At 38.5% G+C, this 72,089-nt stretch overlaps 1 protein-coding gene, 1 long non-coding RNA gene and 1 pseudogene across 4 annotated transcripts; 2 read left to right on the forward strand and 1 right to left on the reverse strand.

Moving 5' to 3' along the window:
* Nucleotides 1-1,447: 1,447 nt before the first annotated feature.
* LOC138915788 (uncharacterized) lies at nucleotides 1,448-13,411 on the reverse strand. Its single transcript, XR_011422068.1, has 3 exons — nucleotides 13,333-13,411; nucleotides 6,209-6,345; nucleotides 1,448-3,457 (listed from the first exon to the last, which is right to left on the reverse strand). It is a non-coding gene; the product is annotated as an uncharacterized lncRNA (long non-coding RNA).
* An 8,892-nt stretch (nucleotides 13,412-22,303) lies between these two features.
* On the forward strand, nucleotides 22,304-22,951 carry LOC100069883 (peroxiredoxin-6 pseudogene; annotated as a pseudogene).
* A 12,194-nt stretch (nucleotides 22,952-35,145) lies between these two features.
* Nucleotides 35,146-38,274, forward strand: TPBG (trophoblast glycoprotein). 3 transcript variants are annotated; one of them, XM_005614819.4, is made up of 2 exons: nucleotides 35,146-35,289; nucleotides 35,987-38,274. In XM_005614819.4, exon 2 carries the CDS (start codon nucleotides 36,326-36,328, stop codon nucleotides 37,586-37,588), a length of 1,263 nt encoding a protein of 420 aa, XP_005614876.3. In that variant the 5' UTR covers nucleotides 35,146-35,289; nucleotides 35,987-36,325; the 3' UTR covers nucleotides 37,589-38,274. The 3 variants fall into 3 exon arrangements, with proteins under 3 accessions (XP_005614876.3, XP_070079618.1, XP_023506477.2); XM_070223517.1 differs by lacking the exon at nucleotides 35,146-35,289 and adding an exon at nucleotides 35,360-35,621; XM_023650709.2 differs by lacking the exon at nucleotides 35,146-35,289 and adding an exon at nucleotides 35,738-35,756.
* Nucleotides 38,275-72,089: the final 33,815 nt, after the last annotated feature.

The following is a 72,089-nucleotide window of genomic DNA, read 5'->3' on the forward strand; positions in this document are numbered from 1 at the left end:
TTAGCAAGGTACATGTATCATGAATGCTAACACTAGTGGTCGTTATTACTTTCAAGAACCAGGTCGTAAGTACCTACTATGCCAACATGGAAAAACAACCCTTCAACACTCGCATCTCAAACTCTCCTGCATTTTTATAGGATAAAAATTGATTTCAAAGTTGTGCTGCTGGCAGTTCTGCAGGGAATTTATAGCTTTTAAACATGGCTAGGGACTGCCATGTGGAACACAGGCAAACATGACTAACATTTGTATGAGAATATAAAATTCTCATACAAATTGTACTGACCTGATTGCTTGGAATGTCCACCACCCCAGACATTCCCTTCAGAGGAGAGTATTCATCAGAAAGTAAATTGCACATTCAGAACTTGAAATCTGACATTCTTAAAAAAAGAAGTTTCCACTCTCCCCACAGAAGAGACAGTGAACATATTAGAGCAGGAAGAGCACTGGCGTGGGGACTAGGTGACAGAAGAGCTGGTGTGGCTGCCAGAACAAGTTTTAACTTCAGTTTGCTCCTGTGCGAATAGGTTCCAACCTATGGAACAGATTGTCATGAGGCTTCCATGAGCTTTTAATTGCGAAATGATTAAATAAACAAGACGTTGTTTAGTAACCAGCATGTTTATTTGTAGTGAAAACAGTATTAAGAATATTATAACATGTGGTATAAGGAGGAAATGGTGATCATATTCACTATTAAATAATGCCTATTTCTGGTGAAAGAGCAACACAGCCTTTTGCAAGCACAGCATGACAGAGAGCGTGGCAGTAATGTTACCAAGTTTGCTTCCCCAGGATCTTGGAACCAGCTTTAAGGTGCTGACTGGCTCCAACCCCCAAATCTCCATTCTAGGCAGGAATGAAGCCAAGTAGAAAGAGGATAAGACATCCTTCTGGGAAGGGGCCCTAAGTAGAGAGAAATGACGGTTACGCTCTTCCTGCTAGTTCACCAGTTCTTTGTTCCACAATTCTTCTAAGTCCAAACTTAAGATGGTATCTGAGTGAATCACATACTGTGAGCTGTCTGCCTCTGTAACTTGTCAAATCTAATTCACTGAATGAGCAAAAGCAGCTGCAGTGGTCTGAGTGCCACTTACTCATAATCATAGTGTTTGGAGCTGGAAGGGATGCATTTTTAGGAAGCTTCTTAGGTGATTCTGATACTTAACCAGGTTTGGGAACCAAAGCTATAGGTCATCTAATTCAGCAGTTCTTAATCTCTGTTAGAATCAAAAGGGGAATTTTAAAGAAATTACCCAGATATCTTATGGATATCTTATGGAGTTGGGCATCAGAATATTTTCAAAGTTCCCCAGATGTTTCTAATGTGCAGTCTGGGTTAAGAACAACTGATCTAGCTTAATTCCTTATTCAGTGAGGAAACTGAATGGAGTAAATAATTACATTTCTGTAAGCATGTACAAATATGAATATTCAATTCAACTCAAAAAATCTTTATTGAGCACATACATGTATATGGCATAAATCCTGGTCCAAATGACTTTATCAACTTGTAAGAGGGATGAGAAGAATTCAAAATTATACAAGGCAGAATAAGGTAAATGCTACAGGGCAGGAAAAATGAGGTGTTTTGCTACGTCAATGGGCTGAGAAATAACTTGAAGTCTTTATCAGGAATATAGCAGCTGATTCCTTAAAATCAGAGGATGCTGACTTGTGCAAGCTAGTGAGTTCTGAATCTGTGGAACTGTAGATAATAATATGATATGGATACTGCAATTCCAAATCATGCTTTGAAAGTTACCCTGTGTGCCAAAGAGTTGTAAAGACTCTGCTCATCATGGACACTAGAACTACAAAAATGTCCTGAAAGCAATATTGCTACAAATGAGGGTAACCTTTGATTTCTTTCTTTCTTTTTTTGTTAAGGAAGATTCTCCCTGAACTAACATCCACAGCCAATCCTTCTCTTTTTGCAGAGGGAGATTGGCCCTGAGCTAACATCTGTGCCCATCTTCCTCTATTTCATATGTGGGACGTCTGCCACAGTATGGCTTGATGAGCACTGCGTAGGTCTGCACCCAGGATCTGAACAGGCAACAGCAGAGTGTGTGAAGCTAACTGCTACACCACTCGGGAGGCCCCAACTTTTGATTTCTTTTGTGTTTATTTTAAGTTATCGAATTGCACTCCCGATTTCTAAAATTCTGAAAAATTACTTGAGAATGACTATGAATGATGGCTCTGGAATATGTGGTCATACTTGGATATCTTTTAAAATAATTTTTAAACTCCCAAAATAGTTTCTAATATGTCGCTACTCCAATTTTAGGGATACTGATCCGGTTCCCGGCCTCTTCACCTACCATCTCAATCACCTCAAAGTCTCCTGTCTGGTTTTCTTTCCTTTAATCTCCTACATCATTCAATTCATTCTATATATTGCTGTGAAATTAGTAATTCTAAACACTATTGTAAAATGTTTTAAATGTAAAATGAAACTCCATTTTGCTATACATAATTTTATAGTATCCATTTATATTTTTTCTCCTTTCAAAGTTTATGCTTTTTTTGTCAAAATAATACACATAAGAATCAGAAAATATTATAAGGCTTATAACCAAACAGCTCTCTCCTGCTTTATCCCTTTGCATTCCCAATTTCTGCTCCCCAGAAGAAATTACTTTCAACTATTGTAGCAGTTTCTATTGGTATTATTTGAAATGATATGCTTATACTGTTACTTCTAGATTTTTCAATATTTGACATTGCCTGTTGATTTTCTACTCTAAAGGATGGGGATTTAGCCCCATTATACATTCCCTGCCCTCTTCCTTCCTGGAAATAACTGGGGATATACCAGTGGGCAAGATAAAGTCCCCATACTTAAGAACTTACATTCTGATGTGTAAAGGTAAAAAATATACAAGTAGCCAAATAAGTGAATAATTCCAGAAAGTGACCCATGATATGAAAAAGATAAAGGAAAAGAAGAAAGGGTACATGTCCCCTTCCTCCTTTCACTTAGTAGAGTTATAATAAAATTTCTGATGTTTTCATTGGTACAGCTAGATAAATATTACTCAACACTGAGGCGTAAATGTACTATGATTACCTTTCATTTCATGTACAACTAATTATTTTCTCCGATTCTGAAATTGCCTTGTTTTGGCATTTGTTTAGTTTTCCACGTACTGACAACTAACCCATTCTTAAACGTGCTGCTAGAACTATAAAACTTGTCTCCATATGGTCAAACAGTGCTGCTAATCTCTCAGTTTTCCTTCCTTCTCCTCCTCTTCTTCCTCTTTCATCATTCCTTCCAGAGACCTCTTACTCTTGCTGCAGTCTTCTCTGAGCTCTCCCAGCCTCCAGCACAGCTGTTATCCTGCTTTATCATCTTCCCAGGATTTCCTTGACTCACTTTTTGTGGATCTCCTTTCCTGGATGCCACATCTTCCTCTTTCTTGATTTCATCTTCCAATAGTTTCTTGAGAAACAGAGAAAAAGAAGTAAATTTTTGCAACTGTTCATGATTGAAAATGTTTTTATTCTACTCTCACCCTTGATGGAGAGCCAGGGTATAGAATTCTAGGTTGGAAATTATTTTTTCTTAGAAATTTGGAGGCATCGCTCCATCACCTTCTGCTTTACAGCAGTGCTATTGAGAATTCTGATGCCATTCTCATTCTCAGTCTTTGGTACATGACCTATTTTTTCCCACTGGAAGCCTTAGGGTTCTAAAATTTCAAAATAATTGGGCTTTCATGAGATCTTTTTCTTCTGGAGAGGCAGGAACGTGTGGTAATTAGGAACACAGATTCTTGAGCCAGACCTCTGGGTCTATCATTTAATCAGTTCTATAGCTTTGGACAGTTTGCTCAACTTCTCTGAGCCTCTGCTGGCTGTAAAATGAATATAATACTAGTGCCCACATCATAGGGTCTGGGGGAGGATGGCAGTAATACTTAAAACTGGTCAGAACAGTGTTGGGCACACAACAAGCCCTCTGTAAACATTGGCTATTACTACTACTGTTATGATTTATTTATTGTGCTGGACAATTTAATAGACTCAGATTTCCACAGCTAAGATGTCTGCTTATACTATTTCTTTGATAATTTCCTCCTCTTCATTTTTCCCATACTTTATTTCTAGAATCCTTGTTATTAATCAAATTTCCTCAGTTATATTTCAATCCATCTTCTATCATATTTTAAATATCCAACACTTTTGTCTTATTTTTTGAATTTGTGTGTGTATATATATACATAGTCACACACTTATATGTATATTTGTGTATATACACACACATGTATACATACAAACTTTTTAAAATGGAGGCAATATTTTCTCTTTTATTACTGAGGATATTCGTTATAAAGTTTGTTTTTGTTGTTGAAGTTTTTCTCTGCTTTTTTTTCTGTCTATTATGTTAGAGGCTTTTCTCTGGTGGTTCTTATCCAGTGATTCTTGGCTGTCTATTTGTACTTAAAATTGAAGCTTTTAAGCTCTAGGATTTGTCAATTGGTGAGCTTTGCTGTAGGAAGACTGGGTCGGGGAGGGATCCCCTAAAGAGACAGTTGGGTCCCCATAAATGTCAGTTTCTGTAGAGCTTTGATTTTGAGCGGCTCAGTGTTTTCTAGTCTCTTGCCCAGAAGCATAAGCCTGGCCACCAGTGTTTTGGGAGCTGAGCTGTGGCGGGGGTGGAAGGGAACTGCTTTTCATGCAGACTCTCACACAGTCCCCTTGTTTTTGGTATGGTGTCTCTTCATCCAACCTCTCTACCCTGTCTAGTTTGGATCTAGGTTTTTGGGGGCTTAAAACATGTATAATTTGGGAGGCCCTCTTCTAGGCAAAAAATAGAAAATTATGAAGCAAAATTAAATACAGAGCCTTGGTAGGGACCTGTGCAAGTGGGGAGGCTGAGGCCTGGGCCTCATTAGCTTCCTGGTAGATCTGGCTCTTCTTCCTGCCTTCCACCAGGTGCTGGGGCACGTGCTGACTCTACGGGCTGAAGAGGGCATCTGGAAGGTCCAGCTGCTGCTGACAGTCTTTCAGTTAATTCTCTAGTTTTTAGCCCCATCCCACACCTAATTCTTCTGGGAAAACCAATGTCTTCAATCCAGAAACTCGATGGCGTTTATAGTCCTGTTGGTGCACTTCCTGTTGGGCATCTCTCATTGAGGCAGTTAGGCCTCAGCTTTCTCTCCTGAGCTAAGTCCTTACCTTTCATTTGTCTACTTTCCATCTTCTAAAATCTTGTGGGTATCTCTTGGCCTCTGTTATTACCCACCCTGTTCCCTCTGTCATAGTGAGTTTATTTCTTTGTTACTGTGTGTGGCGGGTGTTAGGAGAGTATAGAAAAAAAACCCAGGCTCAATTTGCCATGTTTCACTGGAAGCCGCATTCTACCTTAGATATTTTTATGTTTGTCATTAACTCTAATATTTTATTGAAATTTAAATAAGTTCATTATAAAACTAAACATTTGTCGTTCCATAAATTTGAAAAATAAATATATCAATGTTCTCATAACCTGGTACTTTTTTGAGCCAATAAATCAACATTTATTGGCCCAACAAACTGGTATGCTCTCTTGCTAATCAAACTGTGAATATTCTGTAAGGAGAATATATCAGAAAATGTCCACAATTTTTTAAAACAAAATTACAAAATATTACATGTTAATAAAGAAGTTTGTAAAAAAAAATCCCTATGTTTCTATGTTTTATGGAAAAAAATACTGTCTAGTTTATTCTTCTAGACGGTGTTCAATAAATGTTTGTTAAATAAATAAATGCTCCCATAAATAGTCCTATCTCACCCACTCAGCTGACTTCATTTCTATGAAAACATTTCCTTTCCAAAACTACTCTCTAAACTCTTGGCAAATGAGATATGAAAGTATTTACAGTAACGTTTCCCAAACTGTGCTCCCTGGAATCTCAGATTTGCAAGAATACTTTAATAAATAAAATCTAAAAAATGATCTGTAGTCAAGTATACTTTTTAAACTCTGAACTCAACAAAGTTAAACACATCTAGGACTTCTTAGAGCCTTAGCTAGGATAATATGCATCGTGAATCTTTAAGAAGGGAATAATTACCAGTGTTTCTCAAATTTATTTTACTACCAGTCCTGTTTAGAGAGCATACTATTTATTCCTTACAGAACAAATTGCATCAAATTACAGTTCAGAATTTTTTTTTATCAACAGTATATTTTTTACTTCTGTACCTGTAAAATACCTCGTTTTCATCCTGAGAAGTAGTTTTATTTCTCCTATTACCAATTCCATTCTACGTCTTAATCTCGCAGGATTGCTCTGTCTTGAAACTTTCTGGAATATCAGGCCAACTGTCTTCCCACAGGACCTAAATGATGCAGGGCGAAATAAACACCTGTGTGAGAGACCTTTTTATACTGGAATTACAGGGAAAAGCAGAAATGAATAAAGGATAACAGTGGGACGGTCTGCATAAGACAGGCCTTCCAAGGCGTCCTGGACTGAATATCTTGCTTACGTCTTAGGATCGGGGTGCTTTTAAGCAGTCAGGTAGAGAAAGAGATACCACCAAGGACAGTCATTGCGTGCTCTCTTCCTCTCTCTGCTCTTCAGTGTTTTCCAAACTTTCTCTCTCTGCATGTGTTAAACATTCGCATTTTATGGCTAGAGCCTCAAACTGACTGACCCAGCCTCTCCAGGGGAGAGGCCTGGGAATCTGTATGCAGAAAAGATGATTCTTAGGACTGGCAGGTGTTGGAAATACTGCACTTGGAGCCGCAACTGTGGGGCTTGCCTGGCCACTCCTGACCGTGACCTCCACTTTGCTTCACATCCATGATAATGATAATCCTCTTAATCCTGTTGGACAATCTGAACTCACTTTCTGCAGTATATATCTGCTTCGCTTTAGATTCTGATTGTGTAATTTCGGAGCCCAGTCTTTCATCCTGGTTCTGATTTCTCTCTCGCCTTAATATTTCGGACTGGCATTACGCTGAGTGAATTCTGTCTTGGATTAATTTTGCCAGAGCAGCTCAGAAGGAAAGATCTGAATACCTTCTCCTAACATTTGAGGGAATTGAATGTTAAATAGATTCAAGCTAACTGAAGAATAGTTGTGAAAGGAGATTTAAAAAAATTAATTAACACGGAATTCAAAAAGTGCAAAAATGTAATAACTAAAAAGTATGATTCTTGTGTATTGTTTCCACCAGCTATGCAATTCTCCTGCTTGGAAGTCCCTAGTATTTTATGAATCCTTCTGGAGGTACTTGAATGCATTTATAAACATTTGTGTCATATGTGTGTGCATATTTCTTTTTCACAAAGGTATCATGTTACATACTCTGCTCTATACCTTGCTTTTTTCCCCTAATTTATCTTGGAGATTGATATAGATTGAACCGTGTCCCCGAAACAGATATGTTTAAGTCCTAAACCCTAGTATCTCAGAAAATGACCTTACTTGGACATAAAGTCATTGTAGATGTAATTAGTTAAGATGAGGGCATACCAGAGTAGGTTGGGCCCTTAATCCAATGTGCCTGGTGTCCTTATTTGCCCAGGCTTCCTAGCAAATCACTAGAAGCTGGGAAGAGCCAAGGCAGGATTCTCTACTACAAGTTTCATAGGGAGCATGGCCATGCCAGCGCTTTGATTTTGGACTTCTGGCCTCCAGAACTGTCATACAACAAATTTCTGTTGTTTTCAGTCACATGGTTTGTGGCACTTTCTGCGGCAATCCTAGGAAGCTAATACAGAGATCTTTCCATATCAGTAGAGAGCTGTTTCATTCTATTTGACAGCTGCGTAGTATTCTGTGATACGGCTGAACCGCAGTTTATTCACCCAGTCCTCTATTGATAGACATTTAAGTTGTTTTTCAAATATTTCCCCTTAAAAACAATGCAGAACAAATAACCTTATATATGTGTCATTTCACACATGTGATGTTATCCTGGGCTCAATACATAGGAGTGGTGAATACTTAAATTGAAGTAAGATGTTTTGTACATGAAAAAGTGAGAAATTATTGTGACTTGAGTAACCTTAACTTTCCACAAACAGAGGGTATAATTAAATGATGCTTAAGCCCATAATGATGCTAAATGGCAAAACTTTGTCCTGACTCCTCTCTCACCCCTCCCCCTTACCGTCCACCTGCTGCTTGACCTTTTAGACAAGGTTCCCTTCTTGTCTCTGGATCTCTGCTGCACTTGAGTTTCTAGTGTTTTAATACTTAAGTTCTTAGTGGAGTTGTAAGGATCAAATGAAGAAAAAAGCATTTGTAAAATCAATTGCCCTACATAAAGACAGGGCTTTCTATTGTCTTTGCCTTAAAGCAAAGTTTGATAACTTTATTATACCCTTTATCTACATTCTGTCCACAGACGCACACACAGAGTGACATTGGGTTTCATATGTTTTCCATGTTTGTTTTCATGTATTTAGTAGCATTCTTTCTGTCTCCTCCTTTATATTTGCCCACAACAGTTAGTATCTGTCTTTTTTGCTTTTACAAATTTTAGTACCTGACCATAAATATATCTTCAGTGCTTTTGTATGCTAAGTTTTTCATCAATGAAAATTCTTTATTTCCTGAAGGTGGCCTGAGGATTTACTTTTATAAAGTACAGTTTCTATGAGCCACATTCTTCCTCATTCTTCTTTTCTCCAATTAGAATAACAGTGGGGATACATTTTTTAACCAACAAATTGGAAAAACTTAGTGCAAGATACATTTAATCATCACAGCTAATCTGTGATGAGAGCTACAGAAAGGAAGGAGGTAATTTCACCTTGTTTTCCTAGGTCATGAAGACTTTTCTTTCTAGAAAGGTTTGGAACCCTGGTTACATGGTTATCGTTCTTAGTATCCTCAGCCTTGTCACTTGCCAAGAATTGTCAGAGTTAAGAGTAGGCTGTTGTTTATGTGTTATAATTGGTAAAGTGATAGGAAGAATCCTAAGTCTTCACACATCTCCCCTAGAGCATGCCAAGGCACTTAAAATTCCTACCTTCAGAGTCAATGCTTTCTCTTGCTCAAATGTAAATAGCCTGAAGGGATATCATAATAAACTATTATCAGTCATCAGCAACTCAGCATGAATTGCTCTATTAGATTCTTTTCCTGCTAACAATAGTTGGCCAAGAAGAAAGTGAGAATTCAACAGAGAAGCTTTCACTGAAGTGAGCTGTGTGCTGCTTCTGCCACCCTGAGAGAGGTGTGGCGAGGTTCATTTCTCCCATCACTCTTCCCACTGACCAGCAGACCAGAGCTCCTTTGGAGAGAGGGAGTACTGCGATTGGAGAGGTCTAGAGAATTGAGCTAAAAGGATCTCCTTCACTTGCCCGCAAGGTCAACTCTAGGCAAAATTGTGAAGTGGCTGTTAGGTTTTTCAGCATGACAAGAATAAGGATAATTCTGGCAAAGCTCAAAATGGTACCTGACACTCAAAATGGTTCATCACACTTCTTTAACACATAATGTTGGAAGTGCCTGTTTTTTAAACCAAGCTGCTTACTTGAGAACGAACTTGAGATGAATCCTGTATTCTCCTCTGTTTTCCCATTTCTGTGACCATTGTGGGCCCACTGATCTCCTTTGATTTTGGAAGACGCTGTTTGACTTTTTTGCTGAATATTTATGGCTAACAAAGCAGTCAATATTCTTCAATGTGTCCTACCTACTGAAGTTAATCCCTACAGCCTGGGAGCTGCTTGGGGGATTGACTGCATGGTTTGCTGACGCACTCCTCTCTCGCGTTCTCTCCCTCTTCCTCTCTCTGTCTCTCTCTCTTTCTCTCAGTTCTTTCCACTTCTCATATGACTAGAAAAACTGCTGGAAAAAGGTGATGTCCCATCAAGGTAAACCTGCCTGGATTCTTAGCCACCTCTTTCAAGAATTCATATTCATTTCAGAATCCGTAAAGAATGCAAGTTGAAAGCACTCCATGGAGGAAACATTTACTTTGCTTGTGAACAGCCAACAAATTGTAGGTGGTTTCATAAATTAGATTCACCCATAGATGTTTCAACACAAATATTGCTCTTCGTTATTGATTTATTGAACTTGTCATATTATCTCCTTGTGAAATTTATCCATTTTGAGAATATTTTCTCTAAATAAAGAACTCTCCTTTTAACAGTATTTTTATTCAATTACTATCTCTTTCCCTTCTGCCTAAAAACATGCTTAAGCCTCTCTCCATCCTAGAATTTAAAAATCCCTTCTTGGACACTGCTTCCTACTCGAGTGAATGCTTCGTGTCTCCCCTTCTCTTTCTTGTAGACTTTTTGTGAAGCCTCTATGTCCTAACCCCCCATTTTCTCCTTAAGTGGTTTACAATAATATCATTATTAATAATTATAGCTAATATTTGTTGAGTGAATAATGTGTGCCAGGCACTGTGCAGCTTACATGTATTATCTCATTTAAATCTTCCAAGAATCCAATGAGGTAGGCATCATTAGTAGCTCTGTTTATACAGATGAGAACACTGAGGCTTGGAGAGTGTTAGTATGTTGCTCAGCAGATCAGCGAGTGGGTGGCAGCATAGAAACTCCAATTTCCTCTTGTGGGTGCCATCTAAATCATTGCTGTTACCCACAGTGTGTACTATCTCTACCAATCCACTGTGACCAATTATTGCCTAACCATCGTTTTCAAGGGTTTATTTTCCATCATCATCCTATTCAATCTCCCCACAGCAGTTGCCATTTTTGGACCTTTGGATTTTTCTTCATCTTTTATTTCCATGATATTACACTCTGCTGGTGCTTCTACATTTCTAACTGTTCTTTCCGAATTTGATGATTTATCCTTCTCCCGTTCTCTCTTAAATGTTGGGCTAATTTGAATTTTCTTCTTCCTTTAAATGTTTTCCCTTGGTGAGCTCAATGATTTCCATGTCCTCAACAATCATCTCAACTAGAATTCCAGTGTTCCCTTTCCTGAGCTCCAGGTTCATTTCTACTTATAGGCACCACAAACTAGAACTGTCCAAATCAACCTCATTATCTTCCATTCAAAGCCTGTTCCTCCCTCTGCATTTCCTCTCTTATTCCAAAACATAGTTTATGTAAACGTACAAGCTGAAGGATGGGGGAAAAAGCCTTTTTTTACATCGCTGTTTCTTTCACTCCCACATTTAATTGGTCACTATATCCTGCGTATTCTAACTTTTAACTTTAAAAAATTGTCCATTCCTCTCCATTACCACTTCTGCTGCTTTAACTCAGAGTTTCATCCTATCTCATCCCTTTTGAGGTCAAGTATTGTGTATTGTACTTTATCATATTGCCTACATATCCAGCACGATTTTGTATACAGAAATACATCATCTGGCATTTGTTAAGTGAATAGATTAATTTCTACCCAAGATTTAAACTTCATGAAGATTATGCTACTGTCCATATTTATATAACACTTACTATTCATAAGACATTATTCTAAATGGTTTACCTATATTATATTACTTAATATTCACGGGTTTTTTTCTGAAGTAGGTACAATTATTCTTCCCATTTTATAGATGGGGAGACAGGCACAGAAAAGTAAACTGACTTGCCCAAGTTTACACAGCTAGTAAATGGCAGAGCTATTAATAACTAGATCACACTTTGGCTTTAAATCCATGTTCTTAACCATTGTAATTCCTTACACTTCCTTGTGGTCTGCTTCTATGTGTTACACTGGGGTCCTAATTATTTTAGCTATGAAAATATAATAGTTACTAAATTCAAAAACTTATAGATGTAGATCTGGAACTAAATTATATTCTCAGCTTCCTCCAACCCCTCCTCTAATCCTAGAGGAATTCAGAACCAAAATTAGTTCAGAGTTTCAAGGGAAACTGGAAATTAAAGTAGGGTTCACTGGACCAACAACATGTGAGATGAAAACAACCAGCATGCATGGCTCCTACAACTCAAAGCAAAATTAGACCCCAGAAGCAGGATCTGGATCTCTTGGTGCGTATTACCTTGTCATGTTGGACCATGGGTAGCATTGAGTTGAAAAGACAAGGCTATAAGGCAGTACAAAACATAGCATGGAGCTGCCATTTAAGACAAGGTAACCAGATGGCCTAGACCCAGTAAAAGAAGGTAAAAGAGAGGTCCACATGGAGGAATGGATTAATGTCAATAAATATAAATGGGTCAAGAATACAAAGATACTGGGAGCCAAGGTGGATCGTTGGGGAGAGAGGGGCAGAGAGCAGACAGAAAAAAAAGAATCTGTGCCAGAGGCAAGTGTGCCTTCCAAACCAAGATAAAGTCACTTCAGAGGTCTCACGTTCTGTGGCTGAGTGGAAAGATTTTTGAACTAAGTATCAGAAGACCTGCATTATAATTTGGTTCTACCATCAATCAGACATGTGATCCTGGAAAAGCTACTTAAACTTTCTTGAGCTTACTTTTCTCATCTGTAAAATTAGACTTCAACATGGGGACCACTGATAGTTACACATACAAAGTCTAGTATCCTTTACATAGTCGTCTTGAAAGTTTTTTGATCATGAACTTTTATTAGTAAAGAAAACTGAGCAAGTACCCCCATTTAGGAAAGTGCTGCAGGGACAAATTTATAAATTACTTGCAAATGTATAAAATTGTACATGTACCACTTTAGTAGTATTTGAAGTATTATGAGACAAAAAAATAGAAAAATAATAAAATAAAGATTAAATAAACAATATAGTTAAATGTATTGTTCATTGTGATGTATCATATTAGCATTAACTAGGATTTCAAGGCACAATATACAGGTAGGGTGAAGTTTGTCACTACAATGGATATAAATGCCTATTGAAAATAGTCCCAGACAATTTTGATTTTTTGTCCACTTCTCGTTAGATCTGCTTAGATTCCCATTACTTTTATCTTGCAATTTGGCTGACAAAGAGCTCTTTTTTGGATTCAGAGAAGTGTCAACAATGTGAGTTTCTTGTTCACTAGCTCTTACATATCAGTATTATCTTCATTATGAAGTTTCTTTGCAGAAATCTTTCTAAAACATGTATCCATTATGTGAGCATTTAGTTTAGTCGACTAGATGACATACTACATAAATCCACTTCCCCTTCCATCCTGGGTTCTCTCAATAGCAGCCCCTAAGGGAGGGACCGAGTGCAGGTTGTCTTCTCAGGAGGTGATCCTCAGAAGCACAAGGGAGGGAGTAGGCACAGTGAGAGACAGAGGGTGATAATGAGCACATTGCTTCTGTGTACTCAATCCCAGCAGTGACATACCTCAGAATCATCTTTTCCTGGATGGTGGGGTGACTGGGGCATTTATCCACCAACTTTCATTCCCCATTGATTAATGCTTGTCCCCGGTGGCTTTAACTCACCTTCACTTCTGGATTGCGTCTGTCTGGCAGAGCGAACTCCCATGGTGCTGGAGAACCAGGTAGAGAAGAGAGATGCTGGTGTTAGAGGTTGGAAGCTCTTAGGATGCTGCACACTGCTTATGGCAACTAAGTTGAACTCATGTGGGCCCACCAAGTATGGGGCAGGGTATTCACTCTATCTGCTATATCTGGTAATGGTTAGGATTAAGGTCAGGATGAGTAAATTCTGACAAACTGAAGCAAAAAATGTGAGGGGGCCAGCACCTACCTCTCCCCTTCTTTCCTTAGAATATATTGAGTACCATTTTTTTTTGGCAATCTGTATATTAAACATTAATAATAAAATACAATTTAATTCAAATTTTTAGACAACATACGTAAATGGAAGTCCTATTATCTTTTTTTCACATTTTGAAGGTCATCTTGTATATCCCTTGTGAGCCTGAATCTCTGATTTATGATCAGCACAGCTCCCTAGAGTGGATTACCCAAGTGCCAGTTTCCTCAGGCTGCTGAGATGTATGTTCTGACAAAGGATGCTTCAGTCCCAGGAAGACACACCAGGTATTGCAAGGTCCCTGGCAACCTTTATGCTTCCAAGCAAAATTGTGGGTTTCTGCCAGCAGCACACCTGCATATTCTCCAAGGACAAGTGTCAGAATACTCTAGAGGCTGCTGAAACATCAAGGAGCCCTCTTACAGGAAATATTTCAGTGAGCAGCTGCCTAATCAAGCAAATGAACTAGAGGGAGAGATAAAACAATATCTGCATATAAGTTGAACTATAGAGTAAGTTTAATTACTGTACCATTGGTAGTTATAATCATGGTGAAGCCAAAATTTTCTTTAAACATATCTTTGGCATCATCGCAATTCTACACTAGAAGTTAAGACAAATTAATTAAACAATTTGACATTCAAATGACATTGATTAGGTAACTGCTATATGCTAAACCCCTGTAAGAAGTGTTATGGGTTATAAAAAGACGGGTAAACCACAGTCCCTTCCATATAGTACAGTACAAGGAGTGAGTATGGCATATAAGTAACCATAAAGTAAGGTGGAAAGACATAAGATCCATAAGAAAAATACCAAGGGCTACGAAAATTTTCTAAGATAGGAAAAGTATTTCTGTGCCAAGCAATTTAACATTTCTTGTGATAACAGCTAAGCCTAGTCCAAATTCCATGCCCTGGAAATTTTTTTAAACATGGTCCACTTGCAAGCCCACTAGTTAAAGTTTAGTAATAAGCAGACTTGGGCTCAGAAAAGACAACCAGATCTGAGATGGGCCTTTGATTCAGTGATGACTACACTGGGCTCTAAATGCGCCCTCAAGAGACAAAGTGGAATACTTCTCTAATTCTTAATTGTTAAAAAATCTAATATCTTGTGGTCTGTTTTTAAGCTGTGAAATTTTAGGAGTACAAAAGCAAACACTGAAAACAAAAATTGTGCAATATTTGTATTGACAATATATTGTTGCAATTTTCTTGAGCATGAAAATACTTTCTTAATAAAGATTTTATCATAAAAGGGAAACTTATGTGTTGGGTGCCTTTTTTTCTTAACCAGAAATCAATTTATAATGAGATCATACACGTGAAAAAATTTATAACTCATATTTTAGGAGAAAATCAAATTCAGCAAAGATTTGAGAATTATAGTAAATAATATTTCATGCTTGAATAACTAGGAACTCTGTACTTTTCATATTAGGTAATACATTTTTTCATTTTGCCCAAAGACCAAAAGAAATTGTAATGAATTGCTTACTGTAAAATCTGTTACATTGGTCATATAGAATATATATTAGACAACTCTTTAAAAACGTATTTCAGTCACAACCTCTAAATTAGTATTTATACATATATTTTCTTTATGAGAGTTCTGTTAAGCTTTGTTTCAATTTCAAAATTTCTCATAACACCACGTTGCTGAAGTAGCAAGCTAAATTCCATTGTCTGATGCAGTGAATATCCTAATCTTGAATCTACGTCATGAAAAGTGTTTTATTATTTTTCTAACTCTTTTGTCTTCACACAGAGTGACTTTTTTGTTTCTTTAGGAGAGAAAGGGAAAGATCAGTTTCCATTAAGAGTGCTGTAATATAATTTCTAAACTTTTTTTCTGAAAAGTTCAAAAGTTATCCTAAAATTCTATTAGCTAGGAAGGCATCAGATTGAGGATTTAGATATTTCAAATTGTACTAAGTCTAAAGTAGATGATTGAGACTTTGTAATTAGTTTGTGATTTATCCATCCATCTATCCATGTAGTCCTTCAGTAGGTGCTTTCCTTGGCTCTGAGGACACAGGGAAGAAAGGACTATAGTCTGCTGTAGAAATCAACCAAGCAAACAAATAATTATCATACATGAGGTAAGTTCAGTAACATAAGTGTGCATCTCATGATTGTCATGGGTAGCGTAGAGGATGGAGCAGCACATGCTGTCTGAGGCCAAAATGTTCCAAAGAAAGGGTGATGGTAAACTGACTACTAGAGAATGAATCTGAGTTTACCAGGTAGACGAAGAAACTATGTGTGTGTAAAGTTCTCTGAGCAGAGCGTTGAGTGTTCAGAAGAAAGCAAAAAGAAAGTTAAAAAGAGTGAGAGAGAGAAATAAGGAAAGGGGGGAGGGATGGAGGGAGACAGGAAGAAAGAAAACGATATGTTTAGGGCACCACGAACTTTGGTATTGTAGGAGCACGGGATGCAAGGAGGGGTTTGAGGCAAGTGGTGGGAGAGGCTATGAATGCACCACTAATGGGTCTGGATCTTATTCTGAGGCGATGGAGGCACCATTAGGGCTCTGAGCAGAGAGTGAACTGCTCAGAATTTTGTCTTTAGAAAGATCTCTCGAGTGACAGTATGGAAGATGAGTTAGAAAAAGGAGGGACTGGAAGTACTGGGTTTTATACGTGCATTTCCAGTCTCTGTACGAAATGTCTTCTGTCCCATATCAGCCCATATTTATATCAAGTACTTTAATCTGTCAGACAAAGTTCAACACTTCCAAACAGCTCTCCCAGGATTCTCTTAATTATGGTCATTATTATGCTTAATAAATTATGTTAATATGTTTAACTTACTTTTACAATAATGTTTTTAATTCAAAAATTTTTATTATTTTTAAGTTTTCTTGAGACATAATGCACATACCATATAACTCATCCATTTAAAATATACAATTAATGGTTTTTTAGTATATTCACAGTTATGTAGCCATCACCATAATCAGTTTTAGAACATTTTCATCAGCCTCAAAAGAAATCTGTATCCATTAGCAAACACTTCTCGTTTCCTCCACTACTTATTCCAGCCCTAGGTAACCACTAACCTACTTTCGGTTTCTATAGGTCTTCCCATTCTTGATTTTTCATATAAATGGAATCATACAATATGTGGCCCTTTTCGACTGTCTTTTTTCACAGAGCATAATGTTTTCAAGATTCACTCATGTTATAGCAAGTATTAGTACTTAATTCCTTTTATTTCCAAATAATATACCACTGTATAAATATATCATATTTTTTTATCCACTCATCAGTTGATGGATACTGGGGAACAATGTCCAAACACTATCTAAAACATGGAAACACTTTTGTCTAGTATGAAGAATGCTGCTATGAACACTTATTTACAAGTTTTGAGTGAATATATTTTCACTTTTCTTGGATAAATACCTAGGGGTGCAATTAATGAGTCATATCATGACCTTATGTTTAACACTTTGAGGGGTTACCAAACTGTTTTCCTAAGCAGCTGCACCATTTAACATTCTCATCAGCAATGTATGAGAACTCCAATTTCTCCACCTCCTCACCGACACTTGTTATTACTTGTCTTTTTGATGATAGCCACCCCAGTGGAGGTGAAGCGTTATCTCATTGCGATTTTGATTGCATTTTCCTAATAGGTAATGATATTGAGCATCTTTTCATGGGCTTATTGATATTTGTATATCTTCTTTGGAGAAATGTCTATTCAGATCCTTTGCCCACTTTTAAAATTGATTCTTTTTATTATTGAGTTATAAAAGTTTCTCAGATATTCTAGATACAAATTGGTTATCAGGTATATGATTTATAAGTGTTTTCTCCCATTCAGTGGGTTGCCTTTTCACTTTCTTGATGGTGTCCTTTGAAGGATAAAAGTTTTTAGTTTTCATGAAATTCAATTGATACACTTTTTGCTATTGTTTGTGCTTTTGGTGCCATTTCTAAAAGGGCTTTTCCTAACCCAAGATCATGAAGATTTACTCCTTTGTTTTTTCTAAGAGTTTTGCAGTTTTAGATCTACATTTATGTCTATGATCTATTTGAAGTTAAATTTTTTGTATGTGCGTAAGGAAGGAGTCCAACTTAATTTCTTTTGTATGTGGATATCCAGTTGTCCCAGTACCATTTGTGGAAAGACAATTCTTTCCTATTGAATGGTCTTGGCACTCTTTTCCAAAACCAACCGAACATAAAGGTGAGGGTTTATATCCAAACTCTCAGTTCCATTCCATTGATCTCTAAGTCTATCCTTCCACCACCACCACATTCTCTCGATTACTGCAGCTGAGTAATATGTTTTGGAGACAGCAAGTGCGGGAGTCCTCCAACTTTGTTCTTCTTTTCCAAGATCCTTTTGACTATTCCACATTCCTCGCCTTTCTTTACAAATTTTAGGATCAGATTGTCAATTTCTGTAAAAATCTCAACTGAGAGTTTAATAGGGATTGTCTTGACTCTAGATCAATTTGTGGAATATTGCTGTCTTAATGTTAAGTCCTGCAATCCATGAACAAGGGATGTCTATCCATCTAGTTAGGTCTTCTTAACTCCTTTCAGCAATGTTCTGTACTGCCTCCCCAACGCCTTTATATGAAGTATAATTGAGAAATAAAACTGTACGTATTCAATGCGTACAACACGATGACTCGACACACGCACACACTGTGAAATCACTGCCACCTCCATCACATCACAGTGACTTTTTTTGTCGTGGCGATAATATGCAAACTCTACTCACTTAGCAAATTTCAAGTATATACTATGGTATTAGGAACTATAGTCACCATGCTGTACATTCGATCCTCACAACTTATTCATCTTATAACAGAAAGCTTGTGCCCTAGGATCAACATCTCCCCATTTCCCTCACCCTCAGCCCCTGGCAATCACCATTCTATTCCCGTGTCTGAGTTTAACTTTTTTTTGGATTCCACGTGTAAGTGATACCACATAGTATTTGTCTTTCTCTGTCTGACTTAGTTCACTTAGCATAATGCCCTCCAAGTTCACCTATGTTGCCATAAATGGCAGGATTTGCTTCGTTTTTATAGCTGAGTAATATTCCTTTATATATATTTACCACATCTTCTTTATCCATTCATCTATTGGTGGACACTTAGGTTGTTACCATATCTTGGCTATTGTAAATAATGCTGCAATGAACATAGCGGTGCATATGTCTCTTCAAATTTTTTATTTTGTGTTCTTTGGATAAATACCCAGAAATGGAATTGCTGGATCATATGGTAGTTCTATTCTTAATTTTCTGAGGAATCTCCAGTTTTCTATAGTTTTTCCACCAGGAGTTTATATTTCCAACAGCAGCGTATTAGGGGTCCCTTTCCTCCACATCCTCACCAGCCTTGTTATCTCTTGGTTTTTTTTGATAAAAACTATCCTCACAGGTGTGAGGTGATATCTCATTGTGGCTTTGATTTATATTTCTCTGATGATTAGTGATGTTGAGCACCTTTTTTATCTAAACATTGCCCATTTGTACGTCTTCTTTGGTAAAATGTCTATTGAGGTCCTTTGCCAATTGTTTAATCAAATTATTTGTTTTTTTGCTATTGTGTTGTATGAGTTCCTTATATATTTTGAATATTAACCCCTCATCCAATATACTGTTTGCAAATATTTTCTCCCATTCCATAGGTTCCCCTTTCATTTTGTTGGTTATTTCCTTTTCTTTGCAAAAGCTTTTGTTTGATGTAGTTCCACTTGTTCATTTTTGGTTTTGTTCCCTATGCTTTTGGTGTCATCTTCAAAAAATCATTGCCAAGACTAATGTCAAGGAGCTTTTTCCCTGTTTTCTTCTAGGAGTTTTATGGTTTCCAGTCTTACATTTAAGTCTTTAATTCATTTTGAATTAATTTTTGTGAGTGGTGGAATTCATTCATTACATTCATTCATTTCCACGTAGATATCCAGTTTTCCCAACATCATTTGTTGGAGAGACTGTCTTTCCCCTATTGTGTACTCTTGATACCCTCAACAAAGATCAATTGACTATATACGTGAAGATTTATTTCTGAGTTCCAGTTTATTTTTGAATGAACTCAAGCCCGCCATGATTAGATGACTCTTTGTATAGAGATTAAATGCATGACCTCTTGTATCAGTCTGCAGGTATGTGAGTACTCCACCATTACTACCTGTGTGATGTTAGACAATTTACCTTTCTGTGCCTTATTTCTCTCACCTGTAAAACAATAATAATGATAGTACTTCCTTCAGGATGGGATTGTGAACATTAAATAAAGTAAAACTAGTTAGAACGTGCCTGATACATAGAAAGTACTCAACAAATCTTAGCTTTTATTATTGCCTAAATTTGCCTTTCTCACAATTTTACTAGGGCACATCAAACACAATTATAGCTCCCTAAGGATCTTCAGATCATAGCATTCCCTGAATTCTAGACGCCAACACTATTAATGCCTCTTGTGCACTCTTCAACGATGTTCCAACACTCAGGGGTTTATTTTTCATTTTATCTTAACCTTGTAAGATCACTTGGCTTGCAGACTTCTACTCATCCCATACTTTCGCTAAATGTAGGAAATGAAGAATGATCAATATTTGGAAAAATATAAAAGAAGGTAAAGGTCTTTGTAGTTTCTCAAAGTTGGTGTTCAGCATGTATTAATCCATGCACCTAAAATGTGTTTGAAAAGAATCAGACTTCCCCCTCTTTTCTGTGGTCCATTGTGAATATCCTAACACCAGTTTTCCTAATACCACTTATGGAAGAGGCTATCCTTTCCCCATTGTGTGTTGTTGGTACGCTTGTCAAAGTTTAGTTGATCGTATATGTATGGGTTTATTTCTGGGCTCTCTATTCGGTTCCATTGGTCCACGTGTCTGTTTTTTATGGCAATATGATACTGTTTTGACTACTACAGGTTGTAGTATAATGTGAAGTAAGGAAGTGTCATGCCTCCAGTTTTGTTCTTCTTTCTCGAGGTTGATTTGGCTATTTAGGACCCTTTTGGTTCCTTATGAATTTTAGCATTGTTTTTTCTATTTTTGTGAAAAATGTCAATGGTATTTTGACAGGGATTGCATTGAATCTGTCAATAGTTTTGGGTATGGATGACATGAAAATATTAATTCTTCCAGTCCATGAAAATGGGATATCTTTCCATTTATTTGTGTCTTCCTCAATTTCTTTCTTCATTGTTTATAGTTTTCAATGTACAGCCTTTCATTTCCTTGGTTAAATTTGTTCTTAAGTATAATTTTTGATGCTATTGTAAATGGGATTGTTTTGTTGATATCTTTTTTGGGATAACTTATTGTTGGTGTATAGAGACACAATTGATTCTCATACGTCAATTTTGTATCCTGAAACTTTACTGAATTTGGTTATCAGTTCTAACATTTTTTTTGGTGGAATCTTTAGGGTTTTCTCTATGTAAGACCACATCATCTACAAATAGAGACATTTTTACTTCTTCCTTTCTGATTTGATGCCTTTCCTTTTTTTGCTAAATTGCCCTAACTAGGACTTCTAGTAATATGGTGAACAGAATACAGTGATTAAAGAATAGGCACTGTCTTGTTACTGATGTTAGAGGAAAAGCCTTTAGCTTTTCATTATTGAGATGATGTTAGCTGTAGGCTTGTCATATGTAGCCTTTATTATGTTGAGGTACCTTCTTTACATAATATGTTGAGAGTTTTTATCATGAAAACGTGTTGAATTTTGTCAAGTGCTTTTTATGCATCTATTGAGATGATCACACAATTTTTATCCTCATTAATGTATCATACTACATTTATTGGTTTGTGTGTGTTGAACCATCCTAGCATCCCATGGATAAATCCAACTTGATCATCATGCATGATCCTGTTAATGTGTTGTTAAATTCAGTTTGTTAGTAGTCTTCATTTATGTTCATCATGGATATTGGTCTGTAATTTTCTTTCCCGGTAGTGTTCTTGTCTGGCTTTGGTATCAGTGTGACGCTGGCCCTGTAAAATGAGAAAGTGTTCCTTGTTCTTTAATTTTTTGGAAGAGTTTGAGAAGTATTGGCATTAATTCTTCTTTAAATATTTGATAGAATTCTCTAGTGAAGCCATCTGGTCCTGGCTTTTTTTGTGTTGGGAGATTTTTGATTACTAATTCAATCTCCTTATTAGTTATTCAGACTTTCTATTTCTTCATGATTCTGTCTTGGTAGCTTGTATGCTTCTAGGAAATTATCCATTTCTTCTAGGTTATCCAAGTTGTTGGCATATAATTATTCATAGTAGTCTATTATGATCTTTGTATTTCTGTGATGTCATTTGTAATGTCTCTTTCATTTCTGATTTTATCTTTTCTTGAGTCTTTCTTTTTTTCATAGCTAGGCTAGCTAAAGGTTTGTCAATCTTGTTTATTTTTTCAAAAACCCAACTCTTAGTTTTGTTGACCTTTACTATTGTTTTTCTAGTCTCTAGTTCATTTACTTCTGCTCTAGTCTTTATTATTTCCTTGCTTTTTCTAACTTCGGGATTAGTTTGTTTTTCTTTTTCTAGTTCCTTGAGGTGTAAATTTAGCTTGCTTATATGAATATTTCTTTTTTATTAATGTAGGCATTCATTTCTATCCTCCTAGAACTGCTTTTGACCTCCATCTCCAGAGCCAGCTGGCTGTTGGCTGCTGTTGCTGTGCCTTCTTATCTTCCCATGTCACCATTTCTGCTATGTCAAGAGGTCTCCTTGTTGGGGACGAGGCTTCCAACTTTGAGGCCAATACTACCATTGGCCCCATCCATTTCCACAACTATCTGGGAGACACATGGAGCATTCTCTTCTCCCACCCTTGGGACTTTATTCCAGTATGTACCATAGAGCTTGGCAAAGCCACAAAGCTGGCACCAAAATTTGCCAAGAGGAATGTTGGGATGATTTCCCTTTCAATACACAGTCTTGCCTGAAGCAGGATATCAATGTTTACAGTGGTAAGAAGCCCACAGAAATGTTACTTTTTCCCATCATTGATGAAAAGGATTAGGACCTGGCCATTGTGTAGGTATGATGAATCCAGTAGAGAAAAGGAACAGGGCATGCCTGTGACAGCATGTGTGGTGTTTATTTTTGGTCCTAATAAGAAACTGAAGTTATCTATCCTCTACACAGCCGCCACTGGCAGATGCTTTGATGAGATTCTTGGAGTAGCTATTTCTCTCCAGCTGACAGCCAAAAAGTGGTTTGACACCCTGGTTGATTGGAAGAATGGAGATAGCATGGTGGTCCTTCCAATCATCCCTTCCAAACTTTCCCCTAAAGGAGTCGTCACCAAAGAGCTCCTATCTGGCAAGAAATACCTCTGCTACCCTCCCAAGCCTTAAGTCTCTCCAAAAAGTTGGTGCTGAAGCTGCTCACTTAGCACAGTGAGCCAGAGGATGCCAGCTGCCAGTTATGTTTTTCTGCAGTAATTCTATAAAAACATCCTGGTGTAATCATAGCCAAGGTCTTTAGGTTGCTATATTCTGGATTATTAAATAAAAATAGCACTGAAAAAAAAAAAAGAATTGCTTTTGCTGCAGTTTGGTAGGTTGTATTTCCATTTTTGTAATATCAAGATATTTTTTGTTTTCCCTTTTGATTTCTCCTTTGACCTATTGGTTGTTTAGGAGTACATTGTTTAACTTTCAGCTATTTGTAAAACTTCCAGCCTTCTTCCTGTTATTGATCTCTAGTTTCATGCCATTGTAGTTAGAAAAAATGCTTGGTATGATTTCAGTCTTCTTAAATTTGTTAAGATGTATTGTGGCCTAATATATGACCTGTCTCAGAAAATTTCCATGTGTGCTTGAGAAGAAAGCGTATATTCTGTTGCTGTTGGATGGAATGTTCTGTATATGTCTGTTAGGTCCATTTGGTTGAAAGTGTAGTTCAAGTCCTATATTTCCTTATTGATTTTCTGTCTGGATGATTAATGCATTGTAGGGTATTAAAGTCCCCAACCATTATTTCATTGCTGTCTAAATCTGCCCTCAGATCTATTAAAATTTGCTTAATATAGTTAGGTGATCCAATAAGGGTGCATATATATTTGCAATTGTTATATCCTATTCACGAATTGACCCTTTTATCATTATATAATAACTTTCATCTCTAATTAGAGTTTTTTATTTAAAGTCTATTTTTTCTAGTGCAAGTATAGCTACCCCTGCTCTCTTTTGGTTCCCATTTGCATGATGTCTTTTTCCATCTCTTTACTTTCACCCCATGTGTGTCCTTAAAGGTGAAGTGAGTCTTTTGTAGGCATTATATAGTTGGATCTTTTTTTTTTTCCTTAACGCATTCAGCCACTCTATGTCTTTTGATTGGAAAATTTAATCCATTTACACTTAAAGTCATTATTGACAAGGAGGAATTTACTATTCCCATCTTGTTAATATTTTTTTGGATGTTTTGTAATTCCCTTGTTCTTTTCTTCCTCTCTTGCTTGCTTTCTTTGAGATTTGATGATTTTCTGTAGCGGTATGCTTTGATTCCTTTCTTTTCTTTTCTTTTTTGTTTTTTTTGAGGAAGATTAGCCCTGAGCTAACATTGTGCCCATCTTCCTCTACTTTTTTATATGTGGGATGCCTACCACAGCATGGCGTGCCAAGCAGTGCCATGTCTGCACCCGGGATCCGAACTGGTGAACCCCAGGCCACGGAGAAGTGGAAAGTGCTAACTTAACCACTGCGCCACCGGGCCAGCTCCGATTCCTTTCTTTTCATTTTTTCTGATTCTACTATAGATTTTTGCTTTGTAGTTCCCATGAAACTTACATAAAACATATTGCAGTTATAACAGTCTCTTTTAAGCTGATAACAACTTAACTTCAATCACTTAGAAAAACTATACCCTTTATTTCCTCCTCCCATTTTATGTTTTCGATGTCACAATTTACATCTTTTTATACTGTGTCCATTAGCAAATTATTGTAGCTATACTAATTTTTAAAACTTTGTCTTTTTTTTTTTTTTAAAGATTTTATTTTTTCCTTTTTCTCCCCAAAGCCCCCAGGTACACAGTTGTATATTCTTTGTTGTGGGTCCTTCTAGTTGTGGCATGTGGGACGCCGCCTCAGCGTGGTTTGATGAGCAGTGTCATGTCCGCGCCCAGGATTCGAACGAACAAAACACTGGGCCGCCTGCAGCGGAGCGCGCAAACTTAACCGCTCGGCCACGGGGCCAGCCCCTAAAACTTTGTCTTTTAACTTTTATACTAGAATTAAGCAATTTACACACCACCAGTACAGTATTAGAGTATTCTGAATTTGATTGTATATTTATCTTTACCAGTGAGTTTTATATTTTCATATGTTTCCATGTTGCTAATTAGTGACCTTACATTTCAGCTTGAAGACATGTCTTTAGGATTTTTTTGTAAGGCTGGTCTAGTGGCAATGAACTCTGAACTTTAGTTTGTCTGGGAAAATTTTCAACTTTCCTTCATTTCTGAAGGACAGCTTTACTGGGCCAGTTGTGAGGGCCCAGAGGCAAGGCATCCCCAGTGGCTTGTGGGCAAGCTTCCTGATGGAATTCACAAGTCAGTCAGGAGGAAGAACCATGAAGCAGTTAGTATCATCCCTTTGATGAGTTTTGAACCCTGGTTGCTATGCTCCTAGCCACTCCCAAACCCACAGCCTTATAGATCACCTCAGCACTTTGGGTGAGGCAAGAAAGAAACAAGTGGGCCTCTTCAGGCTCTTCCTGCACCACTAGGGAAGCTGAACATTCACTCACATGCTCTCCCTTTCCCCCATGGGCAAAATCTCTGGCCAAGTGGATCTATCCTGGCAATGAGTCGTGCCACCTTGGGGGAGGGTTGATGTGGGCAAAGCGAAACTGTTCCTCTTACCCACTTCGGTGCATCTATTCTTGGATGTTTTTGTTCTAGCTGTTTGTTGGAACGTCTCTGCTGAATGCCCAAACTCCCACAAAAGTACTCTTGTCCATGTGTGACTGCCAAAACTGATGTTCTCTAGGGGGATGATGGTAGAGAACTCCTATCCCACCATCTTTGATGTCACCTTGTAGTTTTCAGTATATAATTCTTACACTTCTTTTGCTAAATTTATTTCTAAGTATTTTATTCATTTTGATGGTATTTTAAACGAAATTATTTTCTTAATTTCATTTTTCAGATAGTTCATTGCTAGTATATGTATATAAAATTGATTGTTCTATCCTGCAGCCTTGTTGAACTTTTCTATTAGCACTACTAGTTTTTTTTGGTGGATTTCTTAGGATTTTCTATATAAAAAAGATCATGTCATCAGAGAATAGAGGTACTTTTACTTTTTCCTTCCTCATCTAGATTGCTTTTATTTTCTTGCGTAATAGCTGTGGCTAGAACATCCAGTACAATATTAAATAGAAGTGAAAGAAGATATCCTTGTACTGGTTCTATCTTTAGGGGGAAACCATTCAGTCTTTTATCATTTAATGTGATGTGAGCTACGGGTTTTTTGTAGATGCCTTTCATCAGTTTGAGGAAGTTCCCTTATATTCCTAGGGAGTATAGTGTTTTCATCATGAAGGGGTGTTGAATTTTGTTAAATGTTTTTTCTGCATCAGTTAAGCTGGTCATTTTTTCTTTATTCTATTGATATGGTTTATTACATTAATTGTCTTTCAGATGTTAAACTAACCTTGCATTCCTGGGTGTAAATCTCACTTGGTCATGGTATATAACACTCTTTATATTTTGCTGAGTTTGATTTGCTAGTATTTTTTAAAGGATCTTTGCATCTATATTCACATGAGGTATTGGTCTGTATTTTTTTCTTGTTCATTCCTGTGTTTCTACTGTTGTCATGAGAAGCACATGCTTAGGCTATTCCACTGGTCTTGGGAGGAAGGTAATAGCAGAAATGTCTTCAAATAAGGTGTTTCAGTCCAGCCCAACCTAGAATAGAGCCCACCATTCAATTCGCAGAAACACAAGTAAACCCAGATTAGCAGGATTTGCCAACCAAGTCCAACACAGATAATCCAATCCTCAGCCACATACGGATACGTAAGCTATACTTACAAAGAATTGCTGTTTTGAGCCACTGAGTTGTGATGTGGTGCACTCTACAGCAATAGATAGCTAATACACTGTGCTATGGATGCCATCTACTCATAAGAGAGTTCTTTATTATACTATTAAGGAATAATCTCTGAGACTTATGGTTCAGCTAAACAAAAAGAAAAACGTGCATTGTTCAATTATATGTGAAAATGAATTTGCATACATGTGCATAAGATATACCTGGAAGGATATACACAAAAACCTGACAAAAGTTGATTGCCTGTGGAGAGGTTGACTGTCTAACTGAGGGACAGAAGTGGAAGGAGACTTCCTGCACACTTTTCTGTCACTTTTGAATTTCCAACTGTTTAAATTCATTACATATTTAGAAAAATAAATTATTTTTAAAAACTAAGGCTATTCATACTGCTTCAAATTCTTCTAGCATCTAATAAAGCAGAAAAAAAAGCTCTAAAATCAGTTGGGTTTTTCTTCCTTTACAAGTGCCAATTTTCTGCTTGGATGATTGTAGGATGCTTAACTTTTCCCTTAGAGAATTTCAACAGTATTTGTTTAGGTGTATAACTCTAATTTATTACTATTTCTTGATAGTTAGAATATGTATATATATATATAAAGAACTCTTAAAACTCAGTTGTAAGAAAACAAACAGCCCAACAAACACAATGGGCAAATGAATTGATCAGACACTTCACGAAAAAAGATACAAACATGGCAAATAAGCACATTAAAGGGAGCGCAAAATCATTGACCAATGAAAAGCAAAATGAGATACTCCTACACACCTTTTAGAATACTTAAAATTAAAAAGTCGAACCATATGAAGTGTTGGAAGGATCTGGAGCAACTGGAACCCCTCGTCACTGCTGGTGGTAATAGAAAGTCGTATAACCACTTTGGAAAGCACTTTGGCAATTCCTGAAAAAGTTAAAAATTAATCTACCATATGACTTAACCATTCTACCTCTTGATATTTACTCAAGAGAAATGAAAGTATATGTCCACATGAAGATTTGAACATGAATGTTTAACACAGCTCTACATGAGATAGACCCAAACTGGAAACAGTCCAGTGTGTATCAACAGGTAAAGGGATAAACAAAATGTCCTATATCCATACTATGGAAACAGGAAAATAAAAAGGGAATGAATTACTGACACTCATAACACAGATAAATCTCAAATTAATTATGTTGAGTGAAAGAAGTCAGATAAAAAAGAGCACATACTGTACGATTCCATTTATCTAAAGTTCTAGAAAATTCGAACTAATGTATAGTGGCAGAAATCAAGTTAATGGTTGCTTGGGGGTGAGTCAGACTGGGGGTGTCATGTGAATGGAGGGATTATGAAAGGTCATGAGGAAACTTTTGGGAGTGATGAATATATTCATTTTCCTGATTGTAATGATGGTTTCAAGGGTGTATACAAAGGTCAAAACTCACCAAATTGTACACTTTAATTATACGGAAAAGAGAATTGAAAAAAAACCCAAATATTAGGATTTGCAAAGCTGAGTAGAAGTACACAGGATCTTGTTACACTATTCTCTGCTGTTGAATATGTGTTTTCTATATTTAATAAGAAAATACTTTAACTCAAAAAAGAGAACTAGATTTCTGCACTTGAGTTAATTGATTTAATAAACTAGTGAAAACAATAAGTTTCCATGAAAATAGTGCCCTTGTCTCAGTACGGTACCTAGAAGAACTCATCATACACTCCAAAAATATTTACTCAACAAATAATGAATAAACTTAGTTTATTCACAGCTACTGGTTATTTTCTTATTAAATATATATAATAATTTAATTATAAATATATTAAAGAAGCTTTCAATTCCTTATGGGAAAACTTGGAAGCTATAGAACAATTTTAGAGTGATTGCCCATACTGTGGAGGGTGGTTGCCAAGATTATCAGAAACCTCTCTCTCTCTATATATATCATATATATCATATATATCCTTGTATTTAGGCAGCTTGCACCAACAAAGCCCTACTGGTTGTTTACAGGTGGCGCCCTGTCTGATTATTAAACACTGATTGGTCAATGTCTGCACCATACTGGTTGTAAACTATTTTGAATATCATCCCTTTGAAACGTCACCACACCACTATTTCCTAGGTTAAAGTGCCTCCTGATGTCACACATTCCTCCAGCAGGCTTTGATTCAGGTTCAGTATAGGCATCCTTCGGCACGCACTCCGCACCTACTCCTTTATGCTACCATAACCTGCACTGTTCAGACCATACGACTTGACAGTAGCTTGACTTTGCTTCCCTAGTTAAACTTTTTAACTTCCAATTTACTTCATCATCAAAGTAATGTGATAAATTTCTGTTCCAAAATAAACAATATTTTTAGTCCTCTCTTCCTGGGCTTTTATATGGGCATCTAAACTAAATTTGATAAATATTCACTTGTTGGCTTTGAATATTTCAAGCAGTGCTAGCAGGCGACTTATTGACCTATGTACTTTAGCTCACTGGAAAAGACTTATAAAATAGATTAGAGAAGGCTGGGTCATGTATCCAAGCTTTCTGCTGAACCTCTGCCCTGGACATGCAATAGATCACCTGTCATTGTGCGAGGATTAGACATTTTTTTCAGGAAAATTTCTAGCTTTGGAGGTGGGTCTGTTTGGAAGACAAAGTAAATACCACAAAAAAGCACATTAATAAACATTTATTGAACTGTATTAAATTTAATTGAAATTAATTGAATTTGGATAGTGACTACAACTGCAACTGCTCCCATTTCTTGGCTGGATTTCAGTTTTGATTTAGAACCCAGTTTGGGCAAGGACCAGAGAAATGAAAAATCTTCAATGTCACCTTCAAAGTTGAATTAATTTACATTACAAAAAAGCTATTAGATAACTTGGCTAATTTAAATATTTATAACAATTTCCTTTGAAAAGACAATAATTTCAACCAGATAAGCCAGGTTCTTCTTTAAATGAATAAATTCACTGTTCTACCCTTTAGGTATTTTTCAGCTTCCTTACAGTCAAATTTGACTCTTCAATCTAGACTTATTCGAATTTCTCTTGGACATCACTTATAATATAAAAGTTATCTATAATGTTACAATTTTTAGAATTATAAATGTCTGTATTCTCACCTCCATTATGAATAAGTCACTAAGATTTACAGATTCTACATCTTAAATATCTGTACGGGGTGTTTTCAGCCTTTTTAAAGCCAACGTTTGTTTTTTAAAATGAATATTTTATAAAGTCCCCTCTTTATATTAAACGTAATTTCACATATAAATTTTAAAATGTACATTAACTACAATATAAAGGATAAATAAAAGTAGAATAATAGTAAATAACATGTAGTATAACATAAATGTTTGGGTAAAACTACCAAAAAACCTAATGAAGTGGTAATATACTTACATCTACTTATAAACAGGCTGGATTTAAGAGAAATTAGGCCAATATTCAAGTGAATATTGAAAATAATTTTCTTCATATTAGACATTTTGGAATAAGAATCACAATAACTACAAATGCAAACGGATATAGTTGGGTTTTATTCGAGATTCAAATAGCATGAGTGGCATAGCGATCAGAGATAAAATTTTGGTAAAGTTCCAAAGAAAACAACATATATTCTTCCCTCAGTGAAATACGGTCGCTGCATTCCTGGAAAATTCAGTGTATATTAAAACCATACTATAAGTATTTGCAGTTTAAATGTAAAATGGAGTTCTTTCTGGGCTGAGATAATTATAATCAGGCTTTTCATCTACAAGACTGTCTAGACGGATATTTGAAAGTCATGTGGGAAGCAGGATAATTTTTCACTGCGTGGTTTGTCCCTCTAATTACAGGATGTCTGCTATCCCTGGCCTATACACACTAAAGGCCAGCAGCTCTCCCCCACCATTGTGACAACCAGAAAATGCTTCCGCAAATATCCAAAATGCCCACTAGGGGCAGTGCCACCCTCCTGAGAACACTGTATAATCTGAGTCTGATGTGTCAATCTTTACCACTGCTTTAGTTTGGCTTTTCGTCATCTATCACTTAGGTCTCCCAACTTTTCTCCTCCGCCTCGGTCTTCTCCGCCTATAATTCACCCTTCAAACAGATGGCAAAGGTGATCTCAAACGCACCTCTGATCCTGTCATTCTCCTGCTGAATACCTTCAGAGGCTCCCCCAACTAGAGATGAAGCCAAAGTTTCTAGAACGGAGGGCAGTGCTCTGATCCCACCATATTTCAGTGTGATCTTGTACCATTCCCTCCAGTGTGTGCTGTGTTCTTCCCCATGTAGTCTCTAGAAATGAACAAGTTCTCTGAGACTTTTCACCAATTTGCCGATCTTTTGACTGCCAAGTTCTTACTAGTAATTCAAAATGCAATTCAGGCATCACTTCCCCAGTGGACCCTTCCCCAATCTCCCCACTCCACCCCTGACCCTTGCACTTACCATATGCTTTGTACCCGTTAGATAGTCTGCCTGCGCCACCAGACAGTGAGTTAGCTGACCCGTAGGGATTTTTTACCCCATCTACCTTTGCATCCCAAGAACACTGCATAGGTGGAGCGCAAGTGGTAAGGACTTAGAAAGTGAAACACTTAAAGTTGAGTGATCCTGTAATGTTAGATATTTAGAGAGTTCTGCAGATTACTATATACTTGTTTTTATTTACCTTTTCATGTTTTCTCCTCCTTGAAGAATCACGTATTTCCAGACAGTTTAATTAATCCAATCTTTTAGCTTTCTTTCCTCAGTATTTAATCTCCAATTAATTTTGAAACGCCCTTGTTATATTTTCCTTTTACTAGCTCCAACCCCCATTGTACTGATTCATAAGACAAATATGTCAGTTTTGACCCATTCCCTAGTTAATATTTTGCTTAATTTAGTTCATCTATCTCAGACAAGAAACCCATTTCTTTCAAAAGTGATTCGAAATCAGCTCATGAGAAGAGTTTACTTTTTAATCATTAACAATTTTTAAAAATTATATTTTCCCTGAATGTATAACTTCCCCCCCACCCCCCAATTGACCCTCAAGTTGATTTTCTGGTTTTAAGTGTTGGTTCCTGGTTTTATGACATATGTGCTTGATGGTCACCAATAATTGATTTGTTTTTGATATTTTTCAGATTTAAGAGTGTTCACCTTTATCACGCCTTTGCTAATTTAAGGCAGAGATCAAAATTAACTAGTCTTAAATAAGCTTGATGTTTGTCCATCCTAGACCACACGGCTTCTCTCTGGTAGTTACCACAAGGTTGGCCATAATCACCCACCATTTTTAAATTTTATTTTATACTACATTATTCCTTGCCTTCCCAGGATTTAGCAGTAATATTTCAATAATTTACTAATGACTTTCCATTGGGTCATTAGGAGAAAAATGGTTCCTGTAGAAACAATCTGCTAAATAAATGATGGTGCAGAGACATTTTCCTGGAGGCTACAAAGTGACCTATAGAAATACACTAAATTGGTTCTTCTCCATTAGGACATTCAGATCCTTCTTTTATTTCATTTTGGAATGGAAGAATAAACGGGGAAAAAATTGTGCTCTGAAATCCTCTGTCCTGCTTTAGAGCATGTAAATAGCATCAGGCACAAAAAAATTTTCAAGCTGTCAGGAGTAAGGCAAGCATGATAATTTAGGATAATTAAATGCTTAAGACAATCAAAATAGAACTGATCCTAGTAAGCTTTTCTCACTTGAAGGAAACTTCTTTAAAAAGTAGTTACTGATCTAAATGTCTTTCAATAGGGCAGTTAAAAAAACGTGGTATAACAATCCACAGTATAGAATATTTTGGAGCCTTTAAAAAAGAAGAAGGCATACCTATATATATGGACGCACAACGATATACGGTGGTTTTAAAATAAGAAAAATTATGAATAATACATATACTATGATCCCATTCATATAGAATTAGCAGAAACAAAGTAAAATGTATACAAAGAGAGAGGAGATTGTAAAGATACACACATCAAACTACATTTGATGTTCTGCCCTTAAAGCTTTTATTTTTGTGTCTGTTTCTTCCACCAGGTTACGAGTTCCTTTGTTGCCAGATCAAATACAGGATGTCCAGTTAAATTAGAATTTCAGGTAAACAATGATTTTTTTTTTTAGTATAAATACATCCCAAATATTGCACAGGACATACTTATACCACAAAATTATTCATTGTTTATCTGAAATTCAAATTTAACTGGGTGTCCGTATTTCTATTCGCTAAATCTGGCAACTCTACTTTAAGGAGACCTTACACTATTCATCTTTGTACTCCAATCACATAGTTACAGAGAGACCGTGGGTGCACAATAAATGGCTAAATGGCGAGAGGGAGAGTAATTGAGGAGCACACAGTAATAACAGGCAATTATGCTAAATGTGTTACATACTTTATCTCAATTCTCATGGAAATGCCTTAATGTTCCATTAGTGGCCCTATTTCACAGATTAAGCAGAAGTATACAGAAGTCACAAAGTAAATAAGTGGTGGAGCTAGAAATGACCCCAAATTTCTGGGTCCTGATTTGGCAGCCATAACCAAGTGCCAGCTGCAGAAAGGTAGAGGGAGATGAGAAAGAGAGAGAGTGCCAGAGGGTGGCTTCAGTTCTGCCTAAGTGGAGAGAGTGGGACTTTGCACAAACTCGCCTAGAGGTGGACTGTGGGGTACATATGAGAAGCAGACAAATCTGGGCCTGGTCACCACCTCCACCACTCATTCAAACAAATTATAGAATGAATTTTTGCCTCAATTTTCTCCTCTGTAAAACTGGAGCGAGAGGACCTACCTGGGTACCGATGTGAAGAATAAAGGAGATAATTTCTGTAAAGTGATGAGCACGGGGCTGGGCAAGTAAGACGCCGTCAATGCTAGGTATTATAGCTCAGAGCCCCAGTTTTTTCATTGGTAAAGTAGAATAACACCACCAATAACAGCAACAAGACAATAATACTGATGATATCTCTGCTGCTGAGTTGATTTGAGGATCAGATGAGGACATATATATTATCTTTCTAAATTCTAAAGTGCTTCACATTCTCCTTAACAGAGCAGTTGTTCTTTGGGTCAGAACCAGAATTAATGTCATGCTAGAGCATTACTACAATTTTTTCCTATGAGTAATTAACTTCGTTTTAAAAATTATCATATAGTAAAATTGGCTGTGTACAAAGTTCTATGGATTTTAAGCCGTGTCTAGATTTATCTAACCACCACCACGGTCGGGATACAGAACGTGACTACAGCTTTTGAGATTCTTTGTTCAAAGTTCTTGTTGCAAAACGCTTTTAAAAATAAGAAAAAGGGATTTAGAAAAACGTACTGAAGATGCTAATCAACAAAACTGGCTTTTTGCACAAATGTGAGTCTCTAACCCCTCGAGGTCTTGTCTGGGCCCTTTTTGCTGTTGGCTCTGCAGACTCTCTTCCCACAAAAGTAATCAGGAATCCACTTGAGAGTTGGGGCCCTTCTTCACACTAAGGGCACATGTCCCAGGCACAAGCTTCAGCATTCCTTATTTGATCCTTTTTATATTACTAGATCTGTCTAGAGAGCGCAACCATCGAGCTTTCAGGACCCCAAACCCTTCTGGTATCACAGACCTCCCAGTAATCATTCAATCTGTCCCTTTGCCCAGCTCCATCCTCTCCACCTCCCCGGACTGTCGGGCACTGCCTGGGGCGATAGACTTTAGGACCAAACTTCAGCTCTCCCTTGGAGGCCTCCCTCTCACCCCCAACCCGGGAAGCTCTCTCAGCTTAGGTGACTTGCACTGTCACAACGCTGCCACATCTGGTGCGCGAGGCAGGTCCGCTTTCCTGGTGACTCAGGTCGTTGCTATTTGCCTTTTGTCTCTAGGATGCTTTGGCTGCCGTTTTCTTCCCTCTGCTTTTAATTTGCGGAGGGGAAAAGCTAATGAATCAAGAATGAATCCCCCCTCCACTAATCTTTTCTTCTTCTTCTTCAAGTTGGCTCTCTCCCTTCACAAGTTCCCTAACTATCCAAGAAGTGCGGGGTCGGGACAGGTGGGGACCCATTAATTACACCTAAATCCGAAGTTGGCAACCTAAGGTATCAATTCGGTGGGAAGACTTTCTGAGGCTCCCTTGCAGCCTGCTGGGCGTTTGGCTGCTGCCGCTGTACATTTTCAGCTCATTTATTTATGCTCCTGCTTCACGCTGCTCGGCCAGTCACGCCTAAATCTATCTCGTTACTGCCATAGGTGCCCCCAATGAGGGTGAATTCCACAAGATTCACCAGCCGTTTCGTTCCTGTCCCTGGCAAATAGAGTATGCAAAATGAGGAACCACCAAAGGATGCCGGAGAGGGGGGAGAGAAAGGGATTCCCTCACCTTTTCCAGCACATTCCTCGTCAATTTCCAGCAAGAGGAGGTGCGCACCCCAAATCCCCCAGCCTCCTTTCTTAAATCTCCCTGCTGAGGGCTGCCCAGGTTGGGCCGCGCGGCCGGAGAAGCCCCTCCCGTAAGCTTGGCCCTCCCCCGTCCCCCAGGTTGGTTTTTCCCAGCTGCGGAGGTTGGGCCAGGGGCTGGGGTGCGAGGAGAGTCGGCGACCGCTGCGCCGAGCCGGGAAGTCGCCGCGACTCTGGTGGGACTCGGAGTTGGGTCGGAAGGTGGCGGGCGCGGAGGTGAGCGGTGGGGAGCTAGCGGTGAAGGCAAGAACCGGGAGGCGGCGCCAGGGCTCCCCCCATCCTTGGGCGGGAGAGCAGCGCAGGTCCGGGGTCCCACCGCCGCTGTGTGCGCGGCCCTCCCCTCCCCTTTGGAGATGCCTTGAAGCCCCTCTGGGATCTGAGGGGTTGGTGGGGGCGCGAGCTGAGGGGTGACAGCTGTAAGGGTCTCTACTTCCTGCTAATCCAAGATGGTACTAAAAGAGATCAGAAGACTCGTGTAACCTGAAACTTCCCTCTCATCCTAACCGGGACCCGGAGGATAGGTCCGGCGGGGGCGGAGGCCCCGGAAGGCAGGTCGCCCGCGGAGGCGGTGGGGGAAGGAGCTGGGAGAGTGAGAAGTTTGGTCGGCAAGGCGCTGGGGATTAAGCGAGAAGTTAAACGCGGGGGACGAGTCTGGTCGGGAGAGGAGGGCGGGAGCTGGAAGGGTATATATAGTGGGGGCCGGGGCAGAGGGGGACTTGGCGCTCCTTGTCTCGGATCGCGCCCCTCTCCCGCGTGAGGACGTGCGTGGGACTGGGCGAGGCGAGGCCCTGATGGGTTTACGGAGGGAGGGCTTGGGGACAGAGTGGGGACGACTCGGTTTGGAGAGGCAGTTCGTGCACTCGGGGAGCTGCCGCTGCCGCCGCTCCTCACGCTTTTCTCCTGCTTGTCCCAGGTCGCGCAGCGGATCCCGCGTGAGGCGCCAACAAAAGAGGCGAGGAGGTGCCACCCGGGGGCGGCGGCAGGAAGGGGAGCAGGAGGAGGAGCGCGGAGCCGAGCGTCCCGAGCCGCCGTGCGTACTTGCTGGAGGGAAGGGGCGGGGGAGTCGGCCCCGGGAGGGGGACGCCCGTTGGCGAGGGGGTTAGCCAAGTTCCGGCTGCGGCGCTTCTCCTCGTTCCCACGAGAGGAAAGTTTCCTCCAGACTTTTCCGGCCGGCCCACGCCCTCCGGGCCCAGCTCCCGAGCCTTCGGAGCGGGCGCCGTCCCAGCCCGGCTCCGGGGAGACCCGCGCCGCGATGCCTGGGGGGCGCTCCCGGGGCCCCGCCGCCGGGGACTGGCGGCTGCGGCTGGCGCGCCTGGCGCTGCTGCTCCTGGGCTGGGTCTCCTCGCCCGCGCTCACCCCCTCGGCGGCCTCCTCCACCTCCCCGGCGCCGTCCCCGGCCTCCGCCGCGTCCGCCCCGCCGCCGCCGCCCGGCCGATGCCCCCCACCGTGCGAGTGCTCCGAGGCGGCGCGCACCGTCAAGTGCGTCAACCGCAACCTGACCGAGGTGCCCGCCGAGCTGCCCCCCTACGTGCGCAACCTCTTCCTCACCGGCGCCCAGCTGGCCGTGCTCCCCGCCGCCGCCTTCGCCCGCCGGCCGCCGCTGGCCGAGCTGGCGGCGCTCAACCTCAGCGGCAGCCGCGTGGAGGAGGTGCGCGCCGGCGCCTTCGAGCATCTGCCCAGCCTGCGCCAGCTCGACCTCAGCCACAACCCGCTGGCCCGCCTCAGCCCCTTCGCCTTCTCGGGCAGCAACACCAGCGTCTCGGCCCCCAGCCCCCTGCTGGAACTGATGCTCAACCACATCGTGCCCCCTGCCAAAGAGCTGCAGAACCGGAGCTTCGAGGGCATAGTGGCGACCGCCCTGCGAGCGGGCCACGCGCTGCGCGGCCTCCGCCGCCTGGAGCTGGCCAGCAACCACCTCCTCTACCTGCCCCGGGACCTCCTGGCCCACCTGCCTGGCCTCAGGCACCTGGACCTGCGCGACAACTCCCTGGTGAGCCTGACCCACGTGTCCTTCCGCAACCTGACACACTTAGAAAGCCTCCACCTGGAGGACAACGCCCTCAAGGTCCTCCACAACGGCACGCTGGCAGAGTTGCAAGGCCTGCCCCACGTCAGGGTCTTCCTGGACAACAATCCCTGGGTGTGCGACTGCCACATGGTGGACATGGTGGCCTGGCTCAAGGAGACAGAGGTAGTGCAGGGCAAAGCCAGGCTCACCTGTGCCTTCCCGGAAAAAATGAGGAATCGGGTCCTCTTGGAACTCAACAGCTCCGACCTGGACTGTGACCCTATCCTTCCACCATCGTTGCAGACTTCTTACGTCTTCCTAGGTATTGTCTTAGCCCTGATAGGTGCCATTTTCCTGCTCGTTTTGTATTTGAACCGCAAGGGGATAAAAAAGTGGATGCATAACATCAGAGACGCCTGCAGAGATCACATGGAAGGGTATCATTACAGATACGAAATCAATGCGGACCCCAGGTTAACAAACCTCAGTTCTAATTCGGATGTCTGAGAAACATTCGAGGACCAGACAAGGACACCTATGCATGAGATGTAGACTTAAGCTTTATCCCGTCCTGGGCTTGCTCCACCTCCACCCTCCGCTAGAGACACCAGTGACCTTGACTGAAAGCCACGAGAGGAGTTGGCTCCCTTGTTATGTAAAGTTCTTGGTGTGGATGAACAACTGTGCATAGTGTTTTACCCTCTTCCTTTTCTTGGAACTCCTCAACACGTGTGGAGGGATTTTTCAATTTTCAGCATGAATATGGACTCCTGGCTGGCTGTTTCTCTTAGTACAGTTCAAGGTGTAGCAAGTGTACGCATACAGATAGCATTCAACAAAAGCTGCCTCAACTTTTTTGAGAAAAATATTTTATTCATAAATATCAGTTTTATTCTCATGTACCAGAATTGTGGAGAAAATGATTGCATCCCCTAAACTGCCTGCAGACCTTAGCAAGCTCTTCAAAGTAACTCCGTAGTACACGGGAGCACCTGCATCCGAGAGCATGCTTACATTTTACTGTTCTGCATATTACAAAAAATAACTTGCAACTTCAGATAACTTCTTTGACAAAGTAAATTACTTTTTTGATTGCAGTTTATATGAAACTATACTGAAGTTTTTTTATAAACTGCATTGAGATCCAACAGACTAAATTGTTAAAAAAAATTCAATAAAGATTCTTAAAAGAATTACAGTTGTGTTAAGTTTGCTGCTTGAAAAAAGGATTAGGGACAATGATATTGAATGATCTTGGTTCCGATGATAATTAAAGTATTACTTATAGCTTAGAATGAAACTAGAGCAATGTCTTATAGAAACAGACTTTGCAGATAGTTTTGAGATTGTGGATCCTTTTAGGATTTAAATAGAGAATTTGAATATTCATGTGAATAGATTTCTCATGATCCCAAAGTTAATTCTATTTATGAAACAATTTTGTAAGAGCACTATGAAGTTGGTAAGAAGGAAGAGTTCTGTATGATAAATAGTTCACAGTTTATGGATTTTTCTAGGCTAAGTTGTTAGGATAGGACAAAATTATTTACTTAATAAAGCTGCCCATAGGAAATTGTTCTGTGGGTCTTTAGAGCAGACTATGAAACAAATATAATGCAAATAAAGGTATGAAAATGAAATGTCTTAAAAACATAGAATATTCTAAAATCGATTTTAAAATATAAATTTAAAAAATTTCCTGAGATCATAATGTAAATTGGAACTTAAATTTTCTTGAGAATATTTTTTTTAAACATTTAAAATGGAACATACTGCTCGATAGTTATTCAGAGACCCAGCTAATTTGTTTAAAAAATTGTCATGGGAGGATATGAATTTGAGGAAATAACCATAGATACATGTCTTTGTCCATAAACAAGTATCTCAACTAATCATAGGTTCTTATGTTCAGTTCAGTATTTAAGAATTTGGGGATATTTTGATTTTCGCTAAGCTCTATGTTAGTATATACTCCTTTGTGAAGAATAAATCACATTTATGTGTAAAAAAAAGCAATTAGTTACTCAGTTGATATTATTAATAATAGACATTATTTTCTTTTTTTCAGAGTTTATTATTTGCCAATTAAGGTTAAAGGCAAATTCTGTTAATAATTTAAATTATTCTGTAAATAATTTAGCCATTATTGCTTAACTAAACTTGTATCAGTAAGTCTTAGGGCCTCCTTTCCTTTTAAATTGATTATGTTCTGCTGGGTTTTATATTTGAAATAAAATTTACATTTCCATATTTTAATAAGTGAAATAGGATTAGATAGTACTTTAGGTTCTAGAAATCTTTGCTTATTCCTTCTTTGCATTAAATTCAGAAGTTTTCAAAATATGGCTAAAAATATATGAATCTCTTCCTTGTTTAGACTGTATACTCAGAATAGGAAGTTTTAACTATATTAAGTTTCATAGGGCTCATTTATGAAATATTATAGTATTCATTATTTATGGGTTATGCTTCAGATCCTACAATTACCTGAGAAAAGGTTACATATAAGGTGCTTAGTATTCCATTAAACATTCTAAGTGTTCACCAGGAATTCATAAACTGGCTGGCTGCCATCATTTCCTAAGAATGGTAAGAATATTAGTCTGACAAAAATAGTGAAATCGTCTAATAAATAAGAGCACACCATCTTAGAAACTACTGATGGACTTTTATTGGTAGTTCTGCTCATAGTGTGGAGAACAACTGATTCAATATCTATAGAGTCTATTCAGAGGAATTATTTCTTCTTCATCCTGTGATAATCTAGCAGTTAAAAACTGAGCTTCGTCTAAGATCCAGGAAAGCGGTGGATTCATTAGTCCAGCTTATCTCATCATCAGCTCGCTGAAGCAAAATCTGTGATAATGTGAAGCCGAGCTTTTGCTTGTTGGCCGGATGGCTTTTTTGAAGTTATGATTTCTTGCTGCTTTTTCATCTCCTTGCTTCTTCCTTTGTATGGACTCCCCAACTTGCCACTGCTCTTTTTGCTATCATGTCACTCCTTGCTATTCTCCAATACATGGCAATAGAACATTTTTAAGGTAAAAAATATTACTGTTAAAAACAATTGCTCTTGTGCAGTCCTAATACTCTAAGTCTATAAGCTTATAAGGCATTCTGAGTGCCTTGGAACATAGGTGCTATATAAATCTACTAAGTGTAAGGGAATATTGGAGAAATGAAAAAAAAGTCTCATCACTTTAATTGTACTTGTTTTAAACACTGTTCCTTACTACCATTATGTATTATTGATCCTAGAAACCTACAAGTAATCCATTTTTTTAAATTTATTTTGGTTGTCAATATACTTTGCTACTCAACTTAACAAAGGTCTTGGCAGAAAACACCCTTCATTTATCCTTTACAAGTTTCATTTGAAGAAAGTTAGAAAAATACTTAAAAAATTTAAGCACTTGATAAATCTTTCGATTGAAAAAGCTATTAAAATGTCCAATAAATTTCTATTTAAAGTGGCAAGATTTTAGGATAACACAGCTATTTGACCCTCAATTGTAACTTCCCCCTTTCAATAACTATTCGGTTTGCAGCATTAATATATGTGTCATCAATTTTGCTGCCACGCGTGACTCAATGGTGACCTATAAGGCACATTTGTACCTTATAGCTGATAGATTTTTCTTACAAAGTAAGGAGACTTTGAAGCATGTTCGATAAAAATTTTTTAAAGAAAAAGGAGCTACATAAATTGGTACCATCAATAATAGGCAAGATTTTCTTTTTTTTTCGGTGGGGAAAGGCTTGGTTGAAATAAACGAACAAGTCACAAATGGTAAATCCTTTTAAAATATCTTGATGGGCAGAAAATGTGGATTATGCATACCTCGCTATTTAATTAGAAATAAGTTACATCTTTGTTGTCTGTCTTTTTAATTAAAGCAGATGTAAAAAGAAAGAAGGTTCAGATGAGCTGTGATTGTTTCCTGAAGGATTCCGTTTTACTCTGTCCCTTTAGCTTAATGCTCCAGGCAGGCGCTTACCTTCTTGAGGACATTGGAGATTTTGCCACCCTAGCTTGAGAGTCTTTCATATCGTTTTTGCTTTCCATTTAAATTTTTCTCCAAAGCCTATAAGAGATACCATGAGGATTTGCAAGGTTAAAAACAATTTGACACGTGCTTCCTTCCTGCTCCAAAATCTGTTCAGGCATTCAGCCTTCAGAGAGCAGCACCCTCAAGTGAAGAAGGACATCTGTTAGACGAGATTCAGGTTTCACTTTTACGCTTGTGCAAGGATTTTTCACAGAAAAGGAGAGGGAAGGGAGGAAATTAGATTTCTAGATAATATATAAGTACCTTGACAATACCTTTTTAAAATCTTTCAGTACTACTGCAGTGCTACACTAGAAATGATTCATTTAAGGAAATATATTGTGTATTGTCCTGGCGATCCTGCCTTCTTTTAGATGGGGAAAAGCAGCTCCTTGATGTTTTGTACAGTTGTTTTTCCATTCCTATCCTTAGAAACGTTTGATTTTAAAATGCAGGGTGGTTTTATTTTGTGTTTTATCTTAAAACAATTTAGCAGCTCTGTCTTTGTGTTGGGTTAAAAAAAACCTAGATCTTAAAAAAATTTAATATATGATTTATATAATTTTGACGAGAATAAGAATTCTTAGCGTTTCAAAGTTGGAAGGGCTCTTGGATGTGTCAAGCTCCGTTTCCCATTCTACAAATGAAGAAACTCGTAATTGTGACATTTTATTGTGTTATATAATGGCAACCAGACTAGATCGCAGGGTTCCAGACTCCCCTTCTAGTGGTCTGTTTGCCACCTGATGGCGTTACTAATTACCTACCTTGAGACCTTTGAAATTCCCGTGTCTAATTAAAAAAAAGGCAATTACTGTGAATTTGTTTTATTGTTTTTGCTTTGCACTCAGACATTCACTATGTTTCAGTTTGCTCTAAATTTCACTTGCAGTGTGTTGAACATTATTACGCTTTAGACTTCTGAATGTGCTTAAAAATGTTTGGAATAATTTTGTCATGGCAATCATTACTGTAGAGCTCCTCTGAGTCCATTTTATGATAGGAAGTTTTTGGAGATTTAATGGTGATACTTGTTTTGAAAAGACAAATAAAACCCTGGAAAGCTGTGCTAGCTTGTGTAGTTCCATCTCAAAAGATGAGTTAGCTCAGCTGGTGAGAACACTAAACAAATGAGACCAAGTTCATGGCCACAAAGTCAGTGAGTCACCAGATGAGACAGTCAGCTTTGTATGCCCCGGTCTGCTCTCCCGGCCCATGCTCCAGGTGCATGCTACCACCAATCCTCTGAGGGCCGAGACCAAACAGGGAATTTAAATCAATGCAAATCCCTTATCACCTTGGGAAACCAGTGGACTGACGGCCAAACCCTGGCAGACTGCTGCTGAGGTGCCAGTTTACTATCTGTACATACGAGGACCAAACATGACAGTCCCTATGTCCTCAAGTGTAGCATGTATGCCACAGATGACAACAGATTTCTTGTTTATGTGAATTTTGAGAAAAATCTGTATGGGTGTCTTTTAATGTATCACCTGGGAAATTAACTAGGTTTGCTTTGCTATTTAAAATAATGTGGTTTAAGATTCAGGATCATTACTACTATATCACAGACTTGCATGTAAATGTTTATACAAACAAATACTCTATGTTTAGCTGATATTTTATGATAATAGGATATATTTGTGGTTCACAGTTTAACTTGGTTAATGTAAGGATACATTTGTTTTCAAGGAAGCAAAAGCTTAAAATATGACCAAATATAGTACTTTCTGTGAAAAGTAAATACTTAATAATGTGTTTTAAAGACCTGAGGATATTATCAAAATAGGCCTTTTCTAAATGGAGGTTTATAGATTTCCTCATTCCCCTTCCCTCCACAGTCTTATTTCTCCCGCTCTTCTTCCCCCGAAAAAAACCTTGATACATAATGCTTCAAGGTCATTCTTGCACACAGGAGAACTGGACTGACTGAAACATTAGGTGGGTCAGTTGGCGAGTAGACATTTCTCTGTATGACACGGTTTCCTTCAGTTTTACCACACAGTAAGTTGTTTTCAGCTTTTAATTAGACACTTTCTGTGGTTATTCTTGTAGATCATGGCAAACACATGGCTATTCGACACTTAAAAGGCATTTTTAAATTAACTCATCTTTCTGGTAGATTATTTAAAAATACAAGGAGGAAAAACACCATGAATAATCCTACCACTAAGGAAAAAGTGTCTTACTATTGAAATAAACTGCCTTGTTTATATCACATTCTATCTTGCCTTTTCATGTACAATGTTGTGAAGGTTCCCCACTATCATTAAAAGCTATTTTAATATCTTGCTTTAAAGTACTGCAGACAATCACATATTTTACACGTATATATAGGACGTTTCTTGCAGTTTTAACTAATGCTCTAATGAGCCTTGTTGGACCGATGCTGTTCCTGTGCTTCTCCATCTCCCATTTTTCCCTTAAAGTAGGTCCTTGAAAGAGAATTATTGCATCCGAGGATATAATCTCTTTTTTCTAACCTCTAAAAATATCTTTGATGTCTATTTAAATTAGGAATATTAAATGTAGACCAGCATAGTTCACTGTATGTTTTAAGCGTCTCAATCAAAACTTTTTACAGAGTACTGAATCATCTGTGGATGGGATTTTGAACAGAAAGAAACTTAAGTTGCAAATTAACTTGTCACTGTTTTTAATCCGCAAATGTCTACTCTTTGTTAAAATAACACAGTCAGAGGATAGCTAAGCCCAGAACCCAGTTATAGAGTGTGTAGGGGGCCGGCCCCGTTGCGGAGTGGTTAAGTTTGCGCGCTCCACTTCACAGGCCCAGGGTTCACCAGTTCACATCCTGGGCGTGGACCTGGCACGGCTCATCAAGCCACGCTGCGTCCCACATAGAAGAATTATAAGGACCGACAACTAGGATGTACAACTATGTACTGGGGAGCTTTAGGGAGAAGAAAAAGAGTGTGCATGTGTGTGTGCACGTGTGTGTGTGTTGCAGGCTGGGAGAGACGGTGTGGGGGTGGAGGAACATCTAGGGAATTAGTTAAGCCAGTTATCAGTTGGCAAGGAGTTTTCAAGACAAACCTATGTCTTCGCCTGAATTCTACTCTCTTTTTAGATGATTTGTGTCTGTATACTTAGAATTAATTTAGATCCCATGCATGTGATATAATTGTGCTAATTTTACTGTTAATTTTCTTTAAAATTTCATTGAAGCCCACGAACCATTTATTCAGTTCATTCAATAGATATTTATTAAGTGCTTTCTATATGCCAGACATTGTTGCATTGGATTAAAAAAAGGAGCTTCTGATGTAGAATTGTTTCTGATCCAGTAGAGAGGATAAGTAATGACGATAGCTGACATTTTGTTGAGTGCTTAGACTGAATCAGACATTAGGCAAAACCCTTCACATGTAAGACCTTATTTCTTCTCGTTTGAGGAGGAAATTGAGGCTTAGAGAGGATAGGTGACCTTCCCAGGGAACTGGATAGCAAGAATCAGGTGTGAGTTTTTTTTTTTTTTGAGGGTCTGCTTCCAGGACCCATGCTCTCAACCCTGAGCTTTAGGAGCAATAAGATGTGAATGACTTTGTTATAGGGTAGAACATGATAAAGCACTACCAGAGATTCAAACAGTATGATACAGGGTTCAAAGCAGGGAGAGAGCTTGTCTAGCTGGGATATTCAGAAGAGAGTTCATGGAGGCGTAGCATTTAAGATGATCTTGAAGAAAAGGCAAATAGAGATGGTGGGTGGAAGAGACAACTCAGGACAGAGGGAACAGCATAAGCAAAAAGCATGAAGCCAATTAAAGACCAAATGTGTTCTGGGAATGTAACATTTGAAGCATTATGTTTATAAAGGAGAATGGTGAAGAGTGAGACTAGAAAGATAAATCTGTAGCTGTGATAAACAGTTTCTATTTAATTCAGTGGACAGAGAGGGAACCGTTGGAGTCTATGAGCAGGGGAATGATATGCATAGCTGGGGTTGTCCCCCAGAGGGTGAGATCAATACCCTTTCCCCAAACTAGTTTGAATATCAAGACTAATGACACCACACATTCATCAGAGGATATGAAGAGGTTTATTAGTCCCATAATGGGATTTTCTGGGAAAGCATGGCTTTGTTTTTCATTGTGATTAAGGGGTGGGGCCAGAGTGAGGGTTTGGGTTTTCATGGTTTAACTACCCAGAAGATGCCAAGGGATGAAGCTCATGGGCCTTCTTATGGGCTTGCCCAGATGTGGGGCAAAAAGCGGGGGAGATAGGGCTTGAAAACTGTCAGTACTCAGACACACAAATGGAATCAGACTCAATTATAATTCACCACTGATGTCTGATTGATGCTGAAATGTGCTACGTCTCATTTAATTGATTTTGCACTTGTTTAAGTAAGCCATTATGGCACTCTCTGAGGCTTACAGTATGAGGCAATTAAGGGAGGTTAAAGTTCCATTGAATGCCTTGTTCAAGAGTCTGTGGTGTGTATTTTGAGAAGTGAAATTCATGCCTTGGTCAGTTGGTCAGCATAATGTCTAGAACTCCAAAGGGGATAAGAAGTGTCTTGATGAGACCTTTTATTTTGGCTTTAGTGTGGGCAGATATGTGTGGCCTTGAAATCAAGGGTATATGTGAGGTAAGAAATTCCACAGTTTTTTGCCCAAAGGAGGTGACCTTGAATAACGAGTTGTTGTTGCCATTGATTGGACTAAGTGGCCAGATGATTGGTAATGCCCCAAAATTCTGTAAAAAGATGGACAGTGGACCAATTTTTGTTCAAGCATCTTCTTTTGCTAAGATGACTGCATGAAGTTTGGCCAGTTGTGCTGACCCGTGAGTCTCGTCCTTGATCAAAGTGGTCCTGGTTAGGGGATGGATAGCAGCGGCATGCTAGAGGGCTCCCTCACGTGTTGTGGTGACCTTACCAGAGGTAAAGTTTCTTTTCTGATTACTCAGTTCTCCCTAGGTAATCACACATACACACACACACTCTCTAGGTGGCCAGTAGGTCTGGGAAAGGGGTGACTTCCTTAGTACCATCGCATCTGGCAAGGGACTGAGGACAGGGGAAGCCAATCCCTCCTGCAGGTGTGATATGCCAGAAGGCCTAGGTTTGGCTCTAGCCTGTAAGTACCATTTTCATTTTAATAAGGAGGCCTCTGTGACTGTGCCAGATCTGCTGGATGCTGCCTCAGTGATCCAAGGCATAAAGGGGAGCTGGCTGTGGAGAGTCCTGGGCTCAGGGCCTGTGAGGGCCTCTGTTTCCATAGGCCCAATATGCAGCCAGAAGTTGATATTCACAGGGTGTGTAGCACGGGGCTGAGGAGGGCAGTTTCTTGTATTGGAAGCTCATGGGCAACTTGTTGCCATCATAGGTGGTCCAGAGACTCTAGGAGGCACGAGAGGATGTTGCTAAAGCTTCTACAGTGAAGAAGTCTCTGGAAAGCATGGGAGTGCCTATTGTAGTGTACTTTGGACAGATTCTAGAGCCTTTTGTGGGAGAGGACCCTGTTCAATTCAGGCCAGTTTGCAAGTAATAGCATAAGTGAACTTAAGTAAAATTTGTGAACAAGTAATGTGTTACCTCTAGAACCTAAAAAGATGTTGGATTTATTTTAACGTTGTGGATGCTCAGAGGGTCGGTCATTGTTTTCTGAGTGTCAGGGATGGAGCAGCCCTTGACAGACAAAATCATTCCTAGGAATTTAGCTAAGGCCCTGTACTTTTTGTGGGGCAATGGCCCATCCCTTTAGGTGAGCTCCTTTGTGATTGTTTGTATGTCTTGAGTGAATGTGTCAAATGAATCTTAGAAGGGGAGGTTGTCATTGATGTAGTATCATACCTGTGTTCCTGGAGAAGGGTGGATGTGGTGAAGATCTTGCCTGAAGAGATTGTGTGGGAGGGTAGGGCTGTTGAGATACCCCATGGATAGCCGAGTAAAGGTATATTGTGTCCCTTCAAAGGTGAGCTCACATTGTGGCCGAGAGGCCGTTGAAATAGGAAACTTAATGGAACATATTTGCCAAACATATGATGGCAAAGATTTTCCAGTTTCTGATTGGCTAGAGTCAGTAATTTTAATAATATTGGGTACAAGGGCCTTAATTATGGGTACTATGGCGTTAAGGTTGTGATAATCCACTGTTAGATGCCATTCATTTTTTATCAAGTTTGAGCATTGGGCAATTAAGAGGAAAGCAGCAGGAATAATGGCTCCTTCTTTTTGTAGGTTTTATATGGTGGATCATAATTCCTGTAGGCCTTATTTTAATCTGTATTGGGCTATATTAACTATTTTAGCTGTTGGGGGAAGGTCTCTGAGATCACATTCTGTTAGACCAATTGTAAGGGCCAAAGACTTAATTTTATTTCAGTTTATTTCTTGTTGGATCAAAGCATCCATACCAACTACAGGATATTTTAAGTCAGTGGGCACTATGACCATGAGAAATTTACGCAAGACAGTAGTTCTGGTGGTGAAGTTTGGCAATTTGTTGGTAACTCCTCTCAGAGTATAGGGAATGCCTTGTTTAAACTTATTGGGATCCCCAGCTATAATTGTAACTTGGGCACCAGTATTGATTAAGGCCTTGAAGGCCAATTGGTGCATCTTAGCTGATGTTAAAATTAATTTAGAACCTATGTTGTATAGGCACAAAACCCGATCAATGTCCTGTTGTATCAATTATTTTAGTATATTTTAGATTTGTCATTGGGTCAAATTGCCAAACATTGTCTCGCTTTCTGATTCCTTCCCCTGTAGCAAATTCTCCCTCACTTTCCCTTCGTGATTACTGCATATACTTTAGGGATTTCTTTCTATTCTGCTCATACATATGGATTTCTTCCTATAGAGAGTCCCAACTGTGTATTGTCAGGGTTAGGGACCTCTCCCATGGTAACTGTTGCTTTATTGTGTTTAGGGACCCTGGGCTTAAGTTAGTTTTGAAATAACTCTTTGGCATGTTGTTAAGTCTGTGCACTCAATAGGACCTAAAGTATTTGTCAGTCCATTTTACAGTTATCCAATAAGGTGATGGCATCCTCTTAGGAGGATGCTTTTCATAATGTTCTGTGCCTTATAGGGGTGCCATGTATGTTTTTCTTTATAGCCCTTGATGATCAGGATTTTTTGGGTGACAGAATCATAGACGGCAATAAAACCAGACATTTTAGGCAAAGGGTCCTAGTGAGCCCTCTGTTTTTAGGAACATGGACTCCAGCTTGCCACATGGTGAATACTCTTCCTCACACAAGTGGCTACCTGATGGGCTTGTATATTGTTCACGGTATCAGTTTTTCTCCTGTGTTCTCTAGAATGGGGCCAATGCCTGGTTGATAGGCAAACCCAATGGTCACAGTTTAAGCAGAATTGAGACATACAATTCAGTCTAAGACATACTGATAGGTCTGGGCTGAGACACATGACCCAGGACCACTTGAAGGAGCCCCCACCCCCCAGTCCCATAATTCTGTATCTAAACCCCAATTATCAAAACTTCTGATTTAGGTTAACTGTAAACAGAGGCTCTGTAGGACCCAGCAGATGCAGCACTGCCACAGCATAACTCAAAGCACAAGCTTGACAGCAGCAGCAGCACGGCTCCACGTGCATGCTCCCCAGCAGGCATCAGAGCCAGTGAGCAGGCCAAGAGCAGGAGAAGAAAGACCCCCGTCAAAGGTGGTCATCAACTAGACCAACTGCTGACTCTACCAATTGTGTTTTGGTTGCCTCGTGGAGGACAGGATCAACCTCCCCACCCAAAATTGTTTTGGATTTTAATATCGATGGCACCACACACATACCCCAAGAGAGTATAAAAAAGTTTATTACTCACATAATGAGATTTTCTGGAAAGAGCAGGGCAGATATCCAAGCTGTTCTAGACTGGCTTAAGCAAAGAGAGTGGCTCTGATTTTTATTGTCGCTATGGGGTGGGGCCAAAATTCCCAGGGTTTGTTTGGTTTGAACTCCTTCCCTCCCCTGACCGTGCTGCGGGAGAGAGTGCTGGGGCCTTCTTATTGGTTGCCCAGATGTAGGGCAAGAACAGAAGGAGGAGAAGAGGGGCTTGAAAGTATCAGAGGTCACACATCAAAAGTGGAGTCAGATTCTTTTTTTATAGGGGAAGTCCTTAAATAAGTTTTTTTTTTTTTTCCTGAGGAATATTCGCCCTGAGCTAACACCCATTGCCAGTCTTCCTCTTTTTGTATGTGGGTCGCTGCCACAGCATGGCCACTGACAGATGACTGGTGTAGGTCCATGCCTGGGGACTGAACTGGGCCACCAAAGTGGAGCACACTGAACTTAACCATAGGCCACCAGGGCTGGCCCCCAAGGAGTCAGATTCTTTATTACCCTTTTGCTCCAGGAAGACTAACCTGGCAGTGATGAAGGAAGAGACAGCAAACTATTTTAGTAGTTAAAGTAAGATGGTCCTTTCTCTTGGTTTTTAACTCAACAAATTAAAAAGAAAAAGCTTCCCTGCTCAAGTCTAAAGATGCTGCCACCACTTAGCAGGCCACTTGGCTTTGCCCTTTGAGCGAGTGAATGGAGGAGACTGGCTGCATCTAACCAGATGCATCCCATATCTACCCTTCTTTCCTCTTCTATCCATTGATAGATGTTCTAATGAAAAATGAATTCACCAGAGAGATTGCTCGAGTAAATGTGCAATCTTAATAATTTAATACTGGCTAATCAACTTAAATGTTGGATGATATTACATTTCAATAGTCCTTAGACTAAATTGATCACATATAGGTAGAGTAGTTTTAAATTAGCTTTACACTACATACTGCAGAGACATTTTATATTACTGAAGGAGGTGCTTTTTATTTAACAAGTGACATATTTCATAATTCCTTATGTCATGTTAATATGCTCCAGTACCATTCTAAGTACTTGATAAATATTAAGTCATTGTGTCCTCTTAATGGGATATAAGGGGACAGTGTGGTAGGGACTGTTTCATAGATGAGGGAGCCGAGGCTCATTGGAGGTTAAATGACCTACCCAACTTCACACAACCAGGAAGTGGTGGAGCTGGGATTTGAACTCAGGATCTTAGAATTTGAATCTGGCTCCAGAGTTCACAGGTTAACCACTGTGCTATATTGCCTCTCACATCTACCATGATAACCACAATGCTATAGGTTCTTAGACAAATTAAGAATGTATCTATAAACAGGTTTCTCTTTAACAAGTATGGTGTATGGGATTATGGAATAAGTGATCCAAATAATTTCGCTTTTAAAGTCTTTAGTTTTTCATTTTTTGATGTTAAACTATAAACAGAAAATCGCTACATTTCAATGGTATTTAATATATCTGAAGAAACAGTAATAAAATAATATAAGGCCCTGAATAAGATGTTGTGTATGGCAAATAGCACCACAAGAATTCCATTTGCAAAGCTAAAATGAAAAAAAAAATCACAATAGCTTAAAAAAGAAACACTTTCTTTAAGAGTGGTCTTGCTGTTTTACTTTCAATATCTAGATGGGTTCATAGATTTCCTCTGTGACTTTAAATGATTAGTTTTATGCTATTGGCTGCATCCATTTTTGGTAAATGTTTTCCACAAAGGGAAACTTAGTTTTGAACATCGGTGTAGTAAGACCAGCATAGATGAATCAGACATTTAAAGCCTTCCTTTGAATGTCTTGACCTTACTTATCTGATCTGCGGTCTGTGTCTCTCATTTGAATAAGATGGCTGTGGCCTTCCCCCTGTTAGGGTTTAGAATAATTTGTCACATCTCTCCAGCTTAATCTTGGCTGAACACTTGCCCTGTGGGTGGAGAAGCTGAGAGCAAGCACTCCTGCCCTCTTTGTATGTCTGCCGGGGTGTTAATTGCAGTGTCCTTACCAAGGCCCAGCTTTAGGATTCCTCTGCTACCCATATAAACTGTCCCTGAGATGCTGCAATCAATATATTTTTCAAATAACCTGCATCTTCGTGTACAAACTAGCTTCTTGTTATTTTAACTGACTTTATTTGTCATATCAACATAATCACCACCCAGTCCAAAGAAACAACTTTTTTGACTAACTTGACCTTTGGAATAACATACAAAATGCATTCTTAGATTGACTTCACTTTTCTTGCCCTCTACTTGACTGTTTTGCTTGTGCAGGTTGCCATAGTGTTAGTCTGAGGGTCTTTGGTAAAAGATGTAGCAATATAAATAAAACCCAAAAACCGTTAAGTCTGATTTTTCTGTGTGTCTCACCTGCCCCTTGTTTGGAGGTAAGCTGTTTAGGCGTTGGGAAGATCTGACTCAATTCTATGGCTCTGTGTTACAAAAAAATGGCATTTAAATAAACACAATCAGCAATGTTGATGTTTGGGATATCTGACGATTTGTTACTGTCCTTTGTTTTGCCTGAGAAACTCAATATGCAGCCAACAATTTGCCAACAGAACTGAGTGCAGAGAGTCGATGGTACTTGACTAGATGGAACTAGTCTTGGCTAATCTTCAAGTTGAGTTGAGTCCCAAGCCGGACTGAGTCTTGACCCAGGAGGATTTTCCTACTGACGATGGCTTCTGGAGTCCCTAACTGTCGCCAAAGACTCTGGCAGTACCATAGTCTCCAGTGGAGACCAAGCGCATTAATCTGCATTGGGTTCAACTGGGAGTGGTGGGAAACTCAGTCAGGTAAATTTCTCTCAGATGTTCATAGATTTGAAGTCCAGAAGTGGTATGCCAGCCTTGCCCTACGAAATCCTCAGGAACTCAGGAGGCTTCTAGCTCATTGCTCCCCCATCCCTGGTAGGCTGCCGAAATCCTTTTGGTCTAAATTGGCTTGAGTCTGGGATCCCTTTAGGATGAGCCCTTGGGAGTCTTCATTCAGTAGCAAGGGGACAAGTTTTGAGAAAATAGCATACTTGCCAGGATGCTTTTTTTTTGGTCAATGGTGGGGAAAAGCTCAGCCTCTCTATATTTTTAATTTTGTTTCTGACTATTATTTATGTAGTTTGCTTATTGAAAAGCAGAGTTTGTATTAATTACAAATATGGTGAAAGCCCTAAGTTTTCTTTGGGGGCAATGTGTCTTTCTTTCCCCTGTAGCTAAAATGAATCATCTAACTGTGGTGTTTAAATTAGTGAGGTTTTCAGTTCAGGAAATATTTACTCAACACTTTCTTAGGGCCAAGGACTATGCCAGAGGACATGTGGAATAAAAGATGAACAAGATAGAGTTGATACATTCTCATAGTGGAAATTAGGCAAGCATACAGATAACTATTATACAAAGCAAAATGTGAGTATAAAAGGTACACAGTCTTGTGCAAAACCAAAGGAGAGATTACTTTTACTGGATGGCTCAGAGAAGGCTTCGTGGAGTCAATGTCCTTGGATCTGGGCTCTAGAGGACTAGAGACAACCGTTGGTTGCCTATCTAACAGCCATCCCTATCCCCCCATTCTCCTCCTGGATAGTATAGCCGACCTCCCATTTTGGAGGCTGAAATGCTAGATGCTTTTATTTCTCAGCTTCTTTGAAGCTAGAAAATGGGCATAGATGATTCCTTTCAATTAGTGCCATAGCAGAGGTGTGCTAAGGGCATGCTGGTAAAGGTTTTCCTTCTCTTAAAAAAAGGTATATGAAAGGAACTCTACTCCTCTTCCCTTTTGACATAGGATATGATGCCTGGAGTAGTGGCAACTATCTTGTGACTATAAGGAAACAAGCCTGAAGACAATGACCAACATGCTGAAGATAGCAAAGTAGAATGATAGAAAGCACATGGCTCCTTCTATCTCAGAACTTCTTGCTATGTAAGGTAATAAATGTCAGTATTGTTTAAGGCACAGTTAGTTGAGTATTCTGTTATAGGAACCTCTAAGCATCCTGACAAAGTAGGATTTTTCCAGGAAATTTGGGGTTAAGGTGGGGATGGGTGAGGTGAAATGGTGTTGCAGAGAGAATATCCCAATCAATAGAAACAGTGTGAACAAAAGTGTGGAGTGGAAAACCTCAGGTTATATTAGGGAAAGAGAAAATGGTTTGGTTTGGTTGGAGCAGAGAAGAGATGATGGCAAGTAGTGGGAGGTAACTGGTAAGATAGTTTGGGACAAGACCATGGAAGACTTTGTAGTCATACTTAAGAGTTTAGAATTTATTCAATAGAAAATGCTGAGCAGTTGAAGGTTTTTTATTTGGGAGAACTATAATCAAAACTATGCTTTCTTTTTTGAAGAATATCGTCTTTTTTATATATGTATATATACTTTCTCATGGTTACACGTTTCTCCTTTTGAATTTCTCTATCCTGTCATCAAGAACATACAATTTACAAAGTCAAAAAGAGCGGCAGACTATTATGCATTTTATGCTACTACTGCTTAAACTTTATGTAACTGCCTAGCGAGTCTAGTTACATAAGGAAGTTTCCCTCTGATTAACTGACTCTCGCTTAAGCATCTCTAGAATGAAAAGATTTGATATTATGGACACTTTGCAGATGAGAAGAACCCTTATCAGAGATGCTTGTTCTATTTTGCTATGTGATTATTTTGTAGTTTTACCAAGCGTTGAAGCAATTTTTTGTTCTTTTTAAAAGTTTTTTCTTTACAAAATAATAAATTCTTTGTTGTTAAACATTTGGGAAATTCAAAAAGTTAGAACAAGAATTAATCAGCATAGTTCCCTTATCCTCAGACCACTGTTGTCCTTTAAGGTTTTTTTCCTAAAACTAATTTATTCTTAAAGGATTGAAGATGATGCATTGAAATACTTAAATTTAAGTGAAAATATGTAATTGGCACATGCAAATGAGCCAGATAAATCTGATTTCATGACTTGACAGTAAAACATTTTATCATAGCTCTAAATTATCATTTAAATAATGTGTTCTGGCTGTAAGCATATTATTCATTAGGAGTTTTAGTTTATTTCAGAAAGTGGAGGCAGGCTGTGTCAGTACGCAGAGCCGTTGTCCTTCCCCTGTGAAAACTGAGCATACTCTCAATTTTGTTTTGCACTTCCAGAAAGACAGTCACGATCCAGTGGAAGTTACTCTTGTTTTGAACAAATCTTTTCGCAATTTTGCTGGAAGATTTACAGCATAATTCTGTTATCATGAATTCTGAAAATACTACTTATAGGGGACAAAGTATTTGATAAACGAGGGCAAAATAATAACTTGGCCCATTTAAATAATATTATGCCAGACAAAACTAGCTGTTGCTGTTACAGTTGTCATCAAGAATTATTCTTTTTTTCTGTAACTTGTGATTTGTTTATTCCGTGTTGTTGGGACTATTTTAACGAACCTCCAATCGCATGGGGAATTTCTAGAAAAAAATTTAGTCACATTAAAAGTCTCTTATACCCATTATACTGAATTGATTCAAATATAAAAATCATTTTTGGCTTAACTTTAATCATCAGTTCTGAACATTTTAACACCCGCCTCTCCTTTATAAGCACAGTGTTGCCGTATTTCACGTCAGTGCGAGAAGGACGGCAGTGTGCACGGACGTGATCTAGAGTGCTTGTCCAAGTGCAGCTTCCGATTCAGAGGTCTGGGTGGAGCCTGAGACTCTGCATTTCCATCAGCCTCAGTGCTGATGCTGCTGGTCCCCTGATGACACTTTGAGTAACACGGTTTTAAAGAAACAGAAAAAAAAATTGCTCCTGTTACCAAACTAGAAAATGTATTCTGAAAACTGGCTGATAGATCAGTTTAATCACATGTAAATTGGTCGTGAAATGCTGTGGTCAGGAAAGGCCATCCTTCACTATTAAACTATTCACAACTGCAAAAATGTATGAGATTTTAGCTCAGTTACATTTTCTAACTGGTTTTTATTCTGTGCACTTAATAACTCCACAGCCCTGTCATTCTCACACAAGTTTAAATGACAGTCTAGGCGGCAGACATCAAACGCCACAGAGAAGTTCGTATTTTGGAGTTGTGTTTGTAAGGAAACTTGGAATGAGTCTTTTCCAAGTCTTTAAACATATTTAAATTCAGTGGTTTTCATTAATTACTCTTCACAAGTAATTAATGCTCTGTCTGGAATTTCACAGAGCTCGTGTCTTTCAAATGCTGCATTTGTGTTTGAAACCATTTTCCGGACATTCAGGCTAGTTACTGGCCTTTCATAAACACTCCTGAAGCGGGAAAGGGCGAAATTTAAGCAGAACTAATCCTGTAGCTAATAACACATGAGATATTCATGATATAGAGGTTGTGGTTTTGGTTTTTTTTAATGTTGAACTCTGGGCATTTAACAGAAAACTTCTATTTCTGCAAAGCAAGTTTTTTTTCCACTGCTTGTGTAAAATCATCTTATACAAGTAAAGGTTAAGAGAAGTAAATATTTATCTCACTGGTTACAAACAGAGCATTTTAACAAGTTAGGAGCAGACTCCTCTGGCCCATTGTGCTGGCTCCGGAGGGTGGTCCGGGGCCCCAGGCGTGGGTGCAGGCCTGATCCCACCGGACTCATTTCCCTGTGTGCCAACTGCCAACCGGAACTGCGCCCTGGAGGCAGGTCCTGAGGGACAGAGCCAGATGCAAATTAGTTTTTTGGGGAACTGGCAGTTTTTTCTGTGTTACCTGTGGATGTCAGCAGACTACTCATTAAATCTATTTCTGTCAAAGTTTATTTGTCATATTTCATGTTCGTTAAAGATCGTGTCTGAGGTCAGCGATGAGCCCCACAAATCTTAACTGGAAGTGATCCCTTTATTACAAGCTACAAGAATGCCAGACTCTGATAAGTCGGTTATGGGCCTAAAGAGATTTTTATTTCACTTGAAATTCTTAGATTTTCGTTGTATCCTCATTGGCATGTAAATATCAGTTTCTATGGTAGGAAAATTCCCTAATTACAAAATAAGAGTAAATTAGAAATAAGCTTCCAAGAAAGAAAGAACAGAAATGCAGTTATACAACGAGCTGCCCAACTTAAATAGAGATATGAGGACCTAAGATGTGTGGTGTCAGATACACAACTGACTGCTCATTAAATAACAGAACATTTAATAATAATTTAGTACACAGCATTTTTACCTCCGGCTCTCTACCTTCTTTCCTTCTCCCATTCTCCCCACATCAAACTGATTTAACCTAAGTTGAACATTCATTTAATGAGCGTCCACTCTGTGCCAGGCGTTATCCAAAAAGTACCTCCCTGAAGCTAGCTTTCATTGTGGCCTCTGCTCTGACTAGAGCCCTCATCTCACCCTCCCCTTTACACTCGATGACTTTGGATCATGGGAGGTCCCGAGCAAGCTTTTGGTGACCAGTGCTATATAGACATGAAGGGATGGTCTTGATGTGGATCAAGGTTGCCCCAGGGCGAGAAGCCCAAGGCATTCCTGGCCTACATGCCGATCTATACGACATGATTCATATCCAAAGTTAGACAACCACACAATAACCAGACCCCACCTGCACTGATACCATTTTAATGGTTTTTTACATCAAGTTTCCTTTGTCTAGTAAAAATAAGTCATGTACCCATGCCTTATAAATTTAGCCGTAACCCTCAACACATTACAGCTCTTCACTGCCCACGGGTCCTGTCCCCATGCTATTCTCTGAATAAAAGAGCACTACTACCAGACCTTGAGAGTCCAAGAAATCTTTCAACTCCTCGGCTTGCCGAGCCCGCATCAGTGTCAGCCGGAGAACTTGGTCACCTACATCCATTAAGATGTTGACCCTGACTACGGTTCATAGCAAGTATTGTCAGAACACCAAAGGGTACCTGGAACGGGGCCACATGCCTGACTGCACCTGCGCAGCTGGCTAAGATGAAGAACATTTTTTATTGGTTAAAAATAGTTTCCTTTATAAAATTGCCTTGGGATAAAAGTACAAAACTTGAAAAAGTAATTAAAATGCATAAAACAGCAGTGATAATTAAGATAGCATCAAAACTTCCTAGACTAAGAGAAAAGCAAAAAGTGAGAAAAATAGAGTAAGAGAAAATATTGAAATTGTGAGTATGTTTTGTCACAGGTTTTCACTTCTTTTATTAAGAAGATAGGGGATTTTGCCTTAGTTGTATTTTAACATCCGTTTACCTTTCAGTATTTATGGTGTTGATCAAGAAACCAAGATTGCATTCAGCATGATACTGACCTGTTCTCTGTCCACTGATTTCCTGAGCTTTTACTACCGCTAATAACAGCCCATATTCCTGGTTCCTTGTCAGGCAACCATAAGGCATTTAGAGGTGCAACCCAGTAGATACGGTGCAAAACCAAAGTGAAAGCTTGGGACTCTTAGTAGCCACATTTTGACAAGAGGTAATAGACTCCAAAGGTTTAAGGGACATACCACCTTGGCAGGAGTGAGTAAGAGAACCTTCACTGATCTGATGTCAGAACTGCGACAGGCTTCAGCCACTGCAGCTCTTTCTGGGAAGCTGTTCGCTTCTCTTTCTGCTTCTTTTCTGAACATCTGATTTAGCCACATTTGGTGTGGCATGGTACCTGCTAAAGAAATTCCAAATAAATTCCAGAGGAATCTGCTTGATGGTGTATGCTTTTATGTGCGTTTGTACATGTGTGCAAGGGCGCCTGCACATGTGTGCATGTAAGCTCGCGTGTGTGCGTATTTTCACCGCTAACTCTCCTCCTCTGAACACAGACAGCGCCAGGACGGTGAGATTTCCTGCCTGGCTAGTCCCTCCTGTGCTTCTAGACTCAAGCCGCGCTTTGCTGTATCCTGGATCACTCTTTCAGGAGTCACTTTAGAAGAACTGGCAAATTATTGGACTAACTTATTTATTTATTTTTAAGATTTTATTTTTTCCTTTTTCTCCCCAAAGCCCCCCGTACATAGTTGTATATTCTTCGTGGTGGGTCCTTCTAGTTGTGGCATGTGGGACGCTGCCTCAGCGTGGTTTGATGAGCAGTGCCATATCCGCGCCCAGGATTCGAACCAACGAAACACTGGGCCGCCTGCAGTGGAGCGCGCGAACTTAACCACTTGGCCACGGGGCCAGCCCCAAATTTATTTTAACTGGTATTTTCTCATGAAAGCAAATAAGAATGAACCTTTCCATTTTCTTTGGCTGTCAGTTGCAGTTTGAGGTGGAATGGAGTAACACAAATTAGCTTAATGGAAAAACAATGTCTGTATCTTTTAAAGCAGCTTTTCATTTAGAAGATGCCAAGTACAAACTTTAGTATATATATTTATTTTTTGCAAATGAATAAGATGCTTACACACAAGACAGCAGGAGACTTACAACATTTGTGAATTCCTCTATATCCTTGATATATTGTTACCGTTAACTTATAATCAAGGAGGAAAACATCTGGCAGGCTGGCAAATAGTTCTTTCTGAAGCCTAGTTTTATGTAGAGTGAAACTTTTTATGAGTATTTTTATGTTCCAGTGTTTCTGCAAAATAATAAAATTAATACAAATTGAATACAGCAGTTTTTTTCTAGGAAGAACATTTGTTGTGCATTTTTGTGTTACTACTTAACATTGGCATAATTGTACCTCCTGGGGATAAAGTGTTAACAGTAATGGTAAATGTCTACTTTTAGTAAAAGGAGTTCATTTACATTACACAAAAATCCTCATTTGGATGAAGCTTTTACATAAGGTAGTAGTTTCTGAATAATTTGGTTTCTTCGCTGGTGTTTAAGTGGCTCTCCATTTTATAATCCCCTAAGACTTTCAAAAGTGAGTTGAACTCACTGACACTTATTGTTTATAATATATATCATTAAGAAAAAATACACATTTCAGGAAAACACAACTGAGCTAGCCTGTTCTAGGAGGCTCAAACATTTAAATAGAATATATTTTGGAAAAAAATATTGTTTTTTCCTAGCTGAAAGCTATAGCAATTTACACCACTTATACGTTTTAAAAATTCTTTTTTTCTATGTTCAAAAATACAAATAAACATTCTTCCTTTAAGAAATCAATATTTAAAAATGACCACTGTGTATCATTCTTCGCTATATTTAGAGTATATTTGTTTTCCTTTTTCTAAAAATTAATCTAGCATATATTTCCTTTTAAAATAACTGTTAAAGAAAATTGCCAAAGTTAAACTAGTTAGTCAGATAAACAATGTACTAAGTACCTGTGAAGTCAGCGAGAAGCTTATTTATTTTACTTGTTCACCACTGCTTATTCTTAATACTTATTCATCTAATATGTCATTTTCCCAGACCATCATAACATTTTCCTATGTGGAAGAGGTTAAAAGTATCTATCATAATTCCAAAGATGAAAGAAACTTCCAAATAATGCATGGTTACATTTTTACCTTGAGGAGGCAAATGAATATTTGCTTAAATGTTCTGTTTGAAGCTTTCATGAATTGCATGGAAACCATTTGATCCTCTTCAAAGAAAATGCATTTTCTTGTCAAATACATGCAATTAACAAAGCAGGAGACATAATGTTTCCGTATCTCCCACCTACTAGCTCATATGGACAGATTCTCTTACATTTATTTTCATTTCAATGACAAAACAGCATGCATTTCAGTGTGAAGTTTGGAATGGGATAAGAGCTCAGAAACTGTGTACTACTGTAACTACTGTAACATTCCATTAATATTTTGAGATAGGACTTTGTGCAGTATCGCAAAGTCTTGGATTGTGTGAACAGGAACCCGAATTTAGAGGAGTCACTGAGTAGACTGATTAAGAACTGGGGCTATGTAATCTAACAGGACCAGGTTCAAATCTTGGTCTCTCTCATTTCCCATTTGGATGAACTTAGGCAAGTAGCTTCTGCAAGTCCCAATTTTCCTATTTAGAAAGTAGATCTTACAGTAGTAATTACCTCAAAGGGTCATGACAGTTAAATGAAATAGTTCATGTAAAATGCTTGGCACACAGAAGTGGACAATAAATGACACTGTTGTTGTATCAGTGTCTTCCCTTATCAACCCTAATATGCTCATATCGTATGATTATATCATATCATATCATATGCTCATATGCTGATGATTTAGATCATATACTTACATTTCATCTATTTAGAAAATTATGCAACTTTTTCAGTTATAGTAATTAAATATTTAAAAGAGTATTAATACCTTTACTTTATGTAATACATTTATTAAATCATATTTTAAAAAATTGTGTTCAGCTTACCTTATTCCTACATAGTATAATAAGGAGGTAGGACTATATCATGATCCTCATTTTTCAGTTGGGAAACCAAAGCAAAGAAAAATGAAGTGAATTGACCAGCGTTACACAATCTACAGCAAAATAGGAAGTTAAGTATTTGTATTAAAATACCAAAGATTTAGAACTTTCATTTGAATAGGAGAAAGCAGATTTATATCATGAAGCAGTTGTATGTAATTGGTTCTATAAAGAAGACATTTCCCCCGCTGATTTGGAGAGCACAGAGTTTTCCTTTGCAGTTGATTTTTATGCTAATAATAGTAGAAAAGTTTTTCATACACCTTAGCTGAATTCAAATTTATCTCTAGAATGCTGGAAGAAAAAAACTTACTTTTGAGTAATGGAAAAGTCTTTCAAAATATCATGGCAAAGGAAAAAAATATTTTTTCATGACACAATGCCAAGTTAATGCTTAGCTTCGCTTCAACACATATTTGGTGTTTCTTGAGGGCTTTACTGCTGTAGTTGTCAAGCATTTTCTTATACATATATCACACCCTTTCTATTTTGTATAAAATTCTATTCCCTGGCCATATATAATTGCTAGTTTGTTTTTCACAATTTTGTTACATACAGTTTCTCACTTTTGATTTCACCAAGATACACATTTGCTATTTCATTGAAATATCTCCTGCCAGACAAAGCTTTTTTGCTGTTAGTATCTGACAGATCAGAACAATCAATATGGGGGCCTAATTCCTTTGTCTATTATTCAAAGATCTTTTCACCTGATTAACCATCCTACATCCACAGACCTATGAGAAGGATTTCTCTAATTTTATTCCATCTTCATCTGAGACAGAGAGGTGAATGTCTGCTGATCTTGTCAAATCATTATTAAGAGTTTAGTGATTTTTTCATAAGAGAATCATTAATCTAGCCAACTTGATTAGTCCATGTATGGCATAGCTCTACGTTTCCTATATTCACATGTGCCATTTCAGACTTCCAAGATATAGAAAGATCTCACAAAAGGATAACGTTTACAATATTTAAACAGTGTAATATCCATTAAATAAGCAATATACTCTTCTTGGTTCACCAAGCAGGCACTTCTTTGCCCTGTCTGAGTCCCCGGTGAACTGCAACTCATTAAACCCAGATACCTTTGGACACAGACCTCCTCTCTAACAAGGAAAGGGGTCACCACAAGGAGAAATGCAAAGCTGCCAGTTGGATTCACCTCTCACCAGATACCTACTTTAATGAGCATGTTCCTGCTTCTCAGGGCAATCCTCATGCTCTCGCTTTGCTCTCAGCAAGAACACCTGGGAGTCTTCAGCCTTGCCATGTGTGGAAAACAGCCCAAAAATAGGCCTGCGAAGACTTCCAAGATGGATTGCTAGACTTTGTGAGTCACCTCTGGAACCTAAATCTCTGTGCTTTGTGATTTTTGTTTGCATCATTAGGATGAGGAATTTCAGCAAAGCTAACCACAATTACTTGTAGCTAATCTTAGCAGATATAAAAGCAAGCGTTTTCTCTTTCAAATCCATACACACACACAAAGGGCAAGTAAAACCCAGGATAACCCTTTCACAACCACCCTCCTCAACAAATACTCATCAACAAAAGCTTGTCAGTATAAATATGGTATTCCACTAAAAATAAGAAATATATTTCCCAGCTTGATGCAGTTTTGAACATTTACCTTTACATACAATGTTAGTTAGTAGAGAATAATTAGATCTGGGATATTAAGCATATGGATGTTACACTGGGTCTTCATAACAGGGAGATAGGTCAGACTCTGGAAGGACCCATGTGTAGGCTGGCATTCTCATGAGACTAAAGCATGAACCGAACTGGGCTTGATAGAATACATAGAACAAGTTATCATGCAAAGGCTATGCTTTACTAGTAAACTCCAGGACCCATGCCTGTGACCTTCCTCATGTGTTGTTATTAAAGAGACATCAATGTTAGGAGGGCTGTGTTTTGGTAGAGGTACCCATAGCGAAGTGGGAGACAGAACCTGGAAACAACCTAGAAACAGAAAAAGTATGATAAATATGGATTCAGTGATCACTGGAATCTAGGTTGCCTCCCATTTAAAGGAGAACCATATACATTGTTATGTAACTTTATGCCTCAAACTGATTCAAAGGTCACAATAGGCTGAAATGTTTGAGTATACATGTACTCTGGCAAGCAAGAAAAAAGGAAAAGAAAAAGAAAAAAGAAAATGGGAAGTATAGAGTAAGAAAGGAAGGGCAGAGAAATGAAGACTTGGAAATGGTGGTATTTGTACCATAGATTGTCTATCCCAGATCCAGGGGATACACAAAGAAAAACAGGTCTGAATAAATTAAGCCATCACCTCTCAATTACTTATGGCAAAGGGATAGAGGGAGAACATGCTGAAGGAAATGAAGATAAGAATTAAAAAGCTAATTTCAGCTGGTAGTTTCAATTTGCCCTAACAATCTAAGCATATTTTTCAGAGCTTAAAGTGTTTGTGTCAGGTTCATGGAATTATGATCTTTAATGCCTCACATTCATGTCCAGATGATAAATGATGACCTACATTTCCAACACCCCATTAGCAGTGTTCTCAAATCACTTTAGTAGTGTTAGCCCTCACAAACTGTTAGAGTACCAAGCATTATTACCACCTTATTTGTAGAAAAGAGAAAACTGAGACTTAAATAAATAAGTGAAATCAGTTGTCCAAAATTACATTGTATATGCTGGGGTTGAGTTAAAATACAGACCACCTGATTCTGCTCAATACACTGTCTTATATCCATCTTACTTTCTACCAAAGTTATCGGTCCCCAAACTGGGCAATGCTGTAATTTAAGAAACTTCTAAAGAGTCTTTTAGACTAAATGTGACTCACGATACAAACACATGGGCAATTGTTTGGTTCTGTAAGTTCCAGAAGACAGTGCAGGTTTGGTCAGAAATTTAATTACCTTAAGGCCAGACTGCCTAAATAATTACTGGAAGAGGAGGTGTTTTTATAGAAATTAACTTAGGAGGGAGTAGGATTCACACTCAGAAATAAGGTTTCTGACTGCTTTCAGGGGAGAACATTTTCTTGAAGTTTGAAAGGGAACAAGGAGCAGGGATTGGGTTTGTTCTCAGTTTTCCGAGGGGACCGGGAGGACGCTGGAATCTGGAACCACCAAGATGCTGGAGCTGGCCCACACATGCTTGTAAGACCCAATTGTTAAACTTCCAGGAATTGTGTGAGCCAGTTTTTAATTACAACTTTTAGTAAAAATTAAATTATATTAAAAAGAAACGTAGTAAATTACTTAATATTCATCACTTCCTAATTATTTTACTGTTATCTGTGCTCTTGAGGTTATTTGTGTCTCTTGTATCCATGTGGTGGGAATGCTGTGAATGGCATGCTTCTATGCACCCTCTCTAACTTCACTTTCAGTAGCTTCATGTTGCTAACCTGAAGTAGACAATGGTGAGAGTATTGCCACAATGGCAACTGGCAAGCAGCGGGGCTAATGATTTATTGTTTTGTTGACTGTCTAGACCAGGGTTCAGAAAACTAGGGCCTGCCCATCATCTGTTTTTATAAATAAAGCTTTATTGGAACACAGCCATACCCATTCACTTATGTGTTGTCAGTGGTTACTTTCACAGTACAATGGCAGAGTTGAATAGTTTTGAAAAAGACAGTGTAGCTCACAAAGTGTAAAATATTTACTCTCTGCACCGTTATAGAAAAAGTTGGTCCACCCTTCATCTAGACTTAAAAAAGTGATGAAGAAAATGCTAATAATGCAAATTAAACTTAAATGCATGTTGTTGTTTGTACCTGTTACATTGTGAATAGCACAAAAAACTGAGGAAGTATTCTTCCCATATTGGAAAACTATTATCTGATTCAGCAAGATAATCACTCACATTACTGATGAGTGAGTGAAATTTCAGCAAGAGTATGCTGAACCTAAAAGAGATTTTAGTTAAATGACTATAATCTGTATGGGAGCGAGAAGTAGTTTAATAGTAGATCACACATCAGACGTAACGACAGCAATTTTATTGGGAAAAGGGTTAGTTAGTGGATCACCTCATGCCCATTAAAATGGCAGCTATCAAAAAACCAGAAAATAATTGTTGGTGAGGACATGGAGAAGTTGACACTCTTTTGCACTGTTAATGGGAATTTAAAATGGTGCAGCCACTATGGAAAACAGTATGGCAGTTCCTCAAAAAATTTAAACCAGAACTACCATATGATCCAGCAATTCAACTTCTGGATGTATATACAAAAGAATTAAAAGCAGGATCATAAAGAGATATCTGCACACCCACGTTCATTACTAGCACTATTCTCAATAGCCAAGAGGTGGAAGCAATTCAAATGTCCATCAACAGATGAATGGATAAACAAAATGTGGAATATACGTACAATGGGATATTATTTAGCTTTAAAAAGGAAGGAAATCTTGTCACATGCTATAGTACAGATGAATCTTGAGGACGTTATGCTACATGAAATAGTCACAAAATGACAAATAATGTATGATTCCACATATACGAAGTATCTAGAGTAGTCTAATTCATGGAAACAAAGTAGAATGATGGTTTACGATGGTTTACAGGAGCTGGGTTGGAGGGAGGATTGGGGAGTTGTTCAAAGGGTACAGAATTTCAGTTTTGCAAGATGAAAAAGTTCTGGAGATTGGTTGCACAGCAATATGACTATGCTTAACACTGTTGATCTATACACTTAAAAATGGTTAAGATGATAAATTTTGTTATATGTATTTTTCCACAATTAAAAAAAAGTTGTGGATTGAGATACAACCTCATTAGTCAAATCATGGTTGAATTGCAACCATAGGTTGGCTTCGGATATAAGAATTGAGCAAAAATCAACTAAAAGCATTCACTGAGAATCAATTGGTCATGTGGAATTTATAATAGAGTATGGTGTATTGTATTACTATTTGTAAACTTTGTGTTACATATTTTCCTTCATATAAGTAATGTATAGAATAAAATTACATATAATATATACATTTTTCTACCCAGAGAGCTGGTTGTTAACATTTGCTACCACGCCACTGTAAGGACTGAGCTCAGCCCAGAACTGAGGTCCCCTCTGGTGGAAGGACACTGGCCTGGCTTCAGGTGCCTGGGTTCTGTTTCTGACTCCTCGAGTAACCATAGAGACAACTCTGGGCAACTTGCTTAGGCTCTACAGTCTCAGTTTCCTCATCTGTTAAATGAGAGATGGATTATGTAATCTGGTTATTTTCTGCTGTAAAAGTCCATCTCCATTTTAGATTGTAAGCTCTGTGAAGATGAGGACTGCTTTACATCTGCGTTTCCAAAACCACTTAGCTTAGTTCTTTGCACACTCAACTAATGTCTACCAAATTAAGTTGTAAAGAATTTTTCTCAAAATGTTGATGAATTCCTAAAGATGATGATAGCTAATATTTCCTATATTACTATGCAACAGTTGCTTTATCATTTAATCTTTTTAACTCTATGCAGTAGGTAGTTATTAACACCACTTATACAAACAAAGTAAATGAGACTCCTAAGATCTCACAGCTAGTAAATAGCACTCTTGGGTTAGAATTTGAATCTGTCTCATTTCACAGAAGCCCTCTTAACCACTACTACACTGCTTCTTATCAAGAATTAAGGTCTCCCCCCAATTCTAATCATGGGGAAGCCCTCTGCAAGGCTAGAGAGTGAAATGATCTGTTCATTGCAACCCTAGAGGTGCTATCATCTGTAATTTTAGTGATTTAGTCACAATCACCTGTAGTTCCTCTAAAAGGCAGCTTTCTGGGCCGCAACCCAGACCTATTCAATCAGGATCTCTGGGGTGAGGTCAGGAAACCATGTTTTTATCTGAATTGTTATTACGATTTGGGGGTGTTGGACCACATTTGGGAGAAGCACTCGCCTAGAGCAGGAACTTTCAAACATTTTTAACCGCAACTCACTTAAGAAAACACTTTATATTGTGACTCAGCACTCACATAGATGTTCCCACAAAAATGTGAGCATCCTGATTTTTTAATGTGTAATTTTATTCTATAAATATTCAAAAACCAGTATGTGCAAGACCATTTAGCAAAATGCCACCATGGGGTTCATAGGTTTTGACTTTAAAAAACAACAATCAAAAGCTGCTGTACTTTATAAATTATGCAATAAGGGATTTTGATTAAGACTGAAAAATAGGAGTAAACCTACACTCAGAAGGCAAAATATTGCTTGACATTTTTTTAAAATTTGGTTCTTTTCTCCCTCCAGCTTTATTGAAGTATAATTGACAAATAAAATTCCATATATTTAAAGTGTACAACATGATGATTTGATATACATATATTTTGTCAAATAGTTACCATAATCAGATTAATAAACACATCCATCACTTCACAGTTACCTTTTTTTGTGGGGAGAATGCTTAAGATCTACTGTCTTAGAAATTTCAAGTATGCAATACAGTATTATTAACTATAGTTACTATTTCAAATATACAATACAGTATTATTAACTATAGTTACTATGCTGTACATTAGATCCTCAGAACTTATTCATCTTATCAAAGAAGGCTTGTACCCTTTGACCAGGATCTGCCCATTTCCCCAACTCCCCTAGCCCCTGGCAAGCACCATTCTACTCTGTTCCTATGAGTTTGACTTGTTTTTCTTTATTTCACATAGAAGTGATATCATACAGTATTTATCTTTGTTTAGCTTATTTCATTTAGCATAATAAAATGTCCTCTAGGTTCATCCATGTTGTTGCAAATGGTAGGATTTCCTTCTTTCTCATTGCTGAATAAGATTTCAATATATATATATATATATATATATCATGTCTTCTTAATCCATTCATCTGTTGGTGGACATTTATATTGTTTCCATATCTTGGCTATTGTGAATAATGCTGCAATGAACATGAGAGTGCAGATATCTCTCTGAGATGTTGATTTTGTTTCCTTCAGATATATATTCAGAAGTAAGACTGCTGGATCTTATGGTAGTTCTATTTTTAATTTTTTGAGGAAACTCCATACTGTTTACCATATTGGCTGCACCAATTTACATGCCCATCAACAGTGTACAGGGTTCCTTTTTCCCTACCTCCTTGCCAACATTTGTTTTCTCTTATCTTTTTGATAAAAGCTATCCTAATGAGTGTGAGGTGATAGTTCATTGTGGTTTTGATTTACGTTTCCCTGAGAATTAGTGATGTTGAGTACCTTTTCATGTACCTGTTGGGCATTTATATGTCTTCTTTGTAAAAATGTGTATTCAGGTCCTTTGCCCATTTTTCAATCAGATTGTCTTTTTGCTATTGAGTTGTAGGAGTTCCCTTTATATTTTGGATATTAATCCCTTATCAGATATATGGTTTATAAATATTTTTTCCCATTCCATAGGTTGCCTTTTCATTTTCTTGATGGTATCCTTTGCCATGAAAAAGCTTTTTAGTCTGATGTCCCACTTATTTGTTTTTGCTATTACTGCATGAGCTTTTGATGTCATGTACAAAAAATCATTGCGAAGACCAATGTCATGGAGATTTTCCCTTTTGTTTTCTTCTAGAAGTTTTACTGTTTCAGGTCTTACATTTAAGTATTCCATTTTGAATTAATTTCTGTGAGTGGGAGCCGGTTTCATTCTTTTTCAATGCTATGTATTGAAGAGACTATCCTTTCTCCCTTTCGTGTTCTTGGCACTCTTGTCAAAGATTAGTTAACCATTTATGCATGTGTTTATTTCTGGACTCTCTGTCCCATTTCATTGATTTATCTGTCAGTTTTTATGCCAGTGCTATACTGTTTTGATTACTTTAGTTTTGTAATATAGTTTGAAATTAGGAAATGTGATGCCTCTAGCTTTGTTTCTCTTTCTTGAGATTGCTTTGGCAGTCCAGGTCTTTTGTGGCTCCATACGAATTTTAAGATTGTTTTTTCTATATGTGTAAAAAATGCCAAAGAAATTTTGATACAGATTACATTGAATCTATAGAAGGCTTTGGGTAGTATGGACATTTTAACAACATTAATTCTTCCAATCCATGAACATGGGATATCCTTTCATTTATTTGTGTCTTCCTCAATTTCTTTTATCAACGTCTTATAGTTTTCAGTGTATAAGTCATTCACCTCCTTGGTTAAATTTATTCCTAAGTGTTTTATTGTTTTTGATGCTATGGTAAATAGGATTATTTTCCTAATTTCTTTTTCTGATATTTTGTTGTTAGTGTATAGAAACACAATTGATTTCTGTGTATTGATTTTGTGTCTTGCAACTTTACCGAACTGATTACTTAGTTCTAACAGTTTTTTGGTAGGGTCTTTGAGGTTTTCTATGTTTAAGATTATGTCACTTGCAAACAGAGATAAATTTTACTTCTTCCTTTCTGATTTGGATACATTTTATTTCTTTTTCCTGCCTAATTTCTCTGGCTATGACTTCAAGTAATATGCTGAATAGAAGTGGTGAGAGTGGGCATTCTTGGCTTGTTTTCATCATTGAGTATGATGTTAGCTGTGGGCTTGTTATATATGGCCTTTATTATGTTGAGGTATGTCTGTCTCTTCTATGCCTAATTCATTGAGAGTTTTCATAATGAAAAGTGTTGAATTTTGTCAAATGCTTTTTCTGCATCTATTGAGATGATCATATGCTTTTATCCTTCATTCTGTTAATGTGGTGTATCACACTTGTTGATTTGCATACGGTGAACCATCCTTGCATCTTAGGGATAAATCCCATTTGATCATAGTGTATAATCCTTTTAATGTGCTGTTGAATTCTGTTTGCTAGTATTTTCTTGAGGATTTTTGTATCTATAGTCATGAAAGCTGTTGGCCTGGAATTTTCTTTCCTTGGCTTTGGTATCAGGGTAATACAGGCCTCATAAAATGAGTTTAGAAGTGTTCCCTCCTATTCAGTTTTTTGGAAAAGTTGAGAAGTATTGGTGTTAATTCTTTAAATGTTTGGTAGAGTTCACCAGTGAAGTCATCAGTCCTGGGCTTTTCCTTGTTTAGAGATCTTTGATTACTGATTTGCATGGAATATCTTTTTCCATCTCTCCATTTTCAGTCTATATGTGTTCTTAAAGCTGAAATGAATCTCTTGTCTCTTATAGGCAACATATAGTTGCACCTTCTTTTTGTTATCCTTTCAGCCACTCTATATCTTTTGATTGGAGAATTTAATCCGTTTACATTTAAAGTAATTATTGACAAGTAAGGACTTGCTAATGCCGTCTTATTTGTTTTCCAGCTGTTTTGCAGTTCCTCTCTTCTCTTGCTGTCTTCCTTTGTGAATTGATGATTTTCCTTTGATTCCCTACTCTTTATCTTCTGTGTATCTACTAGAGATGTTTGCTTTTTGGTTACCATGAAGCTTATATAAGACATCTTATAGTTGTAACAGTCTCTTTTAAGTTGATAGCAACTTGACTTGGATTGCATACAAAAACTCTACCCTTTTACTCCTCTGCCACATTTTATGTTTTCGATGTCACAATTTACTTCTTTTTACATTGTGCATCCACTACAAATTACTGTAACTAGTTATTTTTAATACTTTTGCGTAACCTTTATACTAGATTTAAGTGATTTACCCATCACCATAATATAGTAGTAGAGTATTCTGAATTTGACTTTATACTTACCTTTACCAGTGTGTTTTCTATTTTAATATATTTTATGTCAGTAATTAACATCCCTTCATTTCAGCTTGAAGAACTCCTTTCAGCATCTTGTAAGGCAAGTCTAGTGGTGGTGAACTCTCTCAGCTTTACTTTGTCTGGCAAAGTCATTATCTCTCCATTTCTGAAGGACAGCTTTGCTGAGTAAAGTATTCTTGGTTAACATTTTTTTTTTTCTTTCAGCACTTTGAACATATCATCCTATTCTTTCCTGACCTGCAGGATTTCTGCTGAGAAATCTGCTCATAGCCTGATGGGGGTTCTTTTCTATGTGAGTAATTTATTTTTCTTTTGCTGCTTTTAAAATTCTCTATTTTTCTTTTATTTTAGGCAGTTTTATTATAATGTGTCTGGGAGAACATTCTTTTGTATTGAATCTATTTGGGGACCTATGAACTTCATAAATTTGGATGTCCAAATCTCTCCCCAGATTTGGGAAGTTCTCATCCATTATTTAAAGGAATAAGCTTTCTTCCTTTTTCTCCCTCTCTTCTCCTTCTGAGACTCCCGCAATGAGTAAATTGTTTCTTTTGGTGTATTCCATAATTCACATAGGCTTTGTTAATTCTTTTTTCATTCTTTCATCCTTGGTCTCCTACTACTGCATAACTTCAAATGCGCTGTCTTCAAGTTCACAGATTCTTTCTTCTGCTTGGTTAAGACTGATGTTGATGCTCTGTATTGCATTTTTTATTTCATTCATTGTCTCCTTCAGCTCCAGAATTTCTGCTTGGCTCTTTTTATGATTTCTGTCTCTCTATTAAACTTCTCATTTTGATCATATATTGTTTTTCTGGTTTCACTGAATTGTCTTTTTGTGTTTTCTTTTAGTTTACTGAGCTTCCTTAAAACAACTATTTTGAATTCTTTATTGGGAAAATTCAGGTCTCCATTTCTTAGGAATTGGTTACTAGAAAATTATTGTATTCCTTTGGTGATGTCATGCTTCCTTGAATTTTCATATTTCTTGAATTCTGGCATTGCTGTCTTCCAGTTTGAAGCAGCAGTCTCATCCTCCAGTGTTTGCCGACTGGCTTCAGGAGAGAAACACCTTCTGTCAGTCTTGCTAGAGATTCTGAGGCTTTCTCAGACCTTTTCTATGGGTATTCCTGCTCCACACTTCTTGTTCCCTCTTAAATTCTTAAGATTGTATGTCTTCTCTTGACCCTGCAAAGCCAGGTTTGTTGTTGACAACCTCCCGTTTGCTTTCCCTGGGGCAGTGCTGAATCCTCACGTTTTTTTGCCTTCTCCCAATATCACAGTGTCAGACTGGCTTTCTGCACATGCTCACCTGCAGAGCATATCATCAGCAGAGGCTCACACTTGCCACCTTTGGAAGTGCGCTCAAGGAGCTGGCCATGAAGTGAGGGTATGTGTGAGTGAGATGCATAGAATGTTGGGAGTAAAGTGAAACTGTTCTTACCCTCTTCAATTTGTCCAATCTTGGGTTGTTTTTTTTCTTCAGCAGCGTGCTGGAACTTCTCTGCTAGACTCCTGGACTTGGTAATCTCATGGACAATGGCAATCTTGTCCCTGGGTGATTGTCAGAATCAGTGTTCTTTGAGAGGAAGACGGTAGAAAACTCAATTCTGCCATCCTGGTGATGTAACTCCTCTGCTATTTTTCTACTCAAATCTATTTCACTCTATTTTATCTGTAAAAAATACTGGGCAAGATCCGCAAACTGATTTCATGTCCTCTTAATTGTCACAAACTGCAGTTTATAAAATATTGATTAAGAAGGTTTACACTTGGACCACATGCCTTCTTTTTCCTTATTGGAGTTTCCATATCAGTAAGGCAAAAAGTCAGCTGTCATTCTCACATACCTACTTAGCTTTCTTGATTATTCCAGGCAAAACTGAATTTCCTCCTTCTCCTCCTTTGCCCCAGAGTAAAGGGATAAAGCCTCTTTAATATTTTTGAAAGTGCCATTTAACTAGTGATTTTTGTCTGTCCCACCATACCACCAGTTATTAACCATGGCAGCCACAGCCTCCCGTTAGCAAGCCCCTTCCTTCCAGCTCTTGCTGCAGGGCCCTGGTTTGTCTGCTCATGGTGCTTGTCCTACCTGGCACAGCACAGGGGTCATTCAGCATTGGCCTAGGGTTTGCTCCACCATTCCAGGGTTTGCTGCCACCCTTGTTATACGTATGAAAACTTTCCAAGTATAAGCTTG

Source organism: Equus caballus, chromosome 10, assembly GCF_041296265.1.
Source record: "Equus caballus isolate H_3958 breed thoroughbred chromosome 10, TB-T2T, whole genome shotgun sequence".
Lineage (NCBI taxonomy): Eukaryota > Metazoa > Chordata > Mammalia > Perissodactyla > Equidae > Equus > Equus caballus.

What these genes read in the sequence shown, in the direction of transcription:
- TPBG (XM_005614819.4), top strand. Translation starts at nt 36,326, where the DNA reads ATGCCTGGGGGGCGCTCCCGGGGCCCCGCCGCCGGGGACTGGCGGCTG.